Source organism: Marmota monax, unplaced genomic scaffold (genome assembly GCF_021218885.2).
Source record: "Marmota monax isolate L192 unplaced genomic scaffold, Marmota_monax_Labrador192_F-V1.1 WCK01_AAM20220418_F8-fsc00038, whole genome shotgun sequence".
Taxonomy (NCBI): Eukaryota; Metazoa; Chordata; class Mammalia; order Rodentia; family Sciuridae; genus Marmota; species Marmota monax.
In genome coordinates this window covers 15,706,848-15,774,079 of record NW_026692498.1, presented here as the reverse complement: position 1 = coordinate 15,774,079, position 67,232 = coordinate 15,706,848, and the positions used below count along the sequence as shown (strand labels likewise).

Genomic DNA, 67,232 nt, shown 5'->3' with positions numbered 1-67,232 from the left:
AAACTCTGTCATTCATCCAAAAAATGTATAACTAATTTTTCTACCTCATGTAAAAGTTATTATATTATCTTTTTTATGAAGCCATAACATTTAATATTATTTCTTTTAGTATTTTCATTTAATGTAATATGGAGTGAAATAAAACTATGCCCTCCCTCATAAAAGACATTTTGTATATTTATGCAAGTGTCACATATTCCCAAGAGTCTTCCTGATAAAAAAAAAAAAATTAATAGTTGCCAGGTGGCAAATCTTTGTACATGTAAAATGCTATCAATATATAATAAATGAAGGAGAAAGATCTAGAAACATGAGGCAAATGCATTAACTGGAAAGAAATTGCATTTATGATATTTTTATGAAAATCAGAAATAAACCAAATCTAGGAACTCTGGGACTCTGATCAATGAATTATCATCTGAATCTAATCTTAAAGTTGCAGAAGAAATGAAAAAAAATATTCACACTAATAGCTATTTCTAGTCTCAAGTGACACCATTAGAATTAGCTAGATCTTTTTAGCTGTAAACAATTTTATTTATTTTTGTGTTTTTGGGAGACAGAAGTCTGCTCCTTCAGAAAGCTCAAGGGGATTGTTTACAAGGTTTTTCATCTTCTTGAGGTTTCCCCTTGGTCTGTGCTCCACTTCCAGCCAGCAATTACATCGCTGATTTTATGGCCATGTATCCTCTGATCCTCATGGTCTTTCTCTTGTGATTATGATTGAGCCAAAAAGGTGATCCATGAGACCCTGTCAATCTCCCAATCTTTAGTGCAATCACATCATCAAATTTCTTTTTCTATTCAAGGTAACATGTTCACAGGTTCTGGGAATCAGGACATGGAATTTTTTGATGGGAGTATTATTCTCTACACAATGTCTCATTTGGCATATTTTATGAAACTGGACAACCTAAAATTTGGTAGTAATCTCATCATCTAATGTTCAATATTGTACCTCACAAGTGTTACATACTATCTACACTTTCTATATGTTTGTTGTTTATTATTATTTATTTATTATTTTATTTATTTTTGCCCAAAATCATTACACGGAGCCTTGCTTAAATAATAGATAAACAAAAAAATAATTTAATTCAAAGGTTTTGAATGAATGCAAGATCTTAGGCACATGCTCACATATTTTTCATACTCTCATTCAGTTGTGATGAATCCAACTCCATCAACCCAAGCAGATATACCTGCCAATCAAATATTTAATGAAGCAAGATACAAAACTAGTTGGTCACCTCTGATCTCCTATTGATCAAGGGGAGATTATACCATAATTCCCCTGATCTTTTAGGTTGTGCCTGGTGCCCAGGAGGTTCCATAGCATATCCTGTGTGAGTACTAACAGTAAACAATGTTTTGAGGGGTCTAGAGGAGATAGGAGATGTAAGATATAGTCATGAAGTGAAGCACTGTCTGTGCATACTCAGGAAATTTAGGGAGTACTTGACAAGGAATTCATAGAGGTCCTTCACACTATATCTGTAGTAAATCAATAGCTCTGACCCAATACCATAATAAAGGAATGCCCTGTACAAGAAAGCATCACAAGTGTATCAATCTCAAGTGGGGCAAACATCAAAGTCCCTCAGGAACTTAATTATTACACAAGCCATCAAGTGTCTACAAATTCAGAAAAGTAGTGAATTCCCTTTTACAAATTTAAACCCAAATATTGACTAGAGGACCACATTATTTTTTAAGGAATCCATTTTGTTTTGAAGGACTATGAACATATATCTCAATACTTTCTTTAAGTCCAAGACTTTCTAGGTTTAATGTATTTTCCACTACATTAAAAACCCCCAAAATGTGATTTTAATTGACCTTTTTTCTTGCAGTTCAAAAAAGTTGAGGAATTTTAATGTCTCCAGTGAATATTTTTCTTGCCTTTTAAGATTGATTTGAAAAACTGATGCTATTTCCCTAGAAATCTTTATGCTTTCCCTCATGTAGTCTACAATGTGGTAAGCCATACCAGTCCTGAAATAATTCATAGGGAGGTATTACTGGACAATGTAATAGGTAAAGGTGTTTTGGATCTGAACCTAAATGCACAGATAATAAAACTAAATCTGACAAATGGGACTACATCAAACTAAAAAGCTCTGTAGAACAAAGGAAGCAATATACAGAGCAATAAAACAACCTATAGGATAGGAGGAATGTTTTCAAGGTATTTCTCTGCAAGGGTTAATGTTCTGGATATATAAGAAACTCAACCAATAAAGAGCAGAAACATGAATAACCCAATGAAAAAAAGTTGGCCAAAGATCTGCATAGATAATTCTCAGCAGAAGACACACAAATGGCTAATAGATATATAGAAAGATGTTCAATGCCATTAATTATTAGAAAAATCAAAATAAAAATCATAATGAGATATAACCTCATCTTAGTGAGAATGGTTATTATCAAAAAGACAAACATAATTATCAACTGCTGGTGGACCTGTGGAGAAAGACCTTTCCCATATACTTCTGATGGTAATGCAAATTAGTTGAGCCTTTGTGGAGGACAGTGTGGAGACTCCTCACAAAATCAAAAAGAAACTCTCATGGGATCCAGAAATCCTACTACCTGTTATATACACAAGAGAAGAGAAACCCACATATTGAAAAGACTCCTGTACCCTGCTGTTTACTAGAGCAGCAATCACAATAATCAGGATATGGAATCTACTGAAATGCCCCTCAGCAATTGAAGTGATAGAGAAAATGTAGTTACAATGAGTAAATTCTATTAAAAGCCATAACAAAGCTTGGCATCCTATGACTGGTGGCAGTATAGTCAGTCCTGGGACATTATGTTAAATGAAAGAAGTAAGGCACCAAAATTAAACACTGCATGCTATCACTCATAAGAGAAGTCTAAAAATTTTGATTTCACAGAGGTTGCTTGTTAGGAGTGGTGACTGAATCATGATCCTTGAGCTGTTTGGCTACAGGAACGATGCTGCTTCGGGGAACTTTCAGTTCCATGGTACCAATAAGACTGCCCAGTTGCTAAGGTGATGCCGAGCTTAAAATGAGGTTCCCTGCCTTCCATGGAATTATAAGTTCTTGACCTTAAGTTCAGATGCCAGCTTGAGAAAATTATGGGTGCAGGCTGATAATTATAATTGGGCTGCACAGAATTTTAATGATAATAAGTCATTTTAATGATAAACCTTTATAATAAACATGCTGAGCTGGCTTTTGCTCACTATTGCCTGCCAGGGTTTGTGAGCCACCCGACCCCAGCTTTTTCTCTCTTTGTGGTTCTGTTTATCTTTTATTCATCCCCTCATTGTCCCTCATCAGGTTACCTGAATTAACAGCCATTCAAGTTGTGGGAGTTGTTGCCCCTACAGGGACTGGACACAGGGGAACTTCTTCAAGTTGTCAGATGGGTGGGATGCTCCTGAGGATGTGCATCAGGTAAAAAAGGTGAGGAGCAAGTTTATAGCTTGGTGTAAAACATGGGAAAGCTTGGATCCAAAGAAAGGGATGTTTCTATGTTGTTTTGCTTAAAATTTTGTTTAAATCAAAAAGGGCGCAGTTGTTGCAGTTTTTAGAATTTGTCACCAAAACTTGTCTCTGGTTCCCTGAAGAAGGAACAGTAAATGTGGAGATTTGAGAGAGAGACTTAGTAAACAGCTGTATACTAAGTATGCATCTGAGGTCCTGACAAAATTCCTGGGGCTACTTTCACTTTGTGGTCATTAGTAGGAAATTGTCTCCATCCACCTCATGAAGGCACAAAACAGTTGGCATCTGACATGATTTCTGGACTTAAGAACACTGTTAAAACTGTAAACAGTTAACAAGAAGTTCTCTGCTGAAAGCACCTCATCCTCCCCACCAGAGCCCTTGCCTCTTGAGAGTAAACAGGAATTGGAGGGAAAATGGGAAAAATCGGAATTACAAGTACCCAGGTCAGCAATGTTGTCACTGTTACAACAGGTTCCCCAGAAAAGAAAAAAGAAAAAAAAACATAAACTGCAGTACCACATCTGAAGAAAATAATTTTATTTATTTATTTATTTATTTATTTTTGGTACTAGGATTGAACTCAAAGGCTCTCAACACTCAACCACTGAACCACATCTCCAGCCTTCTTTTTCATTTTATTTAGAGACAGGGACTCACTGAGTTGTTTAGTGCCTTGCTTTTGCTGAGGCTGGCTTTGAATTTGTGATCCTCCAGTCCTAGCCTCCCAAGCTGCTGGTATTAAATACTTTTAAAGAAGAAAAAGAATAGTTAAAGCCCTCTTTGCTTTTTAGTTTTTGTTAGATATCTATCTCTCCTAGGCTTGCATTTAAAATGTAAATTGCAAAGTCCTACAAAGCCTACAATATTTACAGAGAATTGGTTAAGTCAATAGGACAAAAGATCACATTTAAATCTGAGGTGCTTCTGGCCTGGATGACTATTTTCTTTTGCTCTGTTTTATTAACAGGCTCTTCCTGAATGTTATAGCACTGGGAAGAAATGCAGAAAGATCCCAAATGTGTAAGATATGCTGGTGTTGGGGATAAATCTGACTGTCATCAGGACAAATGGCCATCTGAAACATTTATTTTCAGTGTCTGTCATGGCTATAAGATTTATTACCTGACATTTCAACTGTAGTCCTACTCTATATTTAAGACATCATATAAAAGTCTGATAGGCTCTACTTTAATTTCTAACAAGCAAAATCTAATAGAGGCTTTAAAGAACATCTGTACTTGCCTCCTACCTGTGGAACTCCACTTATTACAAAATCTTTGTTTCTTATCTGTGTGTTTTTTTTGTGTGTGTGTATGCACATCTGTGTATTATATTGTTGTGTCTACAAATGTGTTTGTGTATGTATGTACATGGTACCAAAAACTGGAATGTAGATAAATGAGCGATCATAGTTTAAAACTTAAAAAATGGACCCAAATAATTTATAATTCGTGGGACATAAAAAAGAAGTTCAGTTTAAACTGGGTAAACAGATGAAAATAAAGATGTATTTATTTAAAATTACTAACTCACAAGTTTTTCTAGGTGGTCAGAAAATTAATAAAATGTTGGTCTCTGTAAATTTTTTTAATGTAATATTCATTGTTTTAAGAATTTTCTTCAACTGGAAGAACATGGTTAATAGTGTTAATTACATTTGTTTGATATCTTGGCTTTTACAGTTAAAACTGAGTAAATCAGATTTATCATAAATGGGATTAAACATATGTATTTGTTAAAGGAAACATCTGATTAATTTCCAAAGTTAAAATGCTAAATGTCAACTACTACATTTAAAATCAAGGACACTCAGCTGAGATATATTTAAACATGATACACATTTTCATAAATTGATAAATGGGTGAAAGGTTGACTTTTTTTTTTCCCCTCTGTCTTCACTAAAAACAGAGTTACTGGGAGTTAAGATTCTGTCAGGTGAGATTTATATACAAAGACTGTTAAAGGTTTTAGTTGGGTTTCAATTAAAGTACTATTAAAATAAAAGTAATTCATCTTGTTAAAGTGGAGTAATTTGTCTGTATTCAAAATTTTCATAATGGTTGTTCAATATATAAATTTTTATAGAGGTCATTAATTAGCAAATAGATATAAGTTTTAAGTATGGGAATGTATTTTAATATAGAAAGTAAAAGGAAATGTCTCTACATAAAAAATGCCTTTTGCCTTGTAAAATGTTATAAAATGTGTAAATAAGTTGCAAACAATTTGTGGAGGATAAATTTCAAAGTTTGCATGTACATAAATTGGTTATGTATATTTAACACAATCAACTAAAGTTATTTAAGCCTTTTTCCTCTTTTAAAAAGAAAATTCCTAATATCAGAGAAAACATTCACCATTTGTTTTTTGGGAATTGGCTAACTTCACTTAGCATTATATTCCCATACCTCATCCATTTACCTGCAAATGCCACGATTTTATTCTCTTTTATTGCTGAGTAATATTCCATTGTGTATATGGGTAATAAAGATGGTGGAATAAGATGTATATAACTCCCTAAGTACATAAATGAAGACACAAATGGTGTGAATATACTTTATATACAACCAAAGATATGAAAAATTTTGCTCTATATGTGTAATATGAATAGTAATGCATTTTGCTGTCATATATAACAAATTAAAAATTTAAACAAAAAGATCCTAATGTATGAGGATGAAGAACTGGCATGGAACATGCTTACAGAAATGCATGAAACAGCTCTTTTCATAGGATCTGTTACAATTCAAGAGGCTAATTAGGCTGCCTAAATAAAGAGCTGAGAAGAAAGGAAAACTGACTTTTTCCCCAGACACAAATCAAATATTAATGTACTGACATAAACCAAAGTTTAATACTCCATGGGTTAAAATAACAAGGATTTCTTAAAATATTAATCTGATATAATCCACCAAGATAATTTCTTGTGTCTCTTAAGTTTTATTATTTACAGAAACTAGTCTTAGGGGAATTGGAGTGTGCAAATTCAGGTTAAAGAACAACTGTTATTTTAGAGTATTACACTATATTGCTAAGTCATTTTTTTTTTCTATAAGAGCTAAACTTGACTCATACAAGTACATCAGTGTGATTGTGGTGCTGTTACAGTTTTTTTTTTCTTTTACATTCTAAAAGTATTCATATATAGGTTGTGGGCATAACTATAGTCTTCTTCCTTTCCCCACTCCCACTTTATGAATACTGTTCTTATTCTCAAAAGTTTATTTTTACAGAAGGGTAAAAATAATTAAGATAATCTTACACTATTTAATGTCATATATTAAATATCTCAAAATAGAAGAGAGAGATTTGAATGTCACTATCAAAAAAAAAGGGGGGGGATGAAAGTTTAAGGTGATGGATATGCAAATTACCCTGAGTTGATCATGATAATGTATACTTGAGTCAAAACATCACATTATGGAAACACCACATGGTACCTGATTCCTGTATATTATATGTTAACCAAAATAAGTAAACAGGTTTTAAAGTCATACCTATTATCTGTACTTTCCAAAGGACTATTACACAAATCACCTTCATAGGCAAAAAAAAAAGAACCCTTTCAAGAGGATCATTAAGAATAGGAATAGAGTATGGAAAAAATTATAGCTACTGATGAAAAGAGGCAAAATAAGATTTTTTATCTTAGCATCTGACCTCCGTATTCTTGGTGTGACTGAACAAAATCCCCACTACCCATCTTATACCTTCTTCCAGCTTAAATAATTATAAAGACTCCTTTAATATTTTCTCTTCTCTGTTCTCTTTCTTTTCTCTCTACATCTCAATTCTTCCACACTTGTATTGCACAAAGATATTGCATTATGAATATCAAGGTCATTTCACAAGTTATGTCTCCAACATATTAACTTTCATGACACATTACAGTCCAGCATTGGTGCTAACACTCTAATTTCTCCTCTTCCTCACTGCCACTCCTCCTTCTCCTCCTGCTCCTCTTCCTCCCCCTTTTCTTCTTCTTCCTCCTCTTCTTACCCTCCTCCTCCTCCTCTTCCTCCCCCTCCTCCTCCTTATTTTATTGGTACCATGGATTGAACTCAAAGGGGTTTAACCACAGACCCACATCCCCATACCTATTCTTCACTTTTTATTTTGACATAGATTCTTGCTAAGTTGCTTAGGGCCTCGCTAAGTTACTGAGGCTGGCTTTGAACTGGAGATCCTCCTGCCTCAGCCTCCAGATCCCCTGAGATTGTAATCTCAGTTATGCACCTCCTCAACCTGCTGTTGAATATAATTCTTAAAATATTTTTAAAACAACAACCCATTGTTTGATTTGGAGTAGTTTTGTTGGAGTGGTAGTTGTGATATAGAAAAAAAATTCCTTCATCTCAATATGTAGATGGATTTGGGTTAACTATGGAAATTTCAAAATATATTCTTAAAAGGAAATTCTAGCAAGAAGAGGCATTTGAGGTATAGTGTTTTAAATAGGTCACTGATTATTAAAAATAAGTTATACCATATTTCTTAAAGATAGAGTATATGCTGAATGATAAGGTTATTAATGTTTGTACAATCATAAAAACATTTGATTCAAGGTATGGACTCACAAGTTTGTATTGTGTTAAGTAAAATGCTTTTCAGGTTGTAGAAGTAAAAATCTTTCATGTTAAGATGTTAATGCTGGGTTCAGTGGTGCACACCTGGAATCCTAGCATATTGGGAGGCTGAGGCAGAAGGATTGCAAGTTCAAATCCAGCCTCAGAAACTTAGCAAAGCTCTTAGTGAGATCGTGTCTTTAAAAAAAAAGAAAGAAAGAAAGAAAGAAAAAAAGAAAGAAAGAAAGAGAAGAAAAGAAAGAAAGAAAAGACAAAAGAAAAGAGCTAATGTGGTTCAGTGTTTGTGCACACCTGGGTTCAATCTTTAGTACCCCCTCCTCAAACCAACAAACAAAATGATGCATTTTGATGACCAAGCAATCATTATTGCAGTTAGGAAGCCAATCTTTGATTGAGTGACATCTTTTCTGTTGTGATCACTTTTCTAATGGTTTCCTGCCTGTCCTATGGCTATTCCATGTTTTTTTTTTTTTGTATGCTTTTTGGCAACAGGGATTAAACCATAGAGTCACATCTCCAGCTCTTTTTATTTTCCTTTATTTGTTTATTTACATGTTTATTTTATTTTGAGACAGTGTCTCACTAAGTTTCCTAGGGTCTTGCTTATTCGTGGAGACTGGCTTTGAACTTGCCATCCTCTTGCTTCAGCCTCCAGAGTTTTGCTGGGATTACAGGTGTGCACCAAGACCCCAGGACTGTTTAACTTTTTTCCCCTAGAGATTTTTTAACAGTAGAAAAGTAAAGTACAAGCTCTGTAACAGAAAGTCATTGAGGAAGCTACTGGGCATAAGACGGAGTGATGAAAAGAATTGCCTAGTGCATGCTGGGCACCATAGAGCATGTCTGTATTCCCAACAGCTTGGGAGCTGAGATAAGAGGATCTAGAGTTCAAAGCCAGCGTCAGTACCAGTGAGGCACTAAGGAATTCAGTGAAACCCTGTCTCTAAATAAAATACAAAAAGCGCTGGCTCAGTGATTGAGTGCCCCTGAGTTCAATCCCCTAAGACCCCTCTCCCTGCAAAAAAACCTGCCTACTGCCTATATTATGTTGGGAGGCACCTGATATAGGCAGGAATTCAGTCTTGTGCCAACACTAACAATGAGGAGAATGTAAAATAATCTAGCAACGTACCCATGAAGAAAAGAGAAAAAGGTTTTGTGATCACTCATCCCACCTCCTTCACTGAATGTATGTCAATTTTTTTGTATCATTTCCACAACTATTTTATCAGCATTATCAAAGTTTTCCATCTTGTCTGTCATTTAAAGTTTGTAAAATGAAAGTTCATGTAGATTTACTAGCAAAGTAATTAATGAGTGCTCTCTTTTATACATTGCATCTGACATAGAAGGATTACACTGCCATTTGAAGACTTGGTTTACATTTGTTTGCTTTGACTAAGTCTATTTCTGATCACTAATATTGTTTTCTAAATGTATAAGAGAAGTAAGACTATCCTTTGATTTTTTTTCTACTATTGCTAACCCATGTAGACATGTGATTTTTCTTAACAAATACTATAAATTCTAAATTTTACTTTAAAAGTTAAACAGCTAATATAGAAACATCTGTGTAATTATGATGCTAAACATTACTGGACTCTTTGTATTTTAGATGTGTTTATGTTCTTCAAGTATGCAAGGCTTTTAGAATGTAAAGGTTAAGAGAAAACTTTATCAAGTTGGTGTTCTCCAAACAAAACTTATCTGTAGCAGTAGTCTCCTTCAGATTTATATATAAATAACAAACTTGGCTGGTATTTGTATTATTCAATGTTTTGTAACTGGATAATGGTAACCTGCCATTAAGAAATTATATGCAAAATTTTGTATTATCCTTTTTTACTGGGATGAGAAGTTAAATGTATTTTTGGAATGTAATAAGAGAGATTGGTTTATTCAAATGTTGACAATGTGGAACGTGAAAACATTTTGCCACTTTTCCCAAAAAGGAAGTCACAAACTCTCTCAGCCTTTGTGTTTGATCCATATTTCAGGAGTAATGTTATATTATGTTAACTGATATTCAGAAATATTCAGGTAACAATGTATGAGAATTTTGTACAATGATACTTTAAAAAAAAAACAAAGATCAGTTTCAGAAATAAAACACTTACAGTTTTGCCAAGAGTTAAGGCTCTGCCTCTCATTTTTCTCCATTCTACAATGGCTCCAAAGTATGCTAGAATTAAGCTTATTGAAAGTGTTTATGTTCAAAAGATAGATTTTTTTTATTGTTGCTGCTGTTGTAAGAATTGCTATGATCTCAAACAGGGTATATAATAAAAACTTTAAGAAAGTCTTCCTTCTTATCACTTTATAGACACTGAAATATGAAAATTTTATTCATAAATAAATCAATAAAAAGTTATTTTTTTGCCTCTGTTATAATATCTGGATTTTTTATGAACCTGAACTTTGCTTATTTGTATATTAAATCTAGTCCAGTATTCATATTACTTAATAAAATAAGGTATCAAAGCAATTAAAGTAATTTTAGTTTTATCAAGTTTCATCTGATCTGATTTCATATTCTAATCACTGACCATCATGTGTCAGCAATATATATTCATAATTTGGAATTTGGGAGTACAAAATTCTCGTACATTGATGATAGGATGTATATTAATGTAATCTTAAAATAAACCCTTCCTTATCCAAATTAATTAAATTTGTTTCTCCTGAATGAAGTACACACTCAAGGAGGTATATCACAGAGATGTCCATTCATGGACCAGTGTGAAGACACACACATGTTGGTACTTTTGATAACATGTGGAGATATCAGGAATTATTGACAAACTAAACTCCTTTAGTATAAAAAATGTGTATATAAAATAGGAGTAGACAGATTATAGTAATTAGACTCAATAGAATTCATTAAATTCTGATGTCATGTATATTAAAATGAATATATTTCTAAAACATAATTTAGTGAAACCTGAGGTATCAAAAAGAAATAAAAAACACATGTATGTGCACATTAAATGTACATTATTTTTACTTTATAAAAATATTCTAGTTCTTAGGGACACATAGCAACACTTGAAGAGAAGGTAAATATGTGGAAAAGGAGACTTAAAGTGGGGATAGGAAGTGAAGAGTGATATGGAATTAAGGTCTCATTATCTCTTATTTACTAAAGTTTAAAAAGTTGAGTTACACACATAATATGAACATGTTTTGAGTTTTTTAGAATTGCTATAGGAGATGGTCAAAAGTTACCGGTCCACAGACAAATAACTGGTGTAAGCCATTCTGGAAAATGTCAAATGGTGACATTATGGATGAACAAATCATGCATCCAATAGATGCTATAATTAAAATAGATATAAGAGTGGTGGAGATGAAATTAATAACAAAGAAAAGCAGCTGAATAATGTAAAAGAATTCTCCAATAGGGAAATCACTGGTACTCTGTATAATTAACCAATACCCAAGTGGCATTGAGGTCATTCCCACATGCTTTGGGAATAACCATGAAATTTTGTTCAAGCCCCAAGAAACAACCTATTTTTTTTTAAAAAAAGATACTTATCAGTTTTTCTGACTGCAGTTAAGTTAGTAGTCATACAGGAGAACAAGAACCCACTTCTCATTTTAGGTGTGTAGTTGGAACTGGTCATCATGATTACCAGATTAGTTCTAGGGATTGACACTGTTCTTCAATTTAAACTACACTCAAAATTCTACTCAGCAATGCCAGACTTAGTATATTTTGTCATAGTCACTAATTTACTTCCCAAGATTATGTTTTCTGGAAGAATGAGGTGGTTTTAAATACTATTGTTGTGTTTTTTGAAGGTGGTAAGGAACCCTGATTCTCTTTGTTAGTATTTCTATGCTATACTCTTCTAATCAATGAATATATTGAGAAAGAATATAGGGTGTTGATGTTGAGTGTAAGTGCCTCAAATAAAAATAGCTTTCTGATAGGACTTCCAGTTATGCAGTAAATTAATACTATCATGCACCAGTAGAGTTGCACATGTGCCATACTTAAATGTGGTCTGCTTTCATTAACACCATGTAAGACTGGATTGGACACAGTATGAATTCCCCCAAGAGCAGCTTCTGAAGAAAAGATGTAAGTATATGATGTTTATTTCATAAGTGATTCCAGAAAGCATAAATGGTGGAATGGAGAATATGAGACAAAATAGGGTTAAAGCTAATGACACGTTTATCAAAGAATGTTGTACAGCCATAAAAAACTGAGGTTCACATATATAAGATGATTTGAGAGGTTCTGCTGAACTATCCATGGAGTAGTGCCAAGGAAGGACACAGGAGCTTGGACATTTACTCATTGATTCCTAGAAGACCCTTATTGGTTGAATATTGGTCCTTGTCATTTGTGAAATACCAGGGATGTTCAGACTGCCTTGAAAGCTCTCTAGACACTTTGTCCTCAGGAAAGAAGGAGAATACTCAATGTGAAAAGCTGTCAAGGTGTCAGAATAAGTCCACCATGTCTGCAGACCATGGGAGAAGTGGCACAAAGTGATTACAGATGAGGAAGCATAATAACAGTGGGATTTGCAATTGAAAGAGATGGTAAAAGCAAGTTAAAATAGTCAATGTTCTGATTTAGGCTAGTAAACAACACAATAACAGGATACCTCTGCTTCTGTATTAAATTTGCAGTTGTTCCTATATGAATGATGAGGCATAAATCATAGAACTATCTCCACAATATGTTTTAATGGGGGTAAAATTGAGTTTAATACCAATGAAGGGTTAGGGAAGGTCACCCATGTAAGAATTATAAATCAAATATTTGGGCTTAGATTTCAGTTTGGGTGAAATTTTCACAATTTAGAAACTTAGTTCTAAGCATGTTTTATCCTCTTCTATTGTATGGTGTTACCTAAATGCATGAAGAGTTTTCTTCATGATCTGTTTTCACTGGGGATTAAGGTTCTGAATGTCAGGAAATGTGTCAAAAATCTAATAATCATTTTTAAAATTATATGGCCAATATCATGCAAGACATTACAGGTTTTTAATAGTTCTCTTCCATGAACCATGTCACAGCTAGTACATATACTTGCTATTAAATAACACACTTCTTAAACAATTCCCAGTTCAATGCTTTGAAATACAATTTTCTTTTATGAAATTACCTAAAAGCATTGATAATATTTGTTTTTAACTTCATGGATAATATATACCACAAATGAATATGGAAAAGTATTTTGGAGGATGGGAAGAAGAGAGTAAGAGGTTGCACATACCTCTCCACAGGTACACGTTACATGACACAGGTACAAAAAAAGACCATATAACTCAGCCAATTGTTCTTTTTTTTAGAATCTTAGATAAGGGAATATAATTACATTGAATAATGCAGGTTTCAATAGTTTGTAAGGACATTAAAAACCTATTCTTGAACATTTAAGGAAAAAATAATATAGATGTTAGGCAAGTAAAAATAATTACCAACACTATAGAAAGGTCTTTAATACTTTTGAACTAAGAACACTTAAAAATGGTTAAAATGGTAAATTTTATGCTGTGTATTTCCCCCAATATATAAAACAACAATAAAAATTAAAAAAAAAAAAAAAAAAACACTCACTGACCCCATACAAAATCCTGCAGGGATCATCACTAAAAGTCACTTTATCTAGATCTGGGGTTGGACTTTGAAGCCCAAAGTTCACAGATAAATAAGTGCATTTTTTTCCTGAAGTCACACAAACTTGAATTTTTTTTTAACAGCACTTGTTTCAAAGATGTAATTGAGGAAGATTGATGCTGATTTCATATGATTCACAAATTCCCTTTGCATAACACAGTTAGTATTTATCAATTTAGACAGTGCAGTGTACCTTTTAAAATAAGAAATGGAAATATAAACAGCTCTCATTAGCTTGCCAACTGTGTTGCATGAAAGAATTTAGGTGTTTGTCCTTTTCACTTATGATTTTAAATAATTAATACATATTTCTGCAGATGCTTACTCACTGAAAGACTGCTGAGCCAAATACATTTTTAGAAATATTCATTATTCTTCTTTCCTAAGTCCCCTTCCTAAGTTTCTTGGTGTCATATCATATAGTACAATTCATTAAAAACATGTTTTGTTTGTTTTGTTTTCTGAGTATCCTGTTTTATTCCATTGCCATGTTGTCTTAATACTCCTTAAAATCTGGTAACATAGGGAAGTTTGATGCATGTCTTGTGTATTTTTTATCGTTTCTATTTTCTATATAAGTAGTAGAGTCATTGTCATATCCTACAAAAATACACTATTAAGAGTTTGGAAAGTCATCAAATAAATAGATTACTTTGGGCAAAGTCAGTTGTAGCGACATGTATATGAAGCAAAATATATCAGACACAGAAAGACAAATAAAACATTTTATTCACTGATGGAAACTAAAAAGTGCAACTCATAGAAGAAAGTGAAGCAGTGATCACTAGAGATTGGGAACTATATGGGAGGAACAGGAAGGAGTAAGAAAGAGCTCCAAAACATGGTCAGAGAGGAGGGATATGTCATGATTTTGGATAGCACAGCACGTTAAATACTGGTAACAGTAAACTAGGATATTTTTGAAAATTACCAAAAGATTATGAGATGATTCATATTCTGGCATATGACAATGATTCACATTCAATGAGATAGAAGTATTCTTTACACTGATTTGGCCATTAAACATTGGACATATGCATATCAAATTATCATAATGTACATCATATACATGAATAAACAATTATTAGTTAATAAAAAGAATTGACATTTTGTGACACCGTTGTATAATCCAGGCACATAGCACTTCTACAAATTTATATGGGACATCTCTAACTTTTTTTCAGAAGTTTTAATTTTCTCTTTTTAAGACTAAGTGCAGTTTAACTTTTCTGATATATTCTATCGACAATGAAATTGTCTTCCAATTCTAAATCTGTATTGTTTTGAGCCATAATTAATGGCATTATTTATTTGTATATTGGAATATTTATTTTTTTCTTTCTGATATAATCTGATAACTTGATAGATTATATTTAGATTTCCTAATATTAAATATCTTAGCCAAAATTGTGATTAACCCAAATTTAATGTAGATTTTTAAAATTCTTATTTATTCCTATAATGATCTTATTAACATGTTAATAATGGTTGAATACTCACATCTACATTTGGAATGGGAATTATATGGTAATGAAACAGAGGCCCCTGTGTAAAACATGACCAATTAAGAATAGGGAGTAAAATCTCAGCAGTGAAAAAGATAAGGAAAACAACTGTCAGTTTATAGTGTTATCAGATACACCAGTAAATTATGAATTACAAGCAAACCAATTTTCAAAGTAATGGAAATAAGATAACATAATGCCATAATGGTTTTCAAGTTAGGTTTTAGCTTCAGGGATGGAGGAGAGTCATTTTAAATTGCTTCATGTCAAAAAATATAGGCCTGCTGGGCTTGGGGACTCATGCTTAACCCTTACCTACACAGGGAGGCTGAAACAGGAGGATTGTAAATTTAAGGCCAGGCTTGGAAAATTAGCAAAGTCCTGTCTAATTTTTTTAAGTTAAAACTAAAAAGGGCTGGTTATGCAGTTCAGCAACAGAACATCCATGGATACCAAACACAACAAAGAAGCAACAGCAACAACAACAACAAAATGTACAAAAATCTTTCATGCCCCAGCAACAGGGAGGTGCTTAGCAAGTCAGTGAGACCCTGTCTCTAAATACAAAACAAAATAGGGCTGGGGAATATAGCTCTATATTTGAGTCCCTGAGAGTTCAATCCCCAGTTAAAAAAAAATTCCTTAAGTCTATCTTACATGTAATTTTTGGAACATTAAATTTTAACAGGTGATATACCTCCTGAAACCCAAGGATTTTTGATGATACTTCCCACAATCAGGTAAATTAATGGCCTGGATGGATAAAGAGAATCTTACAGTGTTCAATGAATTCATCTTAATGGGCATCACAAACCACCCTGAGTTGCAGGCTCCCTTCTTTGGGCTGTTCCTCATCGTCTACATGGTCTCACTGCTGGGCAATTTGGGCATTATCATCCTCACTGAGGTGGACTCCAGGCTACAAACACCCATGTATTTTTTTCTCAAACACCTGGCTTTCATTGATCTTGGTAACTCAACAGCTGTGGGACCCAAAATGTTGGTAAATTTTGTAGCTATTCAAAACATAATTCCCTACAATTGGTGTGCTACACAGTTAGCATTCATTATCTTTTTTGTCCTTAATGAGCTTTATATTCTCGCAGCAATGGCTTATGACCGCTACGTGGCCATCTGCAACCCTCTGCTCTACACAGTCATCATGTCAAAAAGAGTTTGCTGGGTGCTGTGGTAATCCCGTCTCTATACAGTGCCTCTCTTTCTCTGGTAACCACCATAAAAATTTTTATCTCTACCTTCTGTGGCAATAATGTTATCAGTCATTTCTATTGTGACAGTCTTCCCTTGTTAACTTTGATTTGCTCAAGTACACGAGAGACTGAGTTAATAATATTGATCTTTTCAGCATTTACTTTTGTTTCATCTCTTCTGATCATCCTTGTCTCCTACATTCTGATCCTCCTGGCCATCCTCAGGATGAACTCTGCAGAGGGCAGGAGTAAAGCCTTCTCCACCTGTGGGTCTCACCTGACAGTGGTAGTTGTATTATACGGGACTCTATTCTTCATGTATGGGCAGCCCAAGTCCAGTCACTCCTTTGATACTGACAAGATGACCTCTTTATTTTACACCCTGGTGATACCCATGCTGAATCCCATTATCTACAGTTTGAGAAATACAGAGGTTAAAGGTGCCATGTGGAGGTTATGGGAAAATCTGTGCAAACGTCTCATTTCAAGTCCGATATAGAATGTGTATATAATAAATAAGTTTGTTGGTAACTATTTACTATATGCAATAAGTCTTTGAACGCTCTACATAGAAAAGGCATAGGAAACTAAAATATTTTCCTTGATTTCAACATATAGATGAGTTAATGTTGATGGACCTTTTGGTATTCAGTTTGATTTGTCCTCCAGATCAGTATACATGTTTGAATTTTATTTCACATTCTTTCCACACAGATTTCTCCTGACATAATGATGTAGACAAAGCAGCTATGCTATTGTGATTTGCAGGTATACACTACAAAAAACAATGCATCATCAATAACAACTTTTAAGACACTTTATCTACCCTGTGCTAAGTGTTGTCTCAGATTTCAATTAAACTATAGTATCTATCTTTATTGAACATACACATATGAATGTGTATATATGTATAAACATGCATATACAGAGTGTTTTATTTAAGAAAGAAAAAAATAAAATTGTAATTGCTCACTTTTAAAAGACAATCTTGTACATGGAAATCCCCCCAAACCATAAAACTTTAAATTTTAAAATGAGTGACACTTGAAAAATTGTTACTATAAGGTCATCATATAAAATATCAATTATGTGGCTAACTAATAGAACATGATATTTGAGTATCAATTTAAAATATGTGCAACACTAGCAATGAAAATTAAAGTATTTAAGAAAAATCTAATGAACAAGCCACATGACCTTCATGATATAATATAAAATAATATCACTACACATTTTTGAAAAAAATATTTAAGTGTAGCAATATAACATGTCTATGGTTGGAGTTAATAAATGTTGTGAATAAGTCAGTTCTCCTTAAAATTTTCTGTAAGTTTAATGTAGGAACAATAAAAAAATTACCAGTGTTTTAAAATACTCAAATAGATGCCAAACTGATTTTGAAATGCAAAGTACCAAGAAAAACTAGGGCAATATCTTGAAAAAGAGAGAACCTGGGGGAGTTCCAATAATAGATGTCAATTCTTGACATAAAACTGCATTTTTTTTTTTAGAAATTGTGATGTTGGTACACATGTGGACAGATAGAATATTAAACAAAGGTCAGATATAGAACCTCTGGAAGTTGGTTTAGAAAGGATTAGACTGTTTAGTACATTGAAATAATTTACTTAGACTTCCTGTGTATGAAACTTCGTCATTTGTATGTATACCTTATATAATACTCAATATATGATAAAGTCAGTAAATATTGAGTTAGTGCATGTTTAATAGTGTATATATCCATCAAAAATTAATTCATATATACATATATATATATATATATATATATTTCTTCATCAAAATATCATTCTGTACATCATGTATACATGGAAAGTACTTGTTATTTTAAAGGCTACACATACAAGAATTCAAATTTAATTGAGAAATTATATGAATTTAAATAACAAATCTAGAATTACACATTCTCTAGAAGAACATGCAAGTCATAGCTTCATATCTTTGGATAAGGAGAGATACCTTAAATATGGTACAAGACTAATAACATAAAATGTAAATAGCAATCTATAAAAACACAAAAATGACCAAAAAAATAATGTGTTCAATTTATAAAAGTATACCAAAGAAGAATGAAGAGGCAATGCAGAGTCAATACATTTCCAACACGTTCAACCAAATAATGCTGATGTCAGTAATTTTGAAATAGAAAATTTCAAACAAAAAGATAACTAATAAAAATAGCACCTCTCTTTTGCAGAGGCTAAATTTGAATTGGCAATTCTCCTGCCTCAGCTTCCCAAGCCAGTGGGATTAAGGCATTTGCAATTGCAGGCTGCAAATCTTTAATCCTAAAACCAGCATTAGCTGTCTAGTTAATATATCGAGAAAGGAGAAAAATCACCAGCAGGAATACTTAACAAAACAGAATATCAAAAAAAAATAAATATATAACTATATTTAAAGGTCATCAATCATTGTATAGCATAAATACTGTCATATGAAACACATTCACCAGAGTGGCTGAAATTCAAAACTCTGGGAATTTTTCATGTCTTTTTTATTTTTTTCTTTTTGCTGCTGGATAGAATAAATAAAGCATTCTTTGTTAGCAGTTGTCATGACAATTGAGAAAGTGTAGTAGTGGAGAAAGAATAAAGAGATCGATAAAATAACAAAGACTGAAATATATTAGAAATAAATGGGATAAAATGCAAAGAAAGACAATTAGAAGACCAAGAGAATAAGAGAAGATAACAGAATAGTAGAGTCCAGAAAATTGCCACCAAAATAGAGTGAATTGCTCTGTGTAAAAAGGAATAAAGGAACTGTAATGCAGCAGAGAGAGTTATTTCAACAAACCGGACAGGCACATGCATGGAATAAAAAGAAAACACCTACGTTGTCCTCTTAAATTTTCTGTGAACTGAATTCTGCTCTCAAAAAAAGAAATATCTTCTTGAAATGTCCCTTTTGACCAACATTTCAAAGTCTTGATATTGAGAACTTTTTTACATGACTCTAGGGTTTGTACATTATTAAAATAATAAGGAATAAAACACTAAATTCTGCTCTCTACATTCTCTAAGATGCAGCTAAAACATTACTGAGAAATTATGACCCTGAAAGACAAGTGATAGAATATTGTTGGCAGATGGAATCTTTATAGGCTCAAAGTTAACACAATACAGATGTTCATCAAAAGAAAAATGTGAAAATACATCAAGACACAGTCATAAAATAAATCTTACACAACAAGGCAAGAAGAAGCAGCAAAGGAGATGAAGAGGCAGCAGGAGGGAGAGGAGTACAGGGTGAGAGAAGGAGGAGAAATAAGTTTCTCTTACAAATAATGTGAAGTGAAAGAACTCAGAAAGTCCAAAGAGCAAGTATAGAAGACATGCTATTCCACTCATTAGACACTGGAGTTGATGTAACTCATGCTTCACTCTTAGAAAATGAGATACAGCTAATAGAACATCACACATAAAAAAAAAATGCAAGGTCTATTTCATTCTTGAAAACCTATTTGTGTAGTCGACATTTCTCTAAGTAAAAAAGAAAATCAAAATAGGTTCATCATAAAATCCACTAGAATGGAATGGAAGAAAATGCACTGAATTCAGTAAATGATATCTATTAAAGCCTACATAACACTTTTCATATTTACTAGTTCTAGAATTCTTCCACACCCCAGATAGAATGTCTATCATCAAAATGACAAAATATAAAAAATATAATAAATGCGGGTGAAGTTGTGGAGAAAAGTGAACTATTAGACTCAGTTGATGGTATTTTAAGTTAGTAAAGCCCTTTGGGAGAACAATAAGGGGGTTTCTCAAAAGAAGTAAAAGTAGATCTATCTATCGGGTGATTCAACTATTTCACTCCCAGTTATATATAGAAAGGTAATAAAATCACCAAACAAAATCATACCTCCACACTCATGTTTATTGCTGAATATTCACATTGGCTAAATCTGGAATTAACCTAGTTAACTGTCAGTGGAGAAATGAATAGGAAAACGTGGTATGTATAGAGAGTGAGGAATTATTCATCATGAAAAACAATGGTGTCTCAAAATTTGCTGCAAAATACAAAAAATGGAAAGGGATTATGCTAAGTGAAATGCATCAAACATAGATAAATATCCTATTTTCTCTCTCACATGTGGTAGATCAATATGAGTTTTGGATAGTGGTTACTAGATGCTGTTATGGGTCAAGGAGGTTGGGAGAGGGAGACGGTGTAATGGGTTCCAAAGCAGTTAGATAGGGGGAATACGTTCTAGTGTGGTATTTCATAGTGAGGTGGTAATAATTCAAAATAATCCCTCAGATTTTAGGAATAACTAGAAGAAAAAGCTTGAAGGCTCCAAACACTAAGTACAGTAAGGTAAAAATGTTAATTACCATAATTTGATTAATACACACTATATATGTGCATTGCAATATCACATTATGTTAGAGTCTGTAAACAAGTCAGGATGGTGCCTGGCAAATGTTAGAGTCTGTAAACAAGTCTGGATGGCGCCTGGCATTTTGCCAGAGGGAGTGGTTTGTGAAGTAATGCCAGCGAGCCATTAAGTGTGGAGATTCCTTATTGGTTGACTGATGTGTCTAGTTTATGTTAATTAAGATAAGCAGTGTGGAATGTATAAATATCCCTCCTGTCCTACAATAAACGGCTCTACTCCTGCTGTATCAATCTACACAAGTTGCGCGTCACCTCCCCGGTTATTTTGCCCAGCCAGCCGGGCTGCAGCAACATTATACCCAAAGATATGCACTAGCACCACATGCTAATAGAACATTTTTAAAGGTATAAGGAAACATCAATGTTGACAGCCCTTTTTGACATTATTCATTATAAACATGCATCAAATTATCACACTGTATAATACAAAAATATTTTTTTTAAAACATTAAGTTAAAATAACTGGAAATAATAGTGTTAAAATCAGAAGAGCAATTGTGCACTTTTCTGTATGAGGGTAGGGTAGTAGTTCATAGTGGAAAGGAAAATACAGGACTCTTCTGGATCTGAAAATGTTTTATTTTTATTTTTGTTTCTGTCTTATCTGGATTTTTTATATTTAGATGTGTTAAGCTTATAAAAATGTATTTATGCAATTTGTATTTGTTTACACATGCATTCTCTTTGATAATAAATTTAGAACAATAGAAAACAAATAAAAACAGCTATACATATATGTTATTTCCTCCTGTGATTTTTTGGGGGGTATATATAGAGAGTGAGATATTATTCATCATGAAAAACATGACATTGCTATTTTCTGTATTTAAAAATTTCTCCATTGTGTCCTCATCCATTAAACTACAGAAACATAGTACTTAAGAAAAGATTATCATTATATCCTACAGGAACAATATTTTCAATTCAGAGCTGTGGTTTGCATAGAGACTTAGCCTAGAGGAGTTGTGGAGAGATATCTAACATAACTTCAATGATGGGAAACCCAGGATGCACTCTGTAATTTTCAGATATCCCAATGGTTTTGTTTGAAGCTTTCCAATGTTCAGGAATCATCAACAAATTGCATAGTCTTTCCCCAGGGAGATTCTCAAAGGAGCGCGGATACTTCATAAATTACTGAGCTCTGTTAGGAACACACTGGAAACCTGGAAACATTCCTCCTTGGAGGTGAATAGATAATGTGTTTCTGTGACTCCCCCTGAGCCCCAGTGACTTCATTGATGTAGCCACAACTTTAGCAATCTGCTTTGATAACCACAGTTTCTGGGCTACTCCAATATTTCAACCATCTGAATTATGATCTTTGATAAATGTTAGGTATTTAAAGTCAAGCAGCTATTTGATATTCTGTAAATAGTAAAACCAGAAACCAAACTATGAACTTCTGATAGTATTTAAGAAATTCCAACCTCAAGTTCCTAAGATTTTTATTTTCTTTCATCAGATCCTCAAACAAGATGTCAAATATGATATTGTCATTTGCAATTAATCATATTTATTTACATAACGTTTTTCCAGTTGCCTCTTAATTAAAATAGTATACCAATATTTTTGTAATACTTGCATTTTCTGTTTCAAATACGTTATGCATTTCACAGAATTATCAACACCACTAAAAGGGTCAATGTCTTTTTCAAGGTGTCATTTTTAGTAGTTGGTAAAGCCAAAGCAAAACACTAAAGGACCTGTTTCTGCACAGAACCTCCATCACACCTTAACATCTGATTTTTGAAATAACATAAAATTGATCCTGATGAAGAAATGCCTGTCTAATGGATCAGTCCTTTCAAAATTACAAAGCAGGAAAATGTATTTTTCTTAATACCAAAGTGTCTTTTTCATTATTAACTTAGAAGCTTCTGATAAAAACATTTTCCCAGTTCTTTTTGGTGACCACATGAATGTTTATAAATGCACATTTTCATCTCTCATTTTGCATTACACTTATTGTCAATTATTTTTGTGTTGACTCCCATATTTGGTAGTATGCAAGAGGCTAACAAGGCTCAGGAATGAGTGGACCTCTTTAACTCTCTACATTGCCTAATTCTGTAGCTGCTTTCCATAGCCACAAAAGTATTTGTCTAAAGGCACTGTCACTTAAACATTAATTCAGAGTTCCTCTATAGATCAAGAATGTGACTACAATGAACGGAAAAGGAGATCAGAAAGCCATTGTTTTATAAGCCTTAATTGATGTGACATAACAATAGCTGGCTGTTTACTTTCGTAAATTTCTCACTGAATTAGAACATGATATATTCCTTGCTTCTATAATTGTGCCAAAATGGATTCTACTGTCATGTATAATTAAAACAAACCAATAAAAATTGACTATTAAAATATGTGTGTATACATATATGCTTTTGTTTTTGTTTTCCTAGAGAAATCACTCAAAGGATGCCAGATTTTTGCAATTTCACAATGGCATTAGTCTCATTTTATTAGATGAGATAATTAAATTAATGAGGCAAAATGCAAATCTTATTTAAATTATTCAAAGACATATTTGAATAGTAACAATAATCATAATAGTATTACTCAATGATTTTTAAGTGCTGAAATACAATATACACAGAAAATAAATATGAATATATGATTAACTGATCATAACAAATGCTATCAAATTTAATAGCATGAAAGTAAATATAACCATTCATCTCTATTTAAAAGGGTATTATAAAGTTTAGTAAAATGTGCCTAACATTGATTTCAACATTTTAACCATTTTAAAGTTTACAGTTCAGTGCCAAAACATTGTGTTATTGGGTTTGATTTTCTTATCCAACTGAGGACTTTTCAATTACATTAATAAGAGATATGCGTTAGTAGCTCTTCTGTCTTATGATGGATCTGTTAGTCATTGTTCAATATCAGGGTGGGGAAGGCTTCAGACGATGAGAAAAGCCATTTCCAATTGTTTTCTGTTTGTTTGCTTTTGTTTTGTTTTTAATGATCTGGAAACATTTTAGAAACATGGGTTTTATATATCTTCTGAATATTTTCTCAAATTGATTCCAGTTACATTTTTCATGTTTCTATATACCTTGTTTTGCCCATAAACTGGAAGTCATATCTAAAGTGCTGATCATATTCAGGATAAACACATATAAAGCTAAAATTGCTTCACAAAATACAGTGAAAATCACACTTTATACAATTGGGTTTTCCATTATTAGAGATGCTAAATTAATCCTCAGATAACATGCTTGGGATAGGTCTCTTTAAAGATATGGTGATGGTTTTCTAACAAATTGGTCACACACGCGTGCACTCACACACACACACACACACACACACACTCACATCATACATGAAATTAAGTTCCAATGGACACAGAAAGACAAATATAACTTTTCATTTGTGGATCTCAAATAAGTAGAGAAACTAGGAAGGATAGACGTAAGGGAGCCCAGTGAGAGATTACAAAATGAATATTATAATACAGTCAGACAGGGGGAACTGGTTCTGGTGTTCTGTAGCACAGCTGGGTAGCTATAGTAAACAACAATTTATTATGTATATCAAAATAACTACAAGAGTCTGAAGGTTCCCACACATGAGAAGGGATAAATATTTGAAGAGATGAAAATGCTAATTATTATGAATTCATCACTACACTTTTTATATGTGTCTCAAAATATCTTATTGAACTCCAAGAATATGTTCAAATATGTATCAATAAAAAATCCAAAATAAATAATAGGTGAGATAGTAGGTGGGCACAGTATAAATATAATTTTCTAAACAAAATGTCCCCCCTCATAATAAAATTATTTAGTGAATTCCATGATACTTTGTCAGTTATTGTTGACCTTATTTTATATCATACTAACAATGAACAACATTCTTGTATTTTAGAGAGTGGTGAACAATTGTTTTCTCTGTATGGCAATGTTCTCAGTTAACATTTGCTTTGTCATTTTTTTTAACATACAGGATTTCATAAAATTCCTTAAGTAGGCAACATGGAATGATCTTATGCTTTGTTGGTGTACATTTGTGTGTGTATGTGTGTGTTTGTATACACATGTATAGAATACCTGTGCATAACATATACACAAACATATAATACAACTATCATATGTAAATACATAAAGTACATGTATTCATCAGAAAATCTAATAAAAATCAATGATTATTTTTATATTTACTCTCAGTATAGGTTTCCTGAGTGCCTAGATGGACAAACACAATCTAACAATGCTGAAAGAATTCATCCTAATGGGAATCACAGACCTCCCTGAACTGCAGGCTCCATTATTTGTGCTTTTCCTCATTGTGTACATGATCTCAGTGGTTGGTAACTTGGGCTTGATTACCCTCACCAATATAGATGCACACTTGCACACAATCATGTACTTTTTCCTCAGACACTTGTCTTTCATAGATCTTGGTTATTCAATAGCTGTGGGACCCAAAATGTTAGTAAATATTGTTGAAAAGCAATCTACAATCTCCTACTCTTGCTGTGCTGCCCAACTCACCTTTTGCAGTGTGTTCAACATTAGTGAAGTTTTCATTTTGTCAGCAATAGTCTATGTCTACTATGTAGCCATCTGTGACCTCTTGCTCTACACAGTCATCATGTCACAAGCATTGTGTCATGTGCTGGTGGGAAAACCTTAACTCTACAGTGTCTTTTTATCTTTTCTGACCATCATAAAAAATTTTTGTTTCTCCATTTTGTGGACATAATGTCATCAGACATTTTTACTGTAACAGTCTGCCTTTTATATCTTTGCTGTGCTCAGACACACCTGGAATTAGGCTGATCATTCTAATATTCTCATCTTTCAATTTGGTTTCATCTCTTCTGATAGTCCTTGTGTCCTGCATTATGATCCTTGTTACCATCCTCAGGAAGAACTCTGCAGAAGGCAAGTACAAGGCCTTCTCCACATGTCGGTCTCACCTGACAGTGATAGAGGTGTTCAATGGGACTCTATTCTTACCTATGAGCAGCCTAAGTTCAGCCATTCCCTTGACACTGGTAAAATGGCTTCTGTATTTTACATTCTGGTAATACCCATGCTAAATCCTATGATTTACAGTTTCTGGAACAAAGAAGTAAAAAATGCTCTACAGAGAACCTGGAAAATGTCTGTACATATTTTCTTTAAAACTTACTACTTTAGTATATGGTAACAATAAATTATGTAATATATATGGCTATGTAATAGCCAGTATAGACTGTATCTTGCATTGCATTAACCTTGTAAAGATGCATCTATAGGATGGGCAATAATCAAAGTGCAATTGGCATAGAATAAAGAAAGCATTGATAATTTTCAAACCAGGGTCTAGGGTTGTGGTTCAGGGGTAGAGCCCTTGCCTAGCACTGAGTTCGATCCTCAGCACCACATACAAATACATAAAATAAAGGTATTGTGTCCAAATACAACTAAAAAATTTTTTTAAATAATTTTCAAACCCAAAATTGTCTCTAGTAAATGATTAATTCTGGCTTATAATTCAGATAGGAGTTTGTATTTAATTTCAAATATAACTTATCATTACCCTAAATTCTCAAGGTAGACTAAAGCCTCCTCTCTTTGGGTAAATATTATTTTAAAGCCAAAGGCTTTCTTTGTTCAATATTGGTAAGTTGATCTACAACAAAACTTTACCATTTTATCTGTAGTGCTTATCACACACAGAAAAAACTGACGGATATTATACACAAAGATTCATGTGTTCAGTAAGCATACGTTGCTTACCCTCTTGATGAACCTTAGAGAAAATTTAACGGGAAGTGACTGATACAGTTTTTAGATGGTACTGAACAAAATGAAAATAGAATTGAGAAGGAGCTAGGATGGCACTTAAATTTTTAAATTAGAGATCCCTTTGAGTAGTTGACTTGAAAATGAAGAGTTGAGTGAGTGGGTTGTATAGATAGCAAATGGAGATTTATTCCAGGGTGAGAGTACTATTAAGGCAAAAATTCCTAAACACTGAAATGATGGGTTCATTCTGGAACATCGGCAAAAGGTATCTGGAATTTAAAATATCATTAAGAAATGGAAAAAAAATGATTTATATGATGTAGAACTGACCAAGGGATACCACCTAAGCTATTGCAAAATTTGTCTTTTATTCTGATGAATAAAAGAATCATTGTAGAAATCTTAGCTAAAGATGGGTGCTATCTACCTGTAGTTAATGGATAGCTCTGACTGCTGTTAAATATCAGAGCAGAGAATGCTGAGTATTGAAAATAGAAAATCCTGTTGGGATTTAATTATAACAGTTTCAGAAGTGGACACAGTCTTAGGCCAGGGTTGGAACAGGAGTGAAAAGGGATGAAAATCTTGACATTAAAAAAAAAGAATAACATTTTCTCCCACTGATGTGGATATGAGAGTATTACCAAAGAATATTTTTTAAAGATTGTAAAGTATATTTTCACAGCACACCTTAATATATGTTTTATATTTTTTTCTGCTTCCAATCAATATGGAGAAATGGAGACTGGGTTAATCTTCCATTAAAAAAGAAAAACAATAACAAAATAAAACAAATGTACAACATATATGATACATATATTTTAAAAACTGACACAGGGAAATAAAAGGCAGGTTCTCTAAATGATGAGAAACAAATGAAACGATTCCTGTGATTTCCCCACCTTCTTGGCTTAAGATTGTATAAGGGATGTGTAACTGATGTGATTCTGCAATTTGTATACAGGGTAAAAATGGGAGTTCATAACCCACTTGAATCAAATGTATGAAATATGATATGTCAAGAGTTTTGTGATGTTTTGAACAACCAATAATAAAAAAAAGAATGCATAAGGGATGCCTAGAAAAATACTGAGGAGAAGATACAAAGCTGAGAGCCTATGAGAACCAGCTAGCTAGAGTTTGGAGAGAAAAAAAATCAAGCATAAGAGAGAGGGAAAGGACATGAAAGGGCATCCCAATTTTGGGATAATCATCCTCAATTATTCAACAGGTGACTGACAAAACACATGTGAATGGCAATAGCACTCAAAAATATTTCCTCCTAGTGAGCAGAAGAATTTATCCTGAATTGCTGGGAGCCATTAGCCAAGTAGGTATGACAATTTCCTTGCCAGCGTACCCCATGTTGCAGTGACATTGAATGTACGTGACCTTGCTCAAGGACCAAGGCAGATTAGGGTGTTCCCGGTTTTAAGATAATCGTGTTTAGGGCGTTCCCAGTTTAGGTTCCAGGTTTAAGGTTTAAGATTATTCCTGCTGGGAATAGGGCGTGTCCTGCTGCCTGAGTTCCCCTTGAGTTCTCACGGGATTCAGATAGTATATTTTGGAGATAGAAGCCCAGTGGAGGGGGATTTGGGCAGAGAACGTGGATTTCCCCAGAACGTGATTGTAGACGGCTGGTGTGAGTTCGGGAATAAAGAGTTGCTGTTTGAATCTAAAAAAAAAAAAAAAAAAAAATGATAGATTCCTCTGCTTTGAACTGCTTGCAGAACTTGCCTGGACTATGTAACTATCGTTTGGTGCAGCGAATTGTGGTAGTGCTGATATATCTTTGCTGATGGTGTCACCAGTGATGCAATTTTTCCCAAGGAGCCGTCAATTGGCTTGGTGTCGTGGCATTTCTGTATCCTCCTCCCTTCTGCTAGTGATGGTCTAAAATTTGGGGGCCAATGGCTTATGCTGGACCGGTAGTCAGTGACGGGTATGATCCAATTGCAGTGGTATCAACCTAAGACAGGAGGCTGACGCCTAAAGGTCAGTTTTTCCCATGACGGGTAAGAACCATATGTTGAATTGGACAACCTACCAGGCACGGTCCTTAAGCCACATTGCTTGTTGTTTAATTAATCAGAAGGGGGGAGATGCTGGGAGCCATTAGCCAAGTAGGTATGACAATTTCCTTGCCAGCGTACCCCATGTTGCAGTGACATTGAATGTATGTGACCTTGCTCAAGGACCAAGGCAGATTAGGGTGTTCCCGGTTTTAAGATAATCGTGTTTAGGGCGTTCCCAGTTTAGGTTCCAGGTTTAAGGTTTAAGATTATTCCTGCTGGGAATAGGGCGTATCCTGCTGCCTGAGTTCCCCTTGAGTTCTCACGGGATTCAGACAGTATATTTTGGAGATAGAAGCCCAGTGGAGGGGGATTTGGGCAGAGAACGTGGATTTGGGAAGAGAACGTGGATTTCCCCAGAACGTGATTGTAGACGGCTGGTGTGAGTTCGGGAATAAAGAGTTGCTGTTTGAATCTACAAGCTGTGTGGTGGCTCGTGATTGTGTGCCCAGCCAGACTGCGGCATTTGTGCCCAGCCAGACTGCGGCACTGAATAATCTCTCTTCTAGACTCATCTAAGAAATATTAAAAACAATATTTATAATTATTAACTTGTTTCCAAATATTATATGCCAAAACAAAGCTAAATAAAGCTTATAAAATACAGAATTATTTGGTGTAATAACCAATGTATGGTACATATTTAATTATTTCAAGCATATGAAGAATCTGGAAAATATAAAGCATGCCGAGCAGAATAATCAATTAGAATTGACTAAGGCAGCTTGGGTTGCTCCTCAAAATAGAACTTGGTTACCTTGCAGTAAGACCTCACTAACATACACGCACACACACACACACACACACACTCACACACACAAACACACTCACAAACAAATGACCAAGAACTGAAACACATTACTATTGTCAAACATCAAAATTTTTAATTAATTTTTTATTCATATATGACAGTGGAATGCATTACAATTCTTATTACACATATAGAGCATATTTTTTATATGTATGGTTGTATACAATATACACACCAATTCATTTACTTTGGATAATATTGTCCATCACATTCCATCATCATTTCTAACCCCATGCCCCCTACCTGCCCTTCCCACCCCTCTGCCCTATCTAGAGTTCGTCTCTTACTCGCATGCTCCTGCTCCCTACCCTAGTATGAATCAGGCTCCTTATATCAGAGAAAACATTGGGCATTTTTGGGGGGATTGGCTAACTTCACTTAGCATTACCTTCTCTAACTTCATCCATTTACCTGCTGGGGTTGTGGGTCAGTGGCAAAGTGATTGCCCCGCACATGTGAGGTACTAGGTTCAAATCTCAGCACCACATACAGATAAATAAACAAATAAATATTTATGACATTTTATACTGCCAAAATCATTAAGTAGAGACACTATTGACAGTATTAATTGAACTGGATATTAACAGTAGAAATTGAACTGCTAGGGATAAATAATGCACAAGAAAAAAATAGTATATATTGGTGTATTCATAGCAGATTAAACACTGTAAAAAATCATAAGCAAACCTGTAAATATAAAAATGAAAATATAAAAATGAAGCCCAGAGAGCTAAAGGAATATGAAAAAAGACAGAAGCAATATGCTGGTTGACAACTTAATCCTCTTCCTAAGAATTTTTTAATGCAATTATATTAATATTTAATGCATTAAATTTTTAATGCAATTATAGTTGATAGTTTCACAAATGTTTAAAAAGTGCATGTATGAACATATCACAAAGAATTGCACTGTATATATGTGAGTGAAATTCTTTGTTTTTTATATATTCCACTTTTATATGTGGGATTTAAGTGGAGTAAATTATAGTCTATGCATGTCTGAATATGTCAAAATGAATCCAGTATTTATTACTATTTCAGTATACATTTGGCTTCTTATATTGAGTAGGGTTTGTTATATGTATGTATGTACAACAATATTAGGGCCATACACATTTGCAGTAATTATATACTTGGGTGGTTCTCTCTCTTTTTTTTTCAGGTTCTTCTAATTTTATTAGCAACTACCAAGCTTTATAACTGGATCCAGGTGGAGCAGTGCTCTGCAACAAGGAATAGTGTACATGCCAAGGAGAGAGCCCAGATTTCAGGAACCATTACCATGGCTTCCTGAGCCACTTTCTCTCTCTCTTACATGAGAATGAGAAAACACACAGTGTCCTTGATTCTCAGCACAATCCCTCTGTACAGAGGGAAGTGTTTCCAAGTCTGGAACCACAACAGAAGGCTGAGACACTTCACGAGGAGGTCTCCTCCACAGTCCAGCCATCTCCAGTGGCTCTTCTCACAATGCTTCATCTTCTCATTCTCCTGGGGAAGGACTGAGGGAGAAAACCTGGGATCCCTCTGTCAGGAAACAGGCACAGCTGCCAGGAGCCAGTGTGCTGGCCTCAGTCTCCAGTTTTTAGTGTCTTAGTCTCAGTAGAGAACTGGAAAGCAACAGAATTTGGTAGAGCAGGAAGAGAGCCCCAAGGAAGAGTGTCACGCTCAGTGATGCTTAATAGATGAAACGGAATTTCACGGAGATTCTGTGTTACAAGGAGAAACTGCTCAGTCTCAACTTCCAGAAGGTGGAGGTTGCCTGGTTTAAGAGACCTATGTCTTCTTTTTTAATTCTTCAAATCTCCAGGAAAGATCATCAAAGTCAATGTCTTTAGACACTGAGGTGCTGGCACCAGCAGATGAAGTTGGCAGTGTATCTGGCACAGATAGTAACTCTGGCAGTACAAAGTTGTCATAGTTATCCATAGGTCTGGAAAGGGATTTTTCAGAGGTTTCCTGCTTGGGTCCAGGCCCAAATATCTGTGCATAAGAAACATTCTTATCAGCATTAATGTCATCAACAGATTCATATGCTGTGGGAGTTGCTGGTATCTGAGGTGGATGAATATTGGGGAAGGCCTGATAAATCCCCACTGGCATGCCATTGACATCCGAGGGTCCCTTAGGCAGTGGATATGAGTAGGGAGTATTTGGAGATGACATGGACATAGGCATAGGCATGGGCATTGGCACTGTTCCATCAGTTCCACCAACAGGTGCAGTGAACCCACCACCACCTCCTCCTTTTCCAGGGCTACCTTTCTTCACATCATCTGTGAATCCAACATCAATGAGATCTGTTTCTACTTCAGGAGGAACTTCTGCCATGACCACAGAAGCTCAGGTTCATAGGGTACATTGTAGTTCTTGGCAATTTCAATAAGGTATTCTCTCCACCAGGATTTTGAGTGGGGCTTCCACACTAAGTTTTGTCATTAGCCTGTCATTCACAGTTCCAATTTGGTTGTTCCTACATAACTTGCCATTTTCCTTGCTATATTTGGCACAGAGCTGAACAGCAACTATTTTCAACTTAGCCACTTCTGACTGGAGTCGAGGAGCAGCCCAGATCAGTGTAGACACAGATTCGGCCAGACCAGAATCTAGCTCCTTCACAGACTGGATGAGGCCAAACCGAGCCAGCAGCAGGTCACAGTACAGCTGCAGGATCTCCTTGGCCTCTAGTCAGCAATCTCCTTTCTTCTTTCTGGGACAGTTCAGTTTTTTTTTTTTTTCTTCCAATAGTTTAAGAGGATTTATGACTAATCTCAAATTGACTCGTAAACTCTCAGCTTTAAATCCAGAGCCCAGCATGCTGTATTGTTCCTCCTGGCTGAATCCAGGCATGAAAACCATAGAGACTGACTTTGCAAACATTGCTCAGCATCCCAGATGGTTCTCTTAAATAGTATAATGTAATATTCTATGTCTCTTCTGATCAGTTTTGTCACGAAATCTTCATATTTCTCAATACTATCATCTCAGGATTAGGATTCCATCAAAATAATTTGATAAAATCCATCATATTAAAAATGCTGGAGAACGTAGGGATACAAGGACCTTACTTCAACATTATAAAGGCTATGTGAAGGTAAACTGAAAGCCAAAAATTAAAAAGTCAAAGTTCTCGGCTCATTGATGATAGGATCCTCTGTAAAGAAGACCTTTTGGTGTACCAGAAGACTTCTAGATTTGGTAAACAAATTCAGAAAAGTAAAATGATACAAGATCAACATAAATACATCAAATGTTCTCTTGTGCTGCAATAATGAAAATGCTGAGAAAGGAGTCAGAAAAAAATATACCATTCACAGTAATCTCAAAGGGGGAAAATTAAAAAAAAAAAAACAAACCTTTAGAATAAATCCATTAAACGAATGGATGGCTTATAAAATGAAAGCTATAGAACACTCAATAAAGACATTGAGGTAGACCTTAGAAGACGGAAATACCTCTCATGTTCTTGGATAGGCAGAAACAATGTTGTCCCAAATGGCTTACTACCACAAACACTATACAAATTCAATGTAATCCCCATCAAAATACTGAAGAAATTCTTCACAGACCTACAAAAAAAATCAAAACTAATTTAGAAGAATAAATGACCATAATAAATAAAACAATCCTGAGCAAAAGGAGTGGAACAAAAGGTTTTACAATAACTGATCTCAAGTTAAACTACAGAATGATAATGATTATAACAGCATGGGAAGGGCTCCAAAACAGACGTGAAGATCAATGACATAAAAAGAAGACACAGAAACAAATCCAAACAGATACAGTCATCTGATACTCCACAAAGGTGTCAAAACTATACTTTGGAGAAAAGATAACATTCTTAAGCAATGGTACTGGGGAAAATGGATGTCCATATGTAAAAAGATTCCTGTCTTTATTCCTGAACAAAAGTCAACTCAAAGTGAAATTTTTGCTTTCTTATAGCTCACTCAGAAAATTTTGAATCCACCGTTTACTTTTGTACCAAGATCAATACTATTATTTTCCTTTTTTTAAGTAAAAATTCATTTGTGCTCACATTTTTAATTATGTACTGTATATTTCAAAAAGTTTGAATAAATCATTTTGAAAGATTTTACCACATACAACTGATAGATGTTTGAGGAGTTAAGTTCAATCTGATTTAAACATTATGCAATGTATATATTATATGGCAACCCATTAAAAAGTACAACTTTTCATGGTTTGAGTATCAGTTAAAATAAAGAGAAAAAATGTGGTGTCCCAAACACTTTTGGTTCCATTTCTGGTGCATTAACTTGTTTCCTCAGCTTCACCTTTGACCGCTTAGGGAGGCTCTATGAAAGATTAGTAGAAGAGATGACTCAAGCCTGGTTTAGTGATTTCTCTACCCACCTGAAGGTGGGCAGCTACAGTACTTCATCACCTTACTGGAACAACCCTAAAGGAGAGCTGTGAAGTAGAGTCGTCTCAGCATGAAGAACTTTGAGTAGTGCCCTTTTTCTTGGAAGGAGAAATTGACAGATATTTTAGTAGATGTCAACTCATGGGTGGTAGCCAATGATTTTCCTGGATGATAAAAGACATGGAAATATTTGACTCGTAAATTGTTGACAAAGTAATGTGGGCAGGAAATCCAAGGATATAATGCTCCAAAATGGTAAATTAGGAAGATACTGGTGTCCCCTGTGAATACACAACAAAATGTGAACTAAGAAGAGGGTTTTTACAATCAAGTCTTTGGCATGACCTTCTCTATAGATGTCAGTCAGCCACTTTCCACAGGAAATAGGACACATGAACACAGTAGTGTTTTAAATTTCAATATCATAAGGACTCAAGCATAGTATTAGGTATGTGGAAGCACCTTAACGGGCTGAGACAATGTTCTCCAGGGGAATAAATATGCTCTGAATCAGCCTCAACTTATGTTCCTTGTTTTGATTAGCTAGAAAACAGAGGTGCAGGATTCAAGAGATGGTAACACTCATTATTATCACTTGTGATTCATATTCCTGTAATGTTATACTTCAGTGAGGAGAGGTCTTAGATCCAGAGGAAGGAATGCTTGCACTAGGGGACACGGCAAACATTCCAATGAATTGGATCCTAAGACTGTCATTTGACCACTTTGGGATGCTCATAAGTTTGAATGCATAGGCAAAGAGAAAATTGTAATGATGTTGTGGTGATGTTTCCTGACTTCTAAGGAGAAAATGGACTCTTAATCCATAAAAGAGGTAAAAAAAATGTGAAATGGAAGAAATACCCAAATGATTTTCTTCATATTACAATGCCTGTGGTAATACAGACACATATTAAAGTCAAAAGAAAATTCCAACAACTTTATGTGGAAAATTACTAGTGTCCCAAACCTTCCATAAGTGAAGGCTTGTGTGACTCCAACAGGTAGAGACTTACCACAAGTTGAGGCAATTGAGGAAGACAAAGGGAATGCAGGATGGGTAATAGAATGTAGGTATAAATTGTTATAAAGAGGCTGCCTGACATCCATTGATAAGGTGATGCCAAAGACAAGATTACAAAAATCCTCTTCTGCTTACACAACCTTTTGTTGTGTATCCACAGGGGACACTAATATCTTCCTATTTTTAGCATTTTGGAGAGTTATCCCTGTATTTCTTGCCTATATTACTTTTGTCTACAATTTACAAATCAAATTATTTCCATGTCTTTTATCATCCAGCAAAATTATTGGCTACCATCCATGAGATGACATATACTAAAATGTGTGGCCATTTCACCTTCCAAGAAAAAGTGACTGGAACAAGAAACAAGCTTTTCAGTGCCTCTAAATTGCACACAGTGACTCATGGTATTTCTCAATCTCCATAATTGTGTGAGCCATTCCCTCATTAAGACTTTTCTCTCTCTCTCTCTCTCTCTCTCTCTCTCTCTCTCTCTCTCTCTCTCTCTCTCTCCTCATGGGTTATGTTTCTCCAAGACACCCTCACTGTTACACCTGTGAATAAATTAGTCTATGACAATTAGTGAATGAGTTCTAGGAATTCTCTTAAGCTCATGTAGGGATAATCAGCAAATTGCTTGTCATTTCTTCAGGGTGTCTCAAGTCTCAAAAGTTTAAAAAAAATTATAATTTTTTTCACAAACCTATGTAAGAAACATATGACTCTGTGTATATGTATACATATATATGGAGCCAAGATGGATATTTCATTACAGGTTAAAAAAAAAGTTTCACCTGATGCCATGTTTTCAAGATATTCACAAGTTCTCAGTAACATTTGCAGATATTTAATTTGATATCAAAACCAGAGTAAAATATGATTAATTCTTACTATATACTCTGTGCTTTTACCCTGCAATAATGTCTTAGCAGAAATAAATCCTTTCCTTATTCTTAAATTAATGTTTTCATGTTATCATGAGGTGTGAGCTAAATTTTCATAAGCATCCTTGAAAAATCATCATGGTACTATTTAAAAATTCTAAGTTTTATTTGAATAGTTTATCTCTCACAGAGGCCAAAACTGAGACCAAATGAAACATAGCTAAGGTGTTTTATTTTACTTTGTTCTTTTAAGATAAGGTTTATAAACCTGAAGAGATTCAGTCTCTCATTTGGATATCCTTCCCAATAGTTATTGATATCTCTAGGATTTTCTTTGTGAGACTTTTAAAATAGATTAGTATTTAATGTTTATGTAAATAGATGTAGAGGTCTGATTCTGTCAGAGTTTTTCTTCACTCTTGAATAATATAGAGGGAGCTTCTGCTCCTCATCCAGTTGTGAAACACACTATTAAGAGGAATCCTTTAAGTATCTGATTATATATTAATAGGACAATACTCAAGGTTCTGAAATTTGCAGAGAAATGTGACAAAAATCAAATGGAATATTTTAGAGTATAATTTTAAAAGCAGCAGTGATCAGTAATCAAGAAAGACAATAATATATGAAAAAGTGGTTTGTTCATTTCACAGTACTCTAGAACAAGTAAGAAAAATCACTTTAATCTTTCATTATTTTATAGAAAAACTATAGATCTTACCATGTGCAGTTTATTATTGTTTTTAACCTTTTATGCTTGTAAAACCAAACCAAACCAATGAAAGAAAAACAAGTTTTATATGTTATTTTCTTGTATATACTGCAGATATTTTTCTAATAATATAATCTGACACACATACTCAGATTTCTTTCACTTTTTGGGGTGTGTGAGTGTGTGTGTGTGTGTGTGTGTGTTTGTGTGTGTGTCTGGGGATGATGCTGGGGATTAAACCCAGGGCCTCATGCATGCTAGGCAAGGACTCTATCACTGGGCCATGTCCTCAGCTCCTCAGATTTCTAACATAGAAAATATATATGCATTAATTATGGGCAGGATAGCAAGAGGTTTTAATTTTATAGGCAATATTTTAATTGATTTTGCTCAAGGTACATATAATGAGTTCTATATTTAATGTGATAAAGTTGTGTATTATGTTTTCTTATAGTTCACCATGAGATTTCTGCTACTGCAATTTTCATTGTAATAAGTATAATTTCTATTTATTTCAGTACCTTCTTTTTTCTCTTTGGGATTACTTTATACATAGTCATTTAATTTCCATTCCATCCTCTCAAAAATCTTATATGTATATATGTGTGTCTATGTGTGTGTGTATACATATATACATACATATAACATATATATATGTATATACACATGTATGTACACATGTATGTATATATCTATATATACATATATATGTATGCAGCATATAATAGTCTGTGTATGAATGTAAGTTTTAGGTAACATATTACTTATCCCAATATTACTTTGTATATACTCTAAAGAAAATATAGCATTGATACATAATTGATACATATATTGGTACATAATTATATGTATTCTGATTTGTTTTTCCATGTAAAGTAATCCATACTGTGATCTATTTTCTTATTCAGACACCTATATAATATCTGTATATTGAAGACATCTATATTAGACACCTATCTAATATAAGTATATTGAAGCTATAAAATTTACAGGCCTAAAGGCTTTCATAGGCCTGTATTGTAGGAGAGGTTTCTATGCATTTTTGCAATACATGGTTGATACTATTTTGTATCACAAATTAAATATGCTTTATTATCATAGATAATGCAGAAATGCCACTGAGGAAGACATTATGTAATAGACATATGTAAAACAATGAATAGCTTAAGTTTATGTATATCCATAATGCACTAATTTTAAAAACCATTACCAGATGCTGGGGTTCTGGCTCAGTGGGAGAGCACTTGCCTAGTATGTGTGAGGCACTGGGTTCAATTCTCACCACTGCATATAAATAAATGAAAAAAAATGTTTATCGACTTCTAGAAAAATGCTTAAAAAACATCAATCCAAAAGGAATTACTAATTACCCTTTAAATTATTTAAAGAAACAGTCAAGTTTATAATCAATAACTAAATTCCCACAGATTGATTTTTTCCAATAGTTACTTTATATGGGGTATTTGATGTATTAAGCACTGAGTAAAATGAATCATTACACTGAAAAAAATAGTACAATGATATTCAATATAATAAACTCAAAATTTAATTTTGTGTCAACATTTAAAATATATTTATATATCTCTATTTACATATAACTATGTATCCATCTACTGATCTATCTTACTGAGGTATCTCAATATTAGTCCTAACAATATTTGGGCTGAATGTTTGATATTGTAAAATTTTTAACCATTTAACTGCCCTCTAACCATTGGGTACCAGTTGTAGCCCACCATACAGGTATGACAAGTAATATACCTAGAATATATCCATAGACATTGACAGTAAAGTCAGACCAAATAGAACCACCAATCTGTCCATGTGTATATTACTACTGAGATATTTTTTTTTTGGAAAAATGTGCTTAATTTTAAATATCATAAATTTAGGAGTTTTGATATTTCTCATTTACACAAGCTTGCACACCAAAAAATTCCCCAAGTCTTGACTGTGCTGATGTCTGTATCCAAATAGGTTTTGTAACTAACAATCTCCAATGGAGAAACGCAATCTCTCAGTGGTGCATGAGTTTGTTTTGATGGGCATCACATAGCGCCCTGAGCTGCAGGCTCCACTGTTTGGGCTGTTCCTCATCATCTACCTGGTCTCAGTGCTGGGCAACTTGGGCATGATCATCCTCACCAAGGTGGACCACAACCTGCAAACACCCATGTACCTTTTTCTCAGATACCTGGCTCTCACTGACCTTGGTTATTCTACAGTTGTGGGCCCCAAAATGTTAGTAAATTTTGTTGTAGATAAGAATATAACATCTTATTTTTTTATGTGCCACACAGCTAGCTTGCTTTCTTGCGTTCATCATTTGTGAACTTTTTATTCTGTCTGCATGGCCTATGACTGCTATGTGGACCACTGCAACCCACTGCTCTACACTGTCATCATGTCACATAGAGTATGTCACACGCTGGCAGCAATTCCTTAACTCTACAGCATATTTGTTTCTCTCCTAATCGCCATACAAAATTAATTTACTCATTTGTGGCAACAAGATTATAAGTCATTTCTGTGACAGTCTCCCCTTGTTATCTTTGCTGTGCTTAATTCTTGTGATACTCCTGTATTCTTACCTCCTCATCCTTGTTACCATTTTCAGTGAAGATGGATATTCTGTGTGAAAGAATTTTTAGACCTAGACTTATATCCCAAACAAATAAAAATCAAAATTACTTTATATCAGCCTACTTCTATACACAATATAAAATTTGCAATCGTTTTTTGAATTGTTCTTGATGGGAAAGATAAAAATTGCCTTTGCTATTGAAGTCTTTTCATCCTTCTGCGTATGATTGGCAATGTTTTGTCTGCACTGATGTCAAATACGAGAAAGAAAATGTACACTTGTTTAATTCTTTGAAAAACAATTTTCAATAGTTTTAAATACCTGAAATTTCCTCCTATGATATCAGTGGCTAATAGAGTCTCCAAAATATAGACAACAATGGAAAACATAATTTATTTTAATATGAAAAAGTCCATGCAATATTATTTTTAGCATTTTTAGTAACAAATGTATGTTCCTAATTCAATGAGAATCTGTGAAGTTTTGCAACCAGTAATATGTATATATGATTACAAATTCCAGTTCTGTAATCCATTATTACAGAACTGGAATTTGTAATCATATATTAATGAGAGATACTAAATCTATTAAATGATTTGAATTTCTAAAAAAATTCATCTAGAAAAAATTGAAGGAGATTCTTATAGAGATGTTTGAGAAGGGTGAGAAGAGAATTTTACCTACTTAAAAATTATGTCATTCCACACATGAATCTATATTTTAAAGTGCATATTGTAGGAGGAGCACATGGAAATGAGAATTGTGATAGTATCATATACAACTCACTTTTGCTTGCTAGATCATGAGTGTCCAAAATTGCTTAAATAGCTACAAAGTAGAATCTCTCAATTTCATATCCTCCTACTTATTTTACATGGAAATCTACCAGTTTTTACAATTCAATACAAGTTTTAAACACAAAGTATCAGACAAACAATTTAGATAATAAACGTTAAAATATCATGGAATAAGATATCTAAAAGGACACATACATTAATGAATTTATACAGTTTTCTAAATGTTAAAAGACTATATGTTATTGACTTGTTAACTATCAGTGGCTTAATATCTCATAAGAGCTGGATTTCAAGTTAATTTTTCTAAAACAAAATCATGCACTAAGTCAATTCTACTGTGCATCCTTTTTCTCCTACCGTGAACAAAGGACATTTACAGCACAATGATTTATGGAAACAGAAGCTCAACTGTTCATAGTATTCATGTGAAACTTAGGGAAACTGGCTGGTAGACTGTTGTGGAGTTGATATTGCTTTGAAATTAACATGAGCAGTGTCGCCTTTCTGTGGCCCTTTTCACTGCATATTTTACCTCCTTGTTCCTGAGACTATAAATCAATGGGTTTAACATGGGAATGACTAGTGTGTAGAACACAGATACCACCTTCTCTTGTTCTACAGAATACTGTGAGCTTGGCTGGATGTAACTAAAACTTAAGGTCCCATAAAATATGGTCACAGCAGTGAGGTGAGAGGCACAGGTGGAGAAGGCTTTCTGTCTACCTGAAGCTGAGCGGATTCTCAGAATCGAAATGGCAATGAGTATGTAGGAGATGATCACAATGAAGAAAGTACCCATGGCAATGACGCCAGAGAAGGTTAAGAGCAAAAACTCATTCATGGAGGTGTCAGAACATGACAGCTTTAACAATGGTGGAACATCACAAAAGAAATGATTCACCACATTGGGACCACAAAAGGACAATCTCGCCAAGCTTACTGTGTGTGTCAATGAATTGATTATTCCTCCTGTACACGACCCGATGACCAGCACCACACACTTTCTCTTAGACATGGCTGCAGTGTAAAGCAAAGGATTGACAATGGCTATGTAATGGTCATAAGCCATCACGGACAGCAAGAAGCCTTCTGTGGTAATGAGCACCCCAAAAAATAAATGTTGTGTCATGCAGGCTGAGAAGGAGATGGTTTCCTTCACGACCAAGAAGTTGATCAGCAGTTTTGGTGCAATGGCTGAAGAATAGCAGGCATCCACAAATGAAAGGCAGCTGAGGAAAAAGTACATAGGTGTCTGGAGCTTTGGGGTGATTTGGATTAAGATGACCATGCCCAGATTCCCCACCAACGTAACTGCATAAATCACCAGGAACAACACAAAGAGCACAACTTTCAGTTCAGCATGGTCTGTCAATCCCCAAAGAATAAACTCAGTAACAACGGTAAAATTCTCTTCAGCCATTCCTTTTCTTGAAATCTGAGATGTAAGAGGTAAGGGATTAGAACATATCTGGAAGAACCTGGTGCTTTTAAAATGAAGCAGAATTATACATAGAATTGTGTCCTTAGGTGAATACATTTTATTCATGTTGAATATACATCTAATTTACAATATGGAGAACCCGACTCTATGATCTCTGTTTTGTTTTAGTGATAGCTAAAGTTTAATTCCACAAAAATATATATGAAAAGCACTTAGGCTCTCAAAAATTTCAATCTCTCCCTCACATATCTGTCACTATAGGAATATGATACCAGTGAAGGACACTGATGATGAATAAATGGTGGTTACCATTTGAATTGAAAATTCTCTTTTTAATCTTTGTTTTGAATATAAAAAAGTTAATTACAATAAAATGTAAAATCAACTGTACTAATGTCCATATGGTTAATACACAAATGTACCATGATTTAACAAGAGAATCAATAGAGGTCACAGGGCAAGAGACTGGCTCCAAAGATGATGACGGGAATTCTTAAAGACCATAAATCTCATGCCCTTTCTATGTTCTCCTGTGAGACATTCAGTGGAGCCACTTAATCCCGAACACAAAATTCCCTGTGTTGTTTCAATGACAGCAGTTTTGGAAAACCTTATATGTCATATGATATTTGGAATTCATAATTCATATGTTATTATTGGCATTAAGTTTTCATTATATAAATGGGAATATTATACTATTAGATATTTTACTACTTTTATAAGCACACAATCTGTACACACACATATATAAATAAAACATTTAAATGTGTATATCTGGAAAAAGCTATTTGTCTGAATCTCTTTTTCATGTCATTGCTCTAATAAGAAATATTTATGACCAACAGGCTTTTATCAATTCAGTATCTATCCAAGTTCAGTTATTCAACACTTTTAATTCAAATGTCTTATATTGTATGAGAATCAATAACCCTACAATAGAACAGAATTTTCTTCCTTTTTTTGCTTCTTTACCTCTGTCTTTCACAATCTAGAATATTTTATAGTTAAGAGAAGATATGTTTTTAGAAATAAAGACATAAAAAGAATACTAATATTTTATTACTTCTGTAGGTTTTATTAATGAATTTTACCAAATGCACTTCAATTGTCATAAAGGATAATTGGTTGGCATTAACTCATTCTGGAATTAAAGTGTTAGTATCATTATTAACTTTGTTACTCTGGGAATTCATTAAGCTTCTCTCACTTTTGGTATAATCATATCTACATCACAGGAGTTTTTTAAAAGCAAATGGGAAATAAGCAAAGTATTTCTTTAGGTATGTAGTAAGTGCTTAGATTATAGATAGATATGGTATATGGTAGATAAAAGCTAGATGGTTTGGGGGAGTAGCTTGTCAAATGGATATGTATAAATCACATATGAAACCTTTTAGTTAACCAATTAATTTTTCCAATTTTAGATATATAATTCATTTTATTTGAATTTTTAAATAAATGGAAATGCCAATTGATAGTTTAAATTTTTTACCTTAAATTTTCATCCTGTGTTTTTATGATTCCTCCTGTGTTTCTAGTTTATTCACCAAAATACAAGTCCCTTCAACGAATGTTAAACTTTGACATTCAAATTGATCATATCTGTCAACCACATTCAAACTGTCCAGTACAATAACCAGTAACTACCTGTGAACATTAAATAGAAACTGAAATTAACTAAAGTTAAACAAAAATCAATTTCCCATTATTGATAACCCCTGTCCAACTTTTCAGTAGGCATATGTGACCAGTGGCCACTGTAGAAAACCTTGAAAATTAGATAGCTCTTCTAACCTTCTGCCTCATCCTTTAGAGTACTAATTAAATTACATTTTCTCAAAGAAAGTTTATGTAAATAGTTTTCATTCGAAAGAAGAATTAAGAACATGAAGTTTCCAATTGAAATTTCAAAATTTAATGGTATTTCTTATTCCAGGCACACTTTATCCTCACCAAGTTGAAGATTACCTAGGAAACAGAATTGAAAGATGTGATGCACAATCAAATTTAATTACTTCAAATATTCTTAATAATCCTATGATTCAATCAGCTAAAATATAAGCAAGCTTTTGACTAGCCTATCAACTACAAGGTAATTTAAATAGAAAAAAAATACTTTTACAAAATAAACCTACCTAAATTAACTATTTTAAATTTTCACATTTTGGTTTCTTATTCTTTGCTAAAAAATAATGTCATTTAATAATGATATGTCCTGCAATGTTATTAAATATTGTTAAAGTATCTAATGGAATATATTTCCAGATAATATAATTAAGAATAAATTTTAGCCATTAATAATAAACACAAGAAACAACAAGTAAGATACCTCAAGATACCTTAAGACATTCTCTTTCTTTAAGATACAGAATTACATGTCTCCCTCCCTATCTCTTTCTCTCTCTTTTTCTGTGTCTCTGTTGCTAGCCCTCTTTATATGTATTATTAACCTCTAATGGGCCCTATCACAGAGTGAGCATCATATGAAATAGCAAAGGAGACCTCAGGAACCATTCTATTTCTCAAGGGACTTTGGAATTCCCCATAAATCATATGTATCTCTATAGTGTATAATTATCTAAAAACGATTACAGACTTTAAATTAAAATGGAGCAAAAGATGAGAATTCTTGAATTCGGTAAATATTACACAAACAGTTATTGAAAATAATGTATCAGATGTAAGCATCACATAAGTTACAATGATTGACTGTAACAAGGTTAACTACAAGCTGTTTTATGAAGGTGAGAAAGGGAATCAGAAACTACTATTAACAAGGATTTTTAAGCAATACATAGACTTAAGCACACATATGCATGATTACATGAGTAAACTATGGTTTATGGGTTACCAATCACCCAACTGAGATTCCAGTCTGCTGGTTTTAGCTTAACATTCTGAGTTTGGAAGAATTCTGTCCATCAAACTAATAGTTACAAGTGGATAGCGTATAGTAGATACCATGTTGCACATTAGAAAGAAAGGGACTTTCTTGAACTTTCATTTGTAGAAACCATGAGAATTAACATACTCCTCAAATCACTTGCACTAAAATATCTAGAAATGTGAACTGAATAAATAAGAAATATGTATTAAAATTGATGACAGGAAAAGATGATGACGGGGAGAGGACTAAAAATCAGACTGATAGTGGAAATAAATTTGCATTTCTGAGGGCTAGGATCAACGTTGTGACTGGGATCACAGATTTCACAACTCTGCTGCCAAAAAAAAAAAAAAAAAAAACTGAAAAATTAGAGAAAATACATGTAATATACATTTTGAGACATTTGATGATTGTCAGCACAGTGCTATGCCATGTTAGAGAAGGAACACAGTTACTTAATCCTGGTATGAGATGGTGGTGGCACAGAAAAACACAAAAGTCATGTTAACACGAAAATACAAAATCAGGTATATGTGTGCTGAAGTGCCCAGAATATATGTCACCAATTGCTTCAGTGGAGAGACCTAGGCAAGGAAAGCCATTAGAAATCAACATAGAAATTTTAAGACTTCATATTACCCTTAAACTTCACTTATTAATATGAGGCTCCACAAATTCAAAGTAACTTCAACTGTAGCGAAAGAAAAAATACCAAGAACCTGTATGATGGGAAATACTAAATTCTAGAGACTGATAGTGTACTAAGTGCATTCAATGAGAACAACAAAAGGGAGAAGAAATGACCTCAGAGGAAACAGTTAACTAAGACCCACTGTTTTAAATCTCAATACTAAATCTCAAAAGTGTTTCTCTGATTGCAAATAAATGACTTATTTGCCAAACAACAAGAAGAAAACAATTCTGAGTCTTAACAGCAAAATGTTTGTGATATCTAGCATCCAAATAAGTATGTATTTGTATGTTGAAAAAGTTGGAAAATGTTAGCCAGAACTATGAGAAAAACCAATTACCAGAAATAAAAACATCATATTAGATTCTGAATTTAGAGTAAAGGATTTTAAAACAACTGTATACATTTCCAAGGACTTCAGTCTAACCAACAGGATTCGAAAGAGACAAAAATTATAAGAAAGAAACAATCTTAATTATTAGAGTGGTGGGTAATATTGACAAAAAAAATTTATTGTTCATTTTTTAAGGGTGGATTTAACATTGTAGAGAAAAATAGTGAATTTGAGCACAAGACAATAGAAACCATCCATACCTTAAGTACAAAGAGAAAATAAGTTTTAAAAATTTCAAAATTGTATAGATATATGTAAAATACACCAGTTCAGAAAAATAAAAATAAGGTTTAACTCAAACTTTGCAATAAAATCTTGTGATCCAGAATATGAAACAATGTATTTAAAATAGAAATAAACTAACCTAAAAATTTTTATCATTAAAATAAAAAGTTTAAAAATGAAAACAAACATATGACTTCCCAATCATTCTAGTAATTATCAAATAATTAATATTAGGACAAACACCCACAGTTAAGGAATAATATCTGAGAAAAAGAATTTGGAATTACTAGAGAAAAATAAATAACAAGCAGATTCTGAAATTCATTCAACATTAATGGAACAAGTGAGTTTTACAGTTTTACTATTGGCCAGTCTAGACGACTTCAGAGAAATCTCACATAAAATCTAGCCATTCTGAAGAAATGAATGAGATGCAGAGTTTGTATTACCCCAAGGACACTTTGGAGGAAGCCAGAAAATATACAGTAAGACAAAAGGAAATAGAAGTTCTATGTGCAAATTCTAATTGGTTTACTGTGAAATGTGTAAGGTTGGGTAAACCCAGGAGCCCAGAGAAAGCTAAATATGAGGAGATATTTATATTGCCACCTATAGATCAGAGTTTACAATTTGAGTCAAATTATGCTAATTTTACATTAAACTTTAAAAATGAATAAATAAACAGAAAATAACAAAATAAAAAGGCTCTTAGAGTAGTATATCAAAATTAAGATTTCTCCAGAAAAAAGCTCACAATATTCAAGATAGAATCCATAATTTCTTATTACACAAAACTACTGAACAATTAAGTCAAGGCATTGTTTCAGAACAGAGCCTGGTTCTTATTTCTCCAGAATACTTCTATTCTTGGGAGTGTTCTGTGGACCTTGGCATATGGCTTCATTAAATTTCTGGCTTCTCCTACTCCATTCCATGCATCAAAATTCATCTTTTGTAGGAGGAAATCGTGGATGGGAGGCTGTTTTCTCTCAAAACCAGTATTACAATAGCTCTGCTATGTAGCACAGAAAAATACTGAAAAAGATAACTTAATATGAACACCAAAATGATTTCCAGAATAAAATCCAAAGACTTAAATTGATCTAGAAAACTTGTAAACATCCAAAAGATTAAAAAAAAAAATTCTTATTCAAAATTCGCTGAAGGACAGAAATTTAGAAAGTATAGAAAAATCAACAAGCACATGGAAAAGTACTCATTTATCACTGTTTCTACATATATATAAATTTTTCTTAATAGGAAAATCATAAAGAAAATTGACATTGATAGAAAGTAATTAGAAATGTGGTGTCCACTTACAGTAGATTTTATTCTTGTTAAGATTTATTGAACAACAACAACAAAAAAAAGTTATACTGGTAATTATCCAACATCATTTGAATATATAGGATATTACATATGAATATAATACAAATCATTGCATTGCAATTGATTACTGCAGTGTGGTATGGCAATGGCTATCCAACTGTAGTATTTCCTGAGCTGGACAGCTGCTAATTTAAGTGTTGACTCATCATGAGTAACAGAGTACCATTATATCATGTAGGACTCCATGGAATTATACAGATACTTTTACTAATTTGTTACTTTCTTTGAGTTTTCCCATACTTTTTCCCACTGGGAAAGATGTAAGTATTCTTAGATAATTATTAGACATATTAAAGCAGATCTTTAAACCTCTCAGAGGATTTGGGCATCATGTTCTGCACAATTAGATGCTAATTCCTCTGGGATCATCTCTGGAAGAAAAACTATAAATTCTTCCTACCCAGAGCAAAAGGATGTATAAACTGAGATAATTTTCAATTCTTCAGTAAGGTAAGTGGATAAGAAGTGTCTTTGATCTTGATTACATGGGTATTGGTAATTTCTCATAGACCATAGACACTTTTATGGCAAATGACAAATGATTGCTCAAATAAATAACAAAAAACCATTATCACCTTTGTGAAATGGGGTTCCTTGGAGTATTCTGGTGCTTTAAATCATTAAGTCCTATGTATCAAATAGGTGTCCTAGGCCTATTTTTCGTATTAGTATTTGGAAATTGGAAGCGAAAAGATGTCAGAAATATTTGAAAAACTGATTATTAATTAGAAATATTAATCTATTGATTAATTATATTTCTCAAAATGATTTGAAGGTAAAGTATGGGATGCCCAATTACATTTAGTTTCATGCAAATATTGAACAAAATATAACATATATTATATAATCTTTGATAAGGGAAATTATTATTTAGGATAAATAGAGCTAATGCAATATTTGAAAGAGAATAGTTTAAGTTTTCTGTACAGGAAACTTGTATGTATAAAATTATAGATGTTTAGTTTTTTATATTTTCCTAATGGGTTGCTTACTATAGATCACTTGGGAAAAAATCATTACACATGGAAAATATTATAAGAATTTTTAAGAGTTATAGAGTTGTGCAGGAACCACCAGACTGAACAGAATTCTGATTTTACTATGCCAAAAAATTAAAATACCACTTATTTCCCACATAAAAGAATAGGCAGAGTAAGATTCAAGACATTAGCAGAGTGAGAGATAACAACTGACATGTACACTCAATTTGCAAGAGAATAATTCTTAGCAATACACTGAAGATTTTAAGGTGGTAGAATTGGTAACAGGAATTCTGAATCCTTTCTCCATCCACTGCATCCCATCTTCTATCTTAAACACAATGACAAGTCTTGCACAGTTTCTCATTCAGAATAAAGTTGTGTAGGTATATAAGTAATATTAGTGAACAAAGAGTGGATCTGAAACAAGAATAGGCCTCGGTGGAGACAACAGACAACTTCATCCTGGAAGAAGGAATGGACTCAGTTCAGGGATCTCCAGTATCACCCTCCTCTCCTGTCCTCAGTACTTGAGTCAGAAAGCTAACTGGGCATCCTAAGTGAGAATTCCTAGAACTGATACAGGAGCTCTAAGTTGGCTCTAGACTATAGCTGAAAAAGGTAAAGCTGGCATTTTATAACATAATAACTCTTTCCTGCATTTTATGACTGATATTTTTTAACTCCAGTCATTCCTCCAATCAAAAATTATGAAAGCAGACCTATACTCCCAGGCTCAGCAGTTTAGCAAGATCCTAAGCAACCTAGCAAGACCTCATATCAAAATAAAATATATAAATAAATAAAATAATAAGATCTGGGAATGTGGCTCAGTGGGCTCAGGTTAAGCAACTCTGGGCTCAAATCTCAGTACCAAAAAATAATTAATTAATTAATTAATTAAAATTTAAAAGCATGCTTCCAGCATTTCAGCATTTCAGGGTTTCACTGAGGAAAAATTAACATCAGCAGGTTGACAATCCAAGAGAATTAGGCTACCTCAGCTGCATGATTTTTAATCAGAGCAGTTCTGTTTTTCTAAATTTTCATATAAATTCATTAAATAAATGATAAGGTATTTATTTCTGAAATATTTGAAAACCATAGTTGTATACTTTATAAAATCTAAATTGTGAAATTTCAGGAAATTTTACATTCAGTAATAATTGCTGAAATAAATGTTCAAGTGGTATATGTGCTTTATGAATTCTGTTATACCAACATTATGGCATTAAATATGCAACTGAAAACTCAAAGTCATTGAATAATGTAAATCATATATTACTGCATTTCTACAGTGTTATATTAAAGAAAACAAAAATATATTGAATTAAATACTTGAAATTCTTGAATAATATATTCCACATATCTTTCCAGGAATCTCTCCAGATCACATTTTTTTTTCTTAATAAGCTTATGCTAATTAGGGCTTTCCTTTTTAACAATGAAATAAAATCACACGTGCAAGTTAAAAATGAATATGATTACCTGCAGAGTAGAAAAAGAATTCTAAAATATTGATTATAAATAAACTGATGGTCAAAATATCATGCAATATATCAAAAAAACTTATTAATTTAAACTCCAGGCACTTTTCAGATACAGGGTAGTAGGCATGTCCTTTGAAGCCATTATCTAATCATAATGAAAGGATTACTCAATGATAAATGTTATTGACTTTGAACAATATGCCTAAACTCACTAACCCTCAAATACAATGTAATTAACTCATGTTCCTTAGATGGATCCCACCAACGCTTTGCCATATTAATGGAAGAGTCACAAAGAAGACATTGGAATTTAGAGGAAGTGGGATGAACTGGTCATGGCTAAGTCCCTTACATTCACATTTACAAAGAGATAAGATTTAGGAGTGTATCCCTGAACCTTCTGCACAACCTTTGAATTGCAGATGAGGATCTCTAATACTTCTACCATTCTGTTTATGTTGTTTCCTTCTCTTTAAAATATAAAAATTCCAAAAAACCCTCACACAAAAATGAATGTTAACTAAAGAAAAACTGTGAGTCCATTTTGTGGATGAAATAAAATTTAATCTTTCGTCATCAGTACCTCTATGGTTTTATTTCAATGCATGTGTTCCAAACATTGTGAATCGGCTGATTTTTTTTTATATAGTACAAATGGATGTGTTCTCATGGTAGTTAGAAGATTCTACTGTTTATTCTTATTTAAGTGTTAGATACATAAACTATTTTTATTTCCCAGGTTATGATTAAATTCCCTATACAGCCTATAAATATTATTGCTATTTTAGATGAGATTAAAAAAATAAAAGAAAAGTGGATAAAACTCTTTCTTTCCTCCCAGAAGGGAAAACTGGACCAAATGGGCCAACAGAACCTTACAGTGCTGACCGAATTTATTCTGGAGGGAGTCTCCAGGCGGCCTGAGCTGCAGCTTCCCCTCTTTGGGGTCTTCCTCCTCATCTACACACTCACAGTGGTGGGCAACCTAGGCATGATCATTCTGACCAAGCTGGACTCCCGCCTGCACACACCTATGTATTTTTTTATCAGACACCTGGCTTTTATTGACCTTGGCAATTCCACTGTCATTTGTCCCAAGATGCTGGTAAATTTTGTTGTGGATCGAAATACCATTTCTCATAATGCATGTGCTACACAGTTGGCTTTCTTCCTTGTGTTCATTATCAGTGAGTTTTTCATCTTGTCTGCTATGGCTTACGACCGCTATGTGGCCATTTGCAACCCTCTGCTCTACAATGTTACCATGTCTCAGAAACTCTGTCATATGCTGGTGGGCATTCCATACCTCTATAGCACCTTTCAGGCTCTCTTTTTCACTATTAAGATTTTCACATTGAACTTCTGTGGCTCTAAGGTCATCAGTCATTTCTACTGTGATGATGTTCCTTTGTTACCTATGCTCTGCTCAAATGCACATGAAATAGAATTGTTGATCATACTATTTTCAGCATTTAACATGATCTCATCCCTCCTAGTTGTCCTAGTGTCCTACCTTCTGATTCTGTTAGCTATATGCCAAATGCATTCTGCAGAAGGCAGGAAAAAAGCTTTCTCCACATGTGGTTCTCATCTGACAGTGGTGGTGGTGTTCTATGGGTCTCTCTTTTTTATGTACTTGCAACCTAAATCCTCTCACTCTTTTGAGACTGATAAAATAGCCTCTGTGTTTTACACTTTGGTGATTCCCATGCTTAACCCCTTAATCTACAGCTTAAGGAACAAAGAAGTAAAAAATGCTTTCCACAGGGTCTTTAAGAATCAGTGTAAGCATTTTGTTTAATATTCATTATGGAATCATGTCAAAATAAACCATGAGAAAGAAAACGTTATTTTAAAATGTTTCTTTATTTTATTAATTTAAGATCTGCAACAAGAAGATTTTGATATACTCAGACATAATGAAGTGATCATTTTATATAGTTGAAATATCTCCACTTCTGATTTTATTTATTTGAATCTTCTTTTATGTTAGTCTACCTAAGGGCATGTCAATTTTGTTTATTTTTTATTTTGTAGTTCAACTCTGAGTTTTATTGATTTAATTTTAACTTTTAAAAATATTTTGTGTCCTATGATATCATGTAATGTGGAGATGGTTCTAGGGAAGAATATGTATTCTTTTTTTCTTGGATTGAAAATTCTCTATATAACTGTTAGACCTCTTTGGTCTAAAGTACAGGATCAGGGAACTCAAAAATGAGTTCAAAAGGACACATTATAATGAAACAATCAGAAACAGAAAAGCTTTTATAAAGTGAAAGACTCTTAAAAATGAGAGGGAATTTCATCAAAATGAAGGAAATATTAGTAGAGTAGATGAAGGGGCTTGAGGAGGAAAAAAAACTGAACTCTCATATGTGCATGCATGGATGTGGCACAGTGGGTCTTGGCATCAAGCATATCCATAGGACACTAAATTTAAAAAAAGGAAACTGTAAATGGATTGAAGTGTGATGGGTGGAATGAGGGGACACATGTGGAGGTGAGTCATGCTTGGGACTGAATTGGAGTGGGCTGTGTTTCCTGCTCTGTGATCCTGGTGTTATATATAACTGAAGAGAATTTCTTTTTAAAAAGGAATAGAAAATGAAAAATTCTGAAAGCATCAGTAAAGAGAACTGTATAACAACAATAACTGTGACATCAAAATCATAAATCATGCATGTGGGTGGAAGATGAATAGAACTGCAGAGTTTTTATACGTGAGAGAAGTTAGGTTGCTATAGCTAAATAGACTAGCATAACAGCACATTTTATTTAAATCTCATGGTAAATGCAAATCAAAACTTCTAATAGACTCACAAGGGATAAAGAGGCAGGAATCAAAACATCACTATAAAATATCAACAAATAAAAAGGACAAGAGCAAGAGAGAGAGAAACAAAGTTTTTCACAATAACCAGAAAACAATTAATACAACTCAATATCAAACATCCATCCATAATTACTTTTTAAATGTAAGCCACCTTAACTATCCAGGTAAATAGGGTAGCTCAATGGATTAATTTATTTGTTTTGAATAACCCTCAAAATACACTCCTTAGGAAATTGCTGAAATGTTATGAATATATTTTGTTCATGAGGAACTTATTCTGACTATAGACCTCTACTCTGTGTTTCCAACATTGATAGTCTTAAAATAATGGTTGAGGTGACATCCACAAAATTTTTTTTTTGTGTGTGTGTTTTAGATAATATTGAGTTTACTAAGCATGTCTTTAAACCAAATCAAATAATGCATTACTTTTTTTCTCTTTTTCATATTGAACCATATTATATCTATAGGCGATTTGAAATGTATTATGTACCTGGTATTATGTGTCTGGATATTAAATGTCCCTCAAATGCTTAGTATCAAAGACTTTGTCCCCCATTCAGCATTGTTCATTGGAGGAGCTTTTGGAAGCAATTGGATCATGAGAGCTCGGAGCTCATCAGTGTAGATTAATTCTCTGATAGATGAATAGACTAGTAGAAGGTGGGATCTAGATAGAGAAATGTGGTCATTGGCATGCTCTTAGGGATGGTATCTTGTCCCTGGCCCTGTCTCTCCCCAGAGTAATACAGCCACTGACCATGAACTAAAACCACTGAAGCCATGAGACAAAATAAACCTGTTTACCTTTAAGTGCTTGATAACAGGTATTTTGGTTATAACAATTAAATACTACTATAAATTTTTAATATGCAAGTAGGCTTAACTTTCATGTAGTTTTAAAGTAATTATGGTAATGAGCCTCTGAAATATCATTTTTGTGGTTGTTGACATTTTCCTTCTGACCTCCTGGAGCAGATTTTTAACATTTACTATATGTACATATAAATTACATAATACATACACACACATACCTTTTCAGTGATAAATGACAGCTTTTATATGGATTCTTCACTTTTTGATGTATATTTTCTTCAAAAAAAAATTTCTGTACATGATTTTTAGAAAATGATCCTGTTTCAAAAAACTTATAAATTAATGAATGTTATATTTTTCTTTAACTTTTTTATTTCTCAATAGTTCTTTTGGGAAAATTTAAAGTAAAGTCTTTTTTATTACTATTTTTGTTCTTTTTAGTTACATATGACTGTAGAGTGTATTTTGACAAATTATATACATAGAGTACAACTTATTCTATTTAGGATCCCATTCTTGTGGTTGTACATAGTGCAGAGTTACTCTGGTCATGTTTTTAATACAAGGCTACAAAGTTATGCCCGATTAATCCTATTGTCCTTCCTACTCCTCTTCCCATTCCCTTCCCTTAGTTCCCCTTTGTCTAATCCAATGGATTTCTATTATTCTCCTGCATACCCTTCCTTGTTTTGGATTAGTATCCATATATCAGACAGAATATTCAACCTTGATTTTTTTGGGGACTGGCTTATTTCACTTATTATGGTATTTATTCTCTAGTTCCATCCATTTGTTATAAAGTGCCATTATTTCATTCTTTTTATGGCTGAGTGATATTTCATTGTGTATATATGCCACATTTTCTTTACCCATTCATCATTTGAAGGGCACATATTGTTTCCATAGCTTGGTTATTATGAGTTGAGCTGCTATAAATATTGATGTTGCTGCATCACTCTAGTATGCTGATTTTAAGTTCCTTGAGTATAAGCTGAAGAGTAAGACAGGTGCATAAAATTCATCTCTAGGTGGATAAAGGATCTAGGCCTTATTCCAGAGTCTTTGCACTTACTAGAGGAAAAAGTAGGCCTAACTTTCCAACATGTCAATTTAGGAACCAACTTCCTCAATAAGACTTCTAAAGTACAATTAAAATGAAGAATCAGTAAATGGGACAGTAACCCAAACTTCTTTGCAGTGGGGGGAACAATTAAGCACCGTGAACAGAGAGCTTACAGAATGGGAGGAAAATCTTTACCACCTGTACTTCAGATAAAGCATTAATCTCCAGGTTATATAAAGAACTAAAATAATCAACACCAGAAAAATAAATAACCCAATCATTAAGTGGGCAAAAGTACTGAATATATACTTCACAGAATAATAAATATGAATGGTTCAAAAATATAAATGAAAAAATGTTCAATATCTTTAGCAATTAGAGAAAGGCAAATTTAAACTACACTGAGACTCCAAAATAAAATCTTAGCAAAAACAACAACAACAAAAAGACCTTATTAAAAAACCAATAACTTCACTTTCAAGAACATACAAGATTGTAAGTGGAGAAAGAAAGATATCTGTACAAATGGAAAACAAAATGAGCAGGAGTAGATATTATCAGAGTTCTTAGCCAGAGGCTTGACTCTGGGAATCCCAGCAGACCAGATTGGGCCACCTGCCACCTGGAGAGTCCAATCAGGAACAAATAGTGGTGATACTGATATTATTCAGTGTGATATTATGGTGAAGAAACAGGAACCCAGTGTCCTAAGCCCTGTCTTCAAGATGGTAATAAGAGTTTCCAGTTAATATAGGGCATGGACAGAAAACAGGGGCAAGAATTATGCATAGTCATGCAGTCTTCATCAAAAAGTGACCTGATTGATAATCACATCAAGTCTGGCTCTGAGGGGTCCTCCTGGCTCTGAGGAACTAGTCTTCATTTGAGTGGGCAAGTTCCTGTCATAAAATGATAACTTCCACTTAGCCAGGCAGCCTCAGTTCCCATCATGGAGGGGTTGATCAGCAAGATTCTCTCATTCTAGAACCCTGAAGATACCTCAGTTACTCTTAAAATTTTGGTTTCTTCAGTCTTGAAAGGAAGTGAACAATATACTCCCCAAAACACTTGTATTAGAATATCTAGAAATGTGAACTAAAATTTTAAAAGATGTGCATTAAAATTGATATTGTAAAACATGGGAGGGAAGGAATAACAGTATCTGCTGCCAAAAACAATGAAAAAATGGGAAAATATATATGTCACATACATTTTAAGACGTTTGATGAGTGTCAGCACAGTCCTAGGCCATAGTGGGGAAGGGACACAATTACTTGATCCTGATATGGGATGGTGGTGGCACAGAAGAACACAACGGTCATGCTGAGATAAAAACAAAGAATCATGTTGAAGTGTTCTGAGGTGCCCAGAAAATAGGGACCTGTTTTACACTTTATATGGCCCTTAAACTGTACTTATTAATATGAGACTCCATAAGGTCAAAATAACATCAACTGTAAGGAAAGAAAAACTAGCAAGAATCTGTATGATGGGAACTACTAAACCCTAGGAAGACACTCACTGTGTTCTAAGTGCATTCAATGAGAACACCAGAAGGGAGAAGAAAAGGCCTCACAGAAAAGAGTTAATTAAGCTCCACTCTTGTAGATAGCAACAATAAACTTCAAAAGGATTAGCATGACTATAAGTAAGTCAACTGTCTGCTAAACACTAGAGCAAAATGATTCTGACACTTCGTATTAAAATGTTTGTGACGTCCAGCATCCAAATAAGTACTTATTTCAACTAATGTTGGAAAAGTAGGAAAATATTATCCATAATTGTAAGAAAAATCAATTACCAGAAATAAAACCATAATAATAGAAATGGTAGATACAGCAGAAAAGAACTTTAAAACACTTACTTCCAAGAACTTCAATGTAAACATGGATATTAGAAAGAGACATAGAAATTATAAGGAAAACATGGATTATTAGGGCTAAAAGTACTGTTGGCAAAAAAAAAAATCCATTGTTTATTTTTTAAGAGCAGATTTGACAGTGCCCAGGGAAAATAGTAACTTTGAACACAAGACAATAGAAACCAGCACATGTCAAGTACAGAGAGAAAGACAAATGGGTTAAAAATTACAAAATTTGTAAGGTATATGTGAAATAAATTATTTCAGAAGATGAAATAAAAAATAAGAATGTATTAAGACTTTGCAATAAAAGTGGTAAGTCAGAATAACATGGAACAATATGTTTATTATTAAAAATATGATTTTTTGTCATCTGAACAAAAGTGTTAGAAATGAAAAGAAAGATATGACTTTATGATCTTTCTGGTAAGTATCAAATAAGTGATGATAAGACAAACTACCGCACCAGTTTTAAACAATAAATACCATAGAAAAATAGCTTGAACTTACTAGAGGCAGTTTGTAATTTTCTCAGTTTTACTTCTTGTAGTTTGAAGGAATGCCTAGTCTTGACAACTTGATAGCAATCTGATATAAACTCCAGTCTTTCAGAACTAATGAACATGAAGCAAAGTTTGTAACAAACACAGCCCAAGGAAAGTTTGAATACATCCCAGAAAAGATAATCAGAATGATGAAAATATGTGTTCTGTGTTCAAACTCTAATTTGTTAACTGTGAAATGTGCAGATAAGAGTAGACACAACAGTACAGAGAAGGTTAAATATGAATGGATATTTATATTGCAACCTGTAGCTCAGAGTTCACATTTTGAGTCAAATTATACTAACTATTTCTTAAACTTACTAAACAAATAGAAACCAAAATTCCCAAAGATACCAACATTCACACTTTTCAAAAAAAAAAATACAATATCCAAGATAGAATCCATAATTTCATGATACACAAATGTACAAGACAATTAAATCAAGGCGTTATGTGAGAACAGAGCCTGGTTCTTATTTCTTCAGAATCCTTCTATTCTTGAGAAGATTCTGTGAACCTGGACCTTGGCATATGGCTTCATTAAATTTCTGGCTTCTCCTACCTCCCCAATCCCATGCATCAAAATTTATCTTTTGTATGAGGAAGTCATGGATGTGAGGCTGTTTTCTCTGATACTGGTGATACAAATAGCTATGCTATATAGCATTGAAGGATGCTGAAAAAAAGAAATAAATATGAACAGAAAAATGACATCTATAATGAAATCTAGACAACTAATTTAATCTAAAACACATATAAACATCGCAATAAAAGAATTCCAACCCTATTTAAAAATGGACTAAAGTTTAGAAATTTTATAAGTGCAGATAAATAAATAATCAACATGGAAATATGGAAAGATGTTCATTTATCAATAGTTATCACATAAGTAAAAATTAAAATTACAATGAGATAGCATTTTGTGCCAATTCTTATTTCTAGTTTTAAAATTGAAAATTAAAAATAAAACATCTTTCAACACTTATTATTGGTGGTGATGGGAAAAATAACCCTTTGATGTATACCTGTTGGTAACAAAATGTGTTAGAATAAATGTGAAAATCTCACATTTCTTCTAAAGATCTCAGGAGAAGGATCCAGTTATTCAACTTTTGGATCTACAGCCAAGAAAACTACGCTTGTGTCAACAAACATACTTGCATAGAACATTTAAAGTAGATTTTTTCATAAAGACCCAAAATTCACATAAGCACCAACAGAAGACTGGGAAAGCAATGGGAAGATCTGTATCAATAGAGTGAACATAATATGGATGAATTTCAAAGCAATATGCTGAGTGAAAGAAACCAAATCAAGATTGCTATTCCACATTTGTGAAATTCAAGACCAGAAGAAAAGTCTGTAGGGAGGGTTTAGTAGCCTGGAACTGAGAAAATGTTGTTTGGGCTTAAAGCATGAGAAACAATTTCTAATGATGGATGTGAGTTATCAAGGTTCAACACATGAAAGAATTTCCTTCGGTATTGAAAATATTCTCTATCTTGATTTAAGCATTAGTTTATAGGCATAAATGAAAATATTTTTAAAAAGATTCATTAATCTGTACACTTCAGTTCCCTATTTCTATATATATAATTTTTTCTTAATACAGAAATCATAAAAGAAAAGGACATTGATACAAATAGTTAGAAATGGTGTCCATTAACAGTAGTTTGTACCTTGTTAAGGAGACATGGAATATTATCCAACAGTGGTTGGATATTGCAATTACATTGCAGTTGTTTTAAAGAAGTGTGCTACTACAATCACTTTCCAACTACATAGTATTTTCTGAGCTTGTGAACTGCTACCTTAAATGTTAACTCAGTGTGTGTAATTCTGTGCCATTAGATCATATAGGCCTCTAAAGAATTGTACAGATCATTTATTTTGGTTTTGTTCCTTTGCATGAGTTGCCCCATACCTTTTCTCACTAGAGAAAATGTAGGGATCCCTGGATACTTATAAGACATATCAAGGCAGATTTTTAAATCTCTCCAAAGATTTAGGCATAATGATCTGCATGAATTAGATGCTACTTCCACAGGGAGCATCCTAGAGAGGGAGGAAAACCATAAATTTCTCCCACCTAGGAAAAATAAATGCATAACATGAGAACAAAATAAATTGATTATTCAGTAAAGGTGAGTGGAAAATAATTGTCTTTGACCTTGCTCTCATGGATAATATCTCATAGACATAGACAATCATAGGGCAATTGACAGACAATTGCTTCAAATATACCACAAAAATCATTATTATCTTTGCTAATTGGGTTTCCATGGAGTACTATGGTGTTTTAGGGTGCTAAGTCCATGAACTATTCTAAATTTTAGAAGTATGATAATTTTTAGCAATACACTGAATATTTCAAGATAGTAGAATTGATAACAGGAATTCTGAATCCATTCTCCATCCACTGCATCATATCTTCTATCTTAAATCCCTATGACAAGTCTCACACAATTTCATATTCAGAATAAAGTTGTGTATAATTCATATTCGTGGACAAAGAGTGGACTTGAAACAAGAGTGGACCTTAATGGAGACAACAACAGACTACTTCATCCTGGAAGAAGGATTAGACCCAGTTCAGTGATCTGTAGCATCACCCTCCTTTCCAGTCCTGAGTTCTTGAATCAGAAAGCCAAAGGGGCACCTGTAGTGACCAGTTCCTAAAACTGCTGCAATAGATACACATTGGCTCTTCACTGTATCTGCTCCAAGCTGTGGGTTTGAGCATCCTGGTGAGCTCCCAGAAGTTACTGCCTCATAGCTGAAAAAGGTAAAGTTGCCATATGATTACATAATAACTCTCTCCTGCATTTTATTTCACTGATTTATTTTTAACTCCAGTCTCTTGTCCAATTAAAACTCATGCTTAGAGAGTTCCAAGTTTTTTTTTTTTTTCTGCAGAAAAAGTGAAGGTGGTAGGAAGGGAATCCAAGACAATCAGTCAAAACCAATAAATCAGGCATTACTTTTAAGCAGAGTGTATTTTACTGACCCTTCATGTAAATATATAAAATTAATGGTGAAATAATTATTACTGAAATATTTGAAATGCACATCAAATTCTCTGTAAATAATGCTTCATGAAATTCCAGGAAATTTGACAGTAGTAAATACTGAATAAATGTTCAAGTAAATACTTCATGTGTGTGTGTGCAATGAGTAGTCTCCAAATTATATTCAAGGAAGCAAACCAGATGGAAAGGAAAATTCAAAGTTGTTGAATAATATAAATCATCTATTTTTCCATTTCTCTGGTGTTATATTAATTAAAGTCATATATTGAATTAAATTCTTGAAATCTATCAATAATATAAGCCACATATTTTCACAGGAGTAGGTACAGATCATATGTTTATTTAAGTTTATGCAAATTTGGAGCTTTACTTTTCAAAAAGGAAATAAAAACATACCTGCAAGTTGAGAAATGAATGTAAATATAGAATATAAAAAATAATTTTAAAATACCAGTTTTCATTAAACTAGAAGTCAAAAGTATCATGGAATACATAATCATTTATAACAATTCTGTTAATGAAACTGCAAACAGTTTTCAGATACTGAGTAGGAGGTGTATTCATTAGAGCTATAATTATGTCATAATGGGAAAGATTATTCAATAAAAATATCATTGACTTGGAACCGCATAACTATACTGAGTGAGTCTCAAATACATTTTAATTAACTCAGTCTTTCCTTAGTTGGACCTAACTAATCTTCTGCCGTATTAATGGAAGAGCCGTGGAGAAGCTGTTGGAATTTAAAGAGAAAGTGAAATGAATGGTCATGGCTCATTCCCTTACATTTACAACATTCACACAGAAATAACATCTTGTAAGTGCATTTCTAGGCCTTCTCCAGAACTTGGAAGTACAGATATGGAGTCCCAAAATTTAAGGACTATGACACTCATCTTGGCTCTCCCGCTCTTTTTAGCAATATAAAAATTTCATGAAAACTCTGAGATAAAAATGAGTGTTTACTAAAAAAACATTTTGGGGTCATTTTCTAGAAGAAAAAAAATTGAATCTTCATCAGTACCGATATGGCTCTGATTTCAAATGCTGTGCTCCAAATATCATTGACTGTTTGGGGTGTTTAATTTAGGTCATAAAATTTATGTGTTCCAAAGGAATTGTTTCTCTGGGGAGGCAGAAGTTTCTATTATTTGTGCTTATTTGGAAGTCACACACAGAAATAATTTTTCTTTCCCATAGTATGAATAGATATCCCCATTCTTTATATAAGTATTATAATTATTTTAGATGATACTCACTAAAAGAAGTGAATAAACTGTCTTGTTTCCAGGAGGGAAGAAGAAACCTGGACTAAATGGGCCAACAGAATGCAACACTGCTGACTGAATTCATTCTGACAGGAGTCTCCAGGCGGCCTGAGCTGCAGCTTCCCCTCTTTGGGGTCTTCCTCCTCATCTACACAATCACAGTGATGGGCAACCTAGGCATGATCATACTGACCAAGCTGGATTCCCGTCTGCACACACCTATGTATTTTTTTATCAGACACCTGGCTTTCATTGACCTTGGCAATTCCACTGTCATTTGTCCCAAGATGATGGTGAATTTTTTTGTTGATCAAAATATCATTTCCTTCTATGCATGTGCCACCCAGATGGCTTGTTTTATTTTGTTCATCATCAGTGAACTTTCCATTTTGTCTGTCATGGCCTACGACCGATACGTGGCCATCTGCAACCCTCTGCTCTACAATGTTATCATGTCTCAGAGACTCTGTCATGTGCTGGTGGGCATCACATACCTCTATAGCACCTTTCAGGCTCTCTTGTTCCCTGTAAAGTATTTCACATCGACCTTCTGTGGCTCTAAGGTCATCAGTCATTTCTACTGTGATGTTGTTCCATTGTTACCTATGATCTGCTCAGATGCACAGGAAACAGAATTGTTAATGATACTATTTTCAGCATTTAATTTGATCTCCTCTCTCCTGGTAGTCCTAGTGTCCTACCTTCTGATTCTGTTAGCCATATTTCGAATGCATTCTGCAGAAGGCAGGAAAAAAGCTTTCTCCACGTGTGGCTCTCATCTCACAGTGGTAGTGGTGTTCTATGGGTCTCTACTTTTTATGTATGTGCAGCCCAAATCCAGCCACTCCTATGAAACTGATAAACTGGCTTCTGTATTTTACACATTAGTTATCCCAATGCTTAACCCCTTGATCTATAGTCTAAGGAACAAAGAGGTGAATAATGCCTTCCAGAGGGTACTCAAAAATCACTGCAAGGTGTGTTTTTGATGCTCACTGTGGAATATTTTTATAATAAAGCACAAAAAAGGCACCCATCACATAACAATGCTTCTCATGAAATAATTGGATTCCATTTGTCCCCAAAGCAAAGTCTAATTATAACATATATTACTTCCCTTATATGTACCAATTTGCTTCTCCCATATAAGATCTCAATAAATTCTAACTTTCTATCATTTGTCTCTTGTGATTTAATGCTTCATGGTTGATTGGTTTGTTATTCCACAGAACTTTGCATTTTTCTAAATACTTTTTAAAATATGTATTTCATAAGTAAACTATATTTTTCTTTAAATCAATTACTGTTTAATGTAGTTTCTTCCTTAGCCTGTTATTACTGTAATATGCTTTCTTTGCCTAAATTAAAACAACACAATGAAAAAGTGATTCTCTTTTAGATGGCATGGTTATTTTAGAGGCATATTGCATAATATTGTTTTAAAAATATTTATTCTGGAAATAATGACTTTTAATTGGAGAATTTAAATCAATTATACTTAATTATATTTAATAATTTTTTTGCATATTGCTATTTTTTCTGTTATATGTAATAAAATTTTCTTTGTTTATCTGTATTTGCACCATAAATCTTGATTTTGAGATTAAGCTATGTATTGCAAATATTTACAATAATAGTATAGTTGGCTGCTGAAAAAAAGAGAATGCAATAATCAAATGGCATTTTGCACATATGGTTTTTGTATGACACAGAAAAACCATTTACAAATTTTATTTTAATTCTCCATATATGATTTCTCAGTTTTCATAGTGTAAAAATTCTTCTTTTATTTACTATATATATATATATATATAATATCTGCTTATCTATTATCATTCTTTTCAAGATTACTCATCTTAGTATGGTTGACAATTTGGTTTGGATATTATATTCAGATGTTGGGAATAATAGGTTGTTTAAAAGCATAGCTATCTTCTAAATATTATATACCAACAGGGCAAAAGTTACATTATTGGTATAAAATTATACCCTAGGTAAAATTCATTGTTATATTTATGCCTCCCTCTTTTATTGTATTAATGCATCTTTAGTGAGAAATGGTATTATTTTCAAATATCATACACTGGAAACTACATGTAATTTATTTATTATATGTGTTCATGTTAAAACAATCTCCAAGTTAATAGTACATGAAATCTATTGCCTATGCTGATATCTCTATCCAGATAGTTTTTTTGGGTAAACATGCATGTAATGTGACCATCTAACAATGGTTAAAATATTCATTCTAATGTTCATCATGCACTGTCCTGAATTGTAGACATCTGTTCAGTGCTGGACAGCTTAGACATAATCACCCTCACCAAGATGGATTTTGAGCTAACAACATACACCTACATATTTTCTCTGACACCTATTTTTCATTGATGCTTATTATTCTATAATTGTGTGAACCAAAATGTTAGTAATTTTTTATGAATCAAAAAATATATTATTTTTGTGTTTCTCAGCAAGATTTCTTTCTTTTTTTCATTATTAGTGAATATTTTAATCTAAAGGATATCCCATGAGACAATTTTTAACCTTCTTCTCTACACAGTCATTTTGGCACTAAGGTGTCTCAGATGCTGTTAACAATCCCTTAGCTCTCCTACACTTTAATGTTTCTCCTGGTCCCCATAAACACTTTCACTTTATCCTCTGTGGCTACAAGGTCATCAGTCATTTCTTTGATATTTGATCAAATAGAAATTGGTCACAAAGTAGAGTAATGTGGGTCATAGATTGAGCAGATTTGAAATAAATTATGGTGGCTAAGAAGCACACATTAACATGAATTAAGAGCATCCTACAAAAGAAATAAAGAGAATGGTTCCATTATTAGTGTCCCAAGAAGTTCATCAATCTTTGATAAAAAAGTGAAAAAAAGCAGAATTTTTATGAAAATGGCAAATTGCTAATGATTTGTCATTGGAAGTCTGTAAGGATAATGAGAAGATACAGTACATCTCAGAAGAAGCAAAGTCCCTCAAAGAAACATTTATTCCCATAAACTTTTGCTTCTCCGACTCATACCATTTCATGTTAGTTTCATAAGTTAGGAATATTAATTCAAGCATAAGACAATGAATGTCCAACAAAACATACTGACTCTGATATTGTCAAGCTACTGAACTAATGAAAACAAAAGCTATCAGAACCCCCAATCTTACATTTTTTGTTGTTCAATTAAGCCATCTTCCTTGAGTCAGCATTTGTGAAATGGTTCATTGAATGCATGAATAAAGCACTCTTAAATGCTCTCATGGGGAAAGACAAAAAACACATATGGAATTGTGAAGGTTGGGCAACATGTTATTCTGGTGTATGCCATTCACATAGACCAAAATAAGAAAAACATCACCCTCTTCAGAGATGTGCAATACACTGAGCATTGGAAGGAACACCAAAAAACTCAGAAACGTGTCAACCTCAATAAAATATAGTTTGCCAATTCACCTACACAACTTATCATTTAAAGAGTTTTTGAAGGGGCTGGGGATGTGGCTCAAGCGGTAACGCTCTGGACTGGCATCATGGGGAGCTGGGTTTTATCCTCAGCACCACATAAAAATAAAATGAAGATGTTGTGTCCACCGAAAACTGAAAAATAAATATTAAAAAAAAGTTCTCTCTCTCTCTCTCTCTCTCTCTCTCTCTCTCTCTCTCTCTCTCTCTCTCTCTCTCTCTCTCTCTTTCAAAAATAAAAGAGTTTTTGAAAACATGAGCCTAAGGAAATATTAAAGATTTTCGGTATGAATTTTAAATATTATTATTATTAGAATAAGAAATAATTTTGATTCACTAAAATACTCCATGATTACAAAATTCCTTATATCCCCAAGTGTCAAATTGTATCTGCATATGATTTCTGCAGGGAAAATAATCTGGGAATAAAATTCAGAACAACAGTTGCATGAGGATGGCAGGATACATGAGGGTAAGGTATGTGGAAATTTCCCTATGATGGAAGGCCTGTGGTGGGTGTTAAAAAGCACCAAAGAAAACTATTTGGCATTTAAAATGAATCTATTATCTTCAATCCAGTATTAATATATCTAATAATAGATTTTAAATCATAATTTTGTTCAAAAAAGTTCCGAGTTTCACTGTGTATAAATTCTTACAAATATGAAAGTCAATGAGGAGAAACCATAAAAAGAAAGCATAAATGGTGTGAGATATAAGTGATACTGTTCTGTAGTAGATTTCACTCTCAACATGACTGTGTTTTTTCCAACAGTGGTGAAATTGCAGCTCAGAAAATACCACTGTTGGGTAGACAGCATAGTAAAAACCATTGCATAACAACAACTGTTACAGTTTTGAGAAAATAAAGGAAAATGTACATCTATCAAGCATATAGAAATAAATTAAGATTTATTTTCAAAACTTTCAGTCTCAATATATGTAAATTAAAGAAAATTATAGTTTATTTCCTTTTGGTGTCTTCTCTGTATGGCAATGGTAATCTCTAGCTCACATGAAAGGGCTAAATTGCACATTTTTAACTCTGCTTCTGCTATATATTTTAATTTTAAAAATAAATTGAAGGAAAAATACCTATGTGATAGTGGTAATTTCACAATGGCTTTGGAATTGTTCTATTTTGCAGGGATGAAGCTGGTTTCAAAGTACTTTCCATTATTTCATATTATATTCTAAGAAAGTAGGTAAATGAGTGTCTTCAAGACTGTAAACTCTCCAGGGAATCATTCAGATTAATATGTTGTTTTTCTCCTTTCTGGGATTTTTCTCCTACACTTTATCACTGGGGAACAAGTAGAAGTGACTTCAATGCTATTTTTTTTTTATTGAGTCACTCAGATAATTTGAGTATAATGAACTGAACACATTGCAAGCTATTTCCTCAGGGAATGTCACAACTAAGGGAGAAAACCATAAATTCTTTGTATGCCAAGAAAAATAGGTTATTTAGGAGAAAGAAATCCTATTCTTCATTGAAGGTGAGTGTGTAAGAATTTTTATGGACTTGCATAATCACCTGGGTTTGGTAATTTTCTATTACTCCCAGATTCTGATGGTATGATCAATGAAAGCTGATTCGTTTCAATTCACTACAAAAAAAAAAAAAAATCAATCTTTCTTGTTTACTGCTATCCCTTGGATGAATCAATTGTTTTCAGGTAACCAAATTCTATGGACTCAAAGAAATGTCCTAGAACTATTTTATTTGTGAGATTTCAATGTGATATTCAGATATTACAAGTGAAAAGTAAGATAGGAAATTAAAAAAAAAAATCCAACACTGATCTCATCAATTGGAATCTTTATAAGATTAGAATTCCCAGATAAAATCTTGGATGTCCAATTTCATTTGATTTTAGATAAATGAAAAATAACATTTACTGTATATGCTACAAAATATTTGATAAATAAAAAGCCATTTTAATGTAAATACATAAAAACACATATTTTACAAAAGAACATTTTAAGATGAGCTTTTCTATAGGAATATTTCATCAAATGCGAATTAAGTTTTATTTAATGTTACCCTGAGTGTGAATGTGCAAAGGATGTAGTCAACTATTTGAACTATTGTTTACACAAGTTTTCTTACTTCAGAGCCTGCTATTTTTTCTTCCCATACTGAAAATTCCAAACATTGTGTAGATGAAAAGAAATAGAATGATTTGTGAGAGTTATGAAGTTATGGAGAAACTCCTGAATCCCTAATAATTCTTGCTATGAACATGAATAAAGATTGGACAATCAGTCAGTCCTCTCCCTACCTTTTGCATTCTAATGGTTAGCCTGATGTAGAGATAATAAAAATATATCAGGATATTCAGAGGAGATTAGAGATGTTCTTGCAGGAAGAAGCCTGGGTAAAGCAAAGGAATCCAGATATTTTGAGAGGAATGTAATAATTGGCACTGAATATGGATATAGTTTTTTTAAAGCAGCAAAAAAAGATTATTTAAAGCTTCAAATTCCTAATTTTGTTATTGGAATTCTGAATTTCTTTGTTCAATCCAGTGTATTTTCTATTCCATCATAAACACCTAAAATTGTAGGCTCTGTTACCCTGTAAAATCCAAATAACATTTTCAAAAGGTAACAAGCTTATTGTTCTTACTTGTGAGTGAGGAAAGGTCCTGAAACTAGAGGATACTCAATGCAGAAAGAGCAGAAACTTCATTCAGGAAGAATGGATGGAAATGACTCCACAATCTCCAGGGTCACCCTCCAGCCTAGCCCCAACATGAGCCGATTCTTAGAGCTACTAGAATGCCACCAGGTGGTTCTGGATGGCAGCTTCTCCAGACTACAGTCCTGGGCCATTGGGTAGATTTCCAGAAGTTTTTACCTGACAGTTTTGCAGGCTGACACTTGTACTCTTCTAAGTACTCGTTCTCTTTTGCATTTTACCTGTGTATGCTGATATCTATTTTTTTCTCAAATCAAAAATCATA

General features: G+C 33.5%; 3 protein-coding genes and 4 pseudogenes across 3 annotated transcripts in view; 5 read left to right on the top strand and 2 right to left on the bottom strand.

Moving 5' to 3' along the window:
• Positions 1–15,974: 15,974 nt before the first annotated feature.
• Positions 15,975–16,927, top strand: LOC124092774 (olfactory receptor 8K3-like; annotated as a pseudogene).
• Positions 16,928–25,062: 8,135 nt separating this feature from the next.
• LOC124092773 (olfactory receptor 8K3-like) lies at positions 25,063–26,028 on the top strand (annotated as a pseudogene).
• Positions 26,029–30,840: 4,812 nt separating this feature from the next.
• Positions 30,841–32,318, bottom strand: LOC124092653 (IST1 homolog; annotated as a pseudogene).
• A 6,180-nt stretch (positions 32,319–38,498) lies between these two features.
• LOC124092772 (olfactory receptor 8K3-like) lies at positions 38,499–39,138 on the top strand (annotated as a pseudogene).
• Positions 39,139–40,361: 1,223 nt separating this feature from the next.
• Positions 40,362–41,300, bottom strand: LOC124093338 (olfactory receptor 1052-like). Its single transcript, XM_046445769.1, has one exon. The coding sequence runs from the start codon at positions 41,298–41,300 to the stop codon at positions 40,362–40,364; it is 939 nt and encodes a 312-aa protein (XP_046301725.1).
• An 8,936-nt stretch (positions 41,301–50,236) lies between these two features.
• LOC124092801 (olfactory receptor 8K5) lies at positions 50,237–51,178 on the top strand. The gene has a single exon (XM_046444609.1). The coding sequence runs from the start codon at positions 50,237–50,239 to the stop codon at positions 51,176–51,178; it is 942 nt and encodes a 313-aa protein (XP_046300565.1).
• A 9,664-nt stretch (positions 51,179–60,842) lies between these two features.
• The window catches only part of LOC124092771 (olfactory receptor 8K5-like), a 9,911-nt gene continuing 3,521 nt past the window's right edge, over positions 60,843–67,232 (top strand). The window contains exon 1 of the mRNA XM_046444574.1: positions 60,843–61,772. Coding sequence (XP_046300530.1) covers positions 60,843–61,772 — 930 coding nt within the window. The remainder of the gene's footprint in view (positions 61,773–67,232) is intronic.

Bases quoted from the DNA above. Each gene is read 5' to 3' on its own strand.
- LOC124092801 (XM_046444609.1), top strand. From the start codon at position 50,237: ATGGGCCAACAGAACCTTACAGTGCTGACCGAATTTATTCTGGAGGGA.
- LOC124093338 (XM_046445769.1), bottom strand. From the start codon at position 41,300: ATGGCTGAAGAGAATTTTACCGTTGTTACTGAGTTTATTCTTTGGGGA.